Below are 72,089 nucleotides of genomic sequence, written 5' to 3' on the forward strand. Positions count from 1 at the left end.
ATTGATAAATAGATACAATACAAATTAACTGCATAAAACTTGCGAATATACAACATTCTTCGCGGTCCAATTGTCGCTGCATATAAATAGATTGTCAGGTTTACCGACTTTCGAACATGCAACGTACAATTGTCCATGGGAAAAACAATCAGTATTAAGATCTATACCGCATTTTTCTAATGATTGACCTTGAGCTTTGTTGATGGTGATTGCAAATGCTAATCGAATGTGCCCTTGAGCTTTGTTGATGATGATTGCTAATTGAACATTTCCTGTGTCCCGGTGGTCATTTATATATCCCCCCTGTGCTCCCGGTGTCTCCGTTGTAGTTGTGTCCCTGTGTCCCGGTCGTCATTTATATTCCCTGTGTCCCGGTCGTTATTTGTGTCCCGGTGTCCCAGTCTGTAATTTCTCTTTGAGTATCCGGTTCGTCATTTATATTCCCTGTTTCCCGGTAGTCCTTTGTGTCCCGGTCTGTAATTTCGTCAGTCGACAAATATGACGTCAGTCGACAAAAAACTTCATGACGGAATAATGCTCAATCCTCATAATGACGTCAGTCGACAAACATGACATCAGTCGACACACAAACATGACGTCAGTCAACAGACATACAACTTATTTTTATATATATAGATATAGTTTCTGTTTCAGTTTTTCTTTTTTTTAGTTTTGCAGCTTTTTTAGTTTTTTTAGCTTTTTTTCTTTTTAGTTTTTTACCTTTTTATGGCACTTGGTATTAACCAAGTGACATATAGCAATCGCAAATTCTGTCGGTCTGTCGGTCAATGTTCATTCTAACATTGACAGTTGGAAAAATCTTCACGTGCCAAGTATGCTAAAGCTCAACAATTTATAATAAACCTCAAAATTTAAGTATCTGTTTTAAGGTTTTCGAATTACTTTAATCTATTGTCAAAATATTTTGAAATATTTATGCAATTCCCAGTTTTTACATTTTTAGTTTCAGTTTTCTTTTTCTTCGTTATTTTTCAGACGTAAATACATATCGCCGAACCTTTGTTTTTTTTTTTAAATAAAATTTGTTTGTTGGTTTCAAGCAACAAAGCTCTAGGTCAATCATTAGAAAAATGCGGTATAGATCTTAATACTGATTGTTTTTCCCATGGACAATTGTACGTTGCATGTTCGAAAGTCGGTAAACCTGACAATCTATTTATATGCAGCGACAATTGGACCGCGAAGAATGTTGTATATTCGCAAGTTTTATGCAGTTAATTTGTATTGTATCTATTTATCTATCTATGTATATAAAAAAGTTGTGTGTATGCATGTTTGTTTGTTTGTAAAAAGAGCGTTTGCATATGCCGTCGTTATAAGTACATAAGGCTTTGTATATTGACAGACAATGGGAAAGCCAAGAATGTTGTATATTCGCAAGTTTTACGTCGTTCAAAACAAATATATAAATCTAACTATATTCAAAGGTGGTACAGAGGGATCAACCCCTGCAGACGAAATGAATGCTTGCCCGAAAAATTCTAATTTTTGTAGTTAATTAAAATTAACTACAAATATAAGTGTCCAATTGCAAAACGATGACTCTGGTCAAACATTTTCAGATCAATTGCTGGCAATTGGAAACGAAAAGCTCCCACCCAGTAGACTCAATTTCAGGACGTATACAACTACCTGCTGAATTCTGTAATTTAGTGACGTCCAAAAATGAATTGATTGAAAAAGTATTTCCGAATATTCTAAACAATTATAAAAATAATAAATGGCTAAGTGAAAGAGCGATTCTTGCACCCAAAAATATAGACGTCCACGAAATCAACAATATTGTTTTGACCAAGATTCGAGATCAGGCAGTCCTTTACAAGTCAGTCGACACAGTTTTGGAACCAAATGAGGCAGTTAATTATCCATCTGAATTTTTAAATTCCGTGGATCTTTCAGGGTTTCCACCACACGTGCTACAACTAAAAATAGGCGTGCTACAACTAAAAACTAAAATCAACCCACCAAAGCTTTACAATGGCACGCGACTTGCCGTAAAAAAACAATGGAAACGTAATAGAGGCCACAATCTTGACAGGGCCTTTTGAGGGTGAGGCTGTTCTTATTCCTCGCATTCCCATGATTCCAACGGGTCTGCCTTTTCAATTTAAAAGATTGCAATTCCCAATTCGATTAGCATTTGCAATCACCATCAACAAAGCTCAAGGTCAATCATTAGAAAAATGTGGTATAGATCTTAATACTAGTTGTTTTTCCCATGGACAGTTGTACGTTGCATGTTCGAGGGTCGGTAAACCTGACAATCTATTTATATGCAGCGACAATTGGACAGCGAAGAATGTTGTATATTCGCAAGTTTTACGCAGTTAATGTGTATTGTATCTATCTATCTATCTATCTATATAAAAAGGAGTTGTCTGTATGCATGTTTGTTTGTTTGTAAAAAGAGCGTTTGCATACGACGTCATTATAAGTACATAAGGCTTTTGTATATGCACAGACAATGGGAAAGCCAAGAATGTTGTATATTCGTAGTTTTACGTAGTTCAAAACCCATATATAAATCTAACTATATTCATAGGTCGTACACAGGGACACAACTACAATGGCACGTAACTAATATGGCGCGTAACGACTTACGCGCGCGGGGGGGGGGGGGGCTTGGGGGGGCACAAAGCACCCCCACCAACTAGGTGTTGGGGTGGCGTGAAGCGCCACCCCAACAGGTAGTAGTCGATAAAACTGAGAACCAAAGGTGTTTGACAACGAAGAGACTTCTCAATTATTAACCTAAGAGTGAAAACTTGGTCGACACATCCTCTACCTTTTTTAAAACCGCACTGTTCTTCCCTTAAAACTTTGTCTACAGCATCTTTCAGTCTAAAAAGCATCATATTACTAAGTAATTTGCTACTTACAGATATCAGACTAATACCTCGATAATTACGACACTCACCCTTTTCACCTTTCTTATACAGTGGTTTCATTAAGGTTTTCCTAAAATCATTAGGTACATCCCCTTTTTCAAAAATCATGTTCATAATCTTCAGTAGCTTATTCCTAACCCCAGAGCCACCATATTTAAGAAACTTATTTATCAAACGGATTTGTATTCATTTGCACATCAGAGAAGTGGAGATAAAGTATAGCGGGTCTGCATGCAAAATGTATTAGCTACAATTATTGTGCATATTATGAAAAAGAATTGTTTCCTAACGTCACGCTGTCCAAATACTTAGCCCCCACCCCCAATTGTACAAAATATATGTCCCAAATTAGACAAGTCCAATGCATTCTGTCAAACTAAATAAGTCTTGTGGCTATGAAATATGAAACAAGTTTTCACAGATCTACAGATCAAAATTTACGAGTGTGTTCTGAATAATAAACAAGCACCTCTACTGCTACTAACAAATCACTGCAGCACTGAGCAACCGAAGGTCAACACAGCTACGTACGCTGCTCTTTTATCATAATCTATTAAAACCTCACTCATTATCCTCAAAAATTCCACACCTTATTAAGTGTGGAAGAATCGTTTGAAAGAAAAACTTGATCTTTCCCAAATCACGGGCCTTGAAGGAGATAGATCCAGTAAGATGAATTATCGCTGATATTGTTTTATCATTCGTTTTTATATGAATTCCTGATTTTGATTCAATACTATATATGGTCATGTTTTTATCATTTATTCTTCTCTGTAGACTATTAATAGTGTCGGACTTTAAACCGAAGGGTAATTTAGTAGACACAACGATATTCCCAATTTTAAAATGTTCAAAATAACAGTCATTACCTAGCCTTTGAAGTATCCTGGCAATTCTTCGACAAGTTTTGCGCGCCTCTGCTGGATAAATTTTCCCAGAGACCCAAACTGACCCACTAGAATGTATTCTAGCTGTTGCCGAAGGGTTTCTTAAGAACATCAATAACTTAAGCTGACTTCCACGATCAATAAGCTTAAGATTATTACCCCTCTTAGCAGTTTCTTCCAAATCTGGGTGGCAGCCTAGACGAAAGGTGCATACACAATTGTCCAAATTGAAGACAGACTCGCTGAGGATCATTTTTTCATTTCTTGAATTATTTTCGATCGAGCCTTTCAACTTTCTTTCCATAGAAATCCTTCCTGGCGTAGTCAATAAATGGCTTGCATGCCAAAAAATTTCTACTTCATTGTAAACAGGAGCTACTATACCATTTACCGCTATATTGTTTCTCTGGTCATCCCTTCTGGCCATAGTCATCATGATTGTAACTCATTTTCCTTCCCAACTAACATCTAAGCGAAGTGTATATGTTGACAGCGAAGATTTTTTTTTTTTTTGTCATTTTTTCCTGAAGGGATTTTAAGAAATGCATAAATCTAAGCCAGTGTAAATTCAAGGACAACAAAAGCAATTATGCAGTTTATACTAACTTTCAAGCTGTATTAGAAAAAAAAATTTATTAGAAAGGAAGCTAGGCTTAGAATGGTGTCGTCATTAATTAAGAACTGCTATAGGACAGACTCAAATGCTTCAATACTTTCATCGAGGAAGTGAAAGTTACACAACTGAAAACACGAATAAGTCGTATTTAACCACTGCCCGTAGAATACGAGGTGGGGAGGTTAATTTGAACGGAATACGAAATTGATAACGCTTTTTTCAAGTCAGGAAAGAGATTGCACCACGGTGGCTTGTACTTATCTGCCATGTTGTGTCGCAAAATAATACCTTCGGCCGAAGTCCCTTAGTTTCCATTGATTTATCATGGTGAAAACCATTAACAGGAGAATAACAATTTCCTTTTTTGAAAAACAAGTAAAGTTAGATTTTAGCAGGAATAATTTCTGTCCCCCCCCTTTAATGGCATTCCTTTCGAGCCAGGCGTCGTAGAATATCGCAAGAGGGCTCGTTTGAATAAAAGGTAAAATTCGTGTTTACCCTGTCAAATTGATTATTATTAGGATTAGATTTGACAAATCGGACCATTTGAACGTCGGGAGAGGACTCGTCTGAATGAATGCACAAAGTACTGGACCAATTTTTAATAGCTAAGGAAATTGTACCGTAGTAAATTGCTGATTGCTGTCATTTTGTGCCGTAAAACAGAAAAATGCCTAGCAGTGAAATACAACACTTGCCATAGCTAGAAACTCCTAACTGGAGATCTACAGTCGTCCCCGTGATTGTAGCAGTAGCTGTTATCTAATAGTATCACAATGCCAACTGGAACTAAGACTTGATACTTATTTAACTCGTTATTGAGAGTAAACTGTAACCAATAGTAACCAAAAAGTAAAAATGTTTTGCAAAAAAAATCATGTGATAGGAAATCGCCATGTGAAGCTAAGTCAAGAATGGTGGCTGTTATTTTGAGTAATTTTTATGGTAAAATTCATTGCGAAAGCAAACTTACGGGGATTTCAAAAAACTGAGAACCCTCAAAAATGGTGTCGGATGTAAATGAAAACTAAATGAAACGTCATTTACAGACAAATCTGTAAATGAAGACTTATAATAAGTCTTTTTTTTTAGTTTTTTAGCTTTTTTAGTTTTTTTTTCTTTTTAGTTTCTTTTGTAGTTTTTACCTTTTTTAGTTTTTTTCTTCTTTTGTATTAGTGTGAAATAATTCAGACGTCATATGCGGACAAACATGACGTCACCTGATCCACAGATCCACACACAGACAACTTATTTTTATATATATAGATATATATATATATATATATATATATATATATATATATATATATATATATATATATATATATATATATATATATATATATATATATTTAACTACGTAAAACTTGCGAATATACAACATTCTTTGCTGTCCTATTGTCTGTCCATATAAATAGATTGTCAGGTTTACCAACTCTTGAACATGCAACATAATAATTGTCCATTTGAAAACAATCCGTATTCATATCTATACCGCATTTTTCTAACGATTGCCCTTGAGCTTTGTTGATGGTGATTGCTAATCGAATATTCCCTGTGTCCCCGTCGTCATTTATATATCCCCCTGTGCCCCCGGCGTCCCCGTTGTAGTTGTGTCCCTGTTTCCAGGTCGTCATTTATATTCCCTGTGTCCCGGTATCCCAGTCTGTAATTTCTCTTTGAGTGTCCCGGTCGTCATTTATATAGATATGCAAGCTGTTAGGGTGGCGCTTCGCGCCACCCCAACAGCTAGTTGGTGGGGGCACTTTGCGCCCCCCCCAAGCCCCCCCGCGCGCGTAAGTCGTTACGCGCCATATTAGTTACGCGCCATTGTAGTTGTGTCCCTATGTCCCACCTGTGAATATAGATATATATATATATATATATATATATATATATATATATATATATATATATATATATATATATATATATATATGTTTTAAACTACGTAAAACTTGCGAATATACAACATTCTTTGCTGTACCATTGTCTGTGCATATAAATAGATTGTTAGGTTTCCGTATTCAGATCTATACCTCATGATTCTAATGATTGCCCTTGAGCTTTGTTGATGGTGATTGCTAATCGACCATTCCCTGTGTCGCTGTCGTCATTTATATATCCCCCTGTGCCCCCGGCGTCCCCTTTGTAGTTGTGTCCCTGTGTCCCGGTCGTCATTTATATTCCCTGTGTCCCGGTCGTCATTTGTATCCCGGTGTCCCAGTCTGTGATTTTTCTTTGAGTGTCCCGGGCGTCATTTATATTCCTTGTGTCCCGGTGTCCCGGTCGTCATTTATATCCCCCTGTGCCCCCCGGCGTCCCCGTTGTAGTTGTGTCCCAGTGTCCCGGTCGTCATTTATATTCCCTGTGTCTCGGTCGTCATTTGTATCCCGGTGTTCCGGTCTGTATATACATTCGTTTTTTTAGTTTTTCTCCTTTATTTTTTCATTTTTTTCCTTTTTTATTTTTTTTCTTTTTTAGTTTTTTTTATTTTTTAGCTTTTTTAGTTTTTTTATTAGTTTTTACCTTTTTTTAGTTTTTTTAGTTTTTTTTACTTATGTCCTGGTCCTCATTTATACTCCCTGTGTCCCGGTCGTCATTTGTGTCCCGGTGCTTTGTTGATGGTGATTGCTAATCGAACATTCCTTTTGTCCCGGTCGCTTTCTGTTTGAGTGTCGTCATTTATATTCCCTATGTGCCGGTGTCCCGGTCGTCATTTGTGTCCCGATGTCCCAGTCTGTAATTTCGTCAGTTGAAAACATGACGTCAGTCGACACAGAAACATGACGTCACCTGACAGACAGACACACAGACAGACAACTTATTTATATATATATATAGATAGATACAGTTTCATTTCAGTTTTTTTTCTTTTTTAGTTTTTTCTTTTCTTAGTTTTTTTCTGTTTTAGTTTTTCTTTTTTAAATTTCTTCTAATTTTTTACCTTTTTATTTTTTTATTTTTTTTACATTTTTCTTTTTAAGTTTTTTCTTTTTTTAATTTTTTAGTTTTTTTTATTTTTAGTTTCTTTTATTTTAGTTTCATTTTTCTTTTTTCAGTTTTCTTTTTCTTCTCTGTTTTTCAGACGTCATATGCAAACCCTCAATAAAAAAATACATACAACTTATTTTTATATATAGATAAGATATAATCAGGCGTAACAGACATAGTGTAACAGACATAAAAGACAGACAACTTATTTTTATGTATATAGATTTTTATATATAGATACAGTTTCTTCTTTAGTTTTGTTTCTTTTTTAGTTTCTTCTTTTTATTGATTTGTTTTCTTCAATTTGTCAATGTTCATTCTAACATTGACGCTTGGAAAAATCTTTACGTGCCAAGCATGCTAAAGCTCCCACAATTTATATTAAACCTCAAAATTTGGGGTATCTGTTTTAAGGTTTTCGGATTACTTTAATCTATTGTCAAAATATAGCCTATTGAAATATTTGTGCAATTCCCAGTTTTTTTTTTGTTTTTTCTTTTTTTTAGTTTTTTAGCTTTTTTTAGTTTTTTTTTTAGTTTTTTATCTTTTTTATTTTTGTACGTTTTTTCTTTTTAGGTTTTTTCTTTTTTTAATCTTTTTAATTTTTATTTTTTTTTAGTTTTTTCTTTTTAGTTTTTTTTTTTTTAGTTTTTTACCATTTTTCTTTTTCCGAATTACTTTAATCAATTGTCAAAATATTTTGAAATATTTATGCAATTTCCAGTTTTTACATTCTAGTTTGTTTTCTTTTATATATGTAGAAGATATAATCTGGCGTAACGGACAGACAACTTATTTTTATATATATAGATAGATATATATATATATATATATATATATATATATATATATATATATATATATATATATATATATATATATATATATATATATATTTATATATATATATATATATATGTTTTTAACTACGTAAAACTTGCGAATATACAACATTCTTTGCTGTCCCATTGTCTGTGCATATAAATAGATTTTCAGGTTTACCGACTCTTGAACATGCAACATATAATGGTCCATGGGAAAACAATCCGTATTCAGATCTATACCTCATGATTCTAATGATTGCCCTTGAGCTTTGTTGATGGTGATTGCTAAGCGACCATTCCCTGAGTCGCCATCGTCATTTATATATCCCCCTGTGCACCCCGGCGTCCCCTTTGTAGTTATGTCCCTGTGTCCCGGTCGTCATTTATATTCCCTGTGTCCCGGTCGTCATTTGTGTCCCGGTGTTCCAGTCTGTGATTTCTCTTTGAGTGTCCCGGGCGTCATTTATATTCCTTGTGTCCCGGTGTCCCGGTCGTCATTTATATCCCCCTGTGCCCCCCGGCGTCCCCATTGTAGTTGTGTCCCTGTGTCCCGGTCGTCATTTATATTCCCTGTGTCCCGGTCGTCATTTGTATCCCGGTGTCCCGGTCTGTATATACATTCGTTTTTTAGTTTTGTTTTTCTCCTTTATTTTTTTCCTTTTTTTTTTTTTTCTTTTTTAGTTTATTTAGATTTTTAGATTTTTTAGTTTTTTATTAGTTTTTAGTTTTTTTGTAGTTTTTACCATTTTTTTAGTTTTTTTAGTTTTTTTTTTTACTTATGTCCTGGTCGTCATTTATACTCCCTGTGTCCCGGTCGTCATTTGTGTCTCGGTGCTTTGTTGATTGCTAATTTATATTATATTTATATTTATATTTTTTATATTTATTAATATTTTTTTAGTTTTCTTTTTCTCTTATTTTTCAGTTTTTTTCTTTTTTTTAGTTTTTTCTTTTTTAGTTTTTAGTTTTTTTTTGTTTTTTACCTTTTTTTAGTTTTTTTAGTTTTTTAGCTTTTTTAGTTTTTTTATTAGTTTTTAGTTTTTTTTTTAGTTTTTGCCTTTTTTTAGTTTTTTCAGTTTTTTTAGTTTTTAGTTTTTACCTTTTTTTAGTTTTTTTTAGTTTTTTAGCTTTTTTAGTTTTTTTTCTTTTTAGTTTTTTTTGTAGTTTTTACCTTTTTTAGTTTTTTTTTCTTCTTTTGTATTAGTGTGAAATAATTCAGACGTCATATGCGGACAAACACGACGTCACTCGACAGACAGACAGACAGACATAACCCACAAACAACTTATTTTTATATATATTTATTCATATTTTTTTAGTTTTCTTTTTCTCTTTTATTTTTCAGTTTTTTCCTTTTTTTTAGTTTTTTTCTTTTTTAGTTTTTAGTTTTTTTTAGTTTTTTACCTTTTTTTAGTTTTTTTTAGTTTTTTTAGTTTTTTAGCTTTTTTAGTTTTTTTATTAGTTTTTATTTTTTTTGTAGTTTTTGCCTTTTTTTATTTTTTTTCAGTTTTTTTTTTAGTTATTAGATTTTTACCTTTTTTTAGTTTTTTTTAGTTTTTTAGCTTTTTTAGTTTTTTTTTCTTTTTAGTTTTTTTTTGTAGTTTTTACCTTTTTTAGTTTTTTTCTTCTTTTGTATTAGTGTGAAATAATTCAGACGTCATATGCGGACAAACATGACGTCACCTGATCCACAGATCCACACACAGACAACTTATATAGGCAAAAACTACAAAAAAAAATAAAAACTAATAAAAAAATAAAACAGCCGAAAAACTAAAAAAACTAAAGAAACTAAAAAAAGGAAAAAACTTAAAAAACTAAAAACTAAAAAAAACTAAAAAAAAGGAAAAAAACTGATAAATAGAAGAGAAAAAGAAAACTAATAAAATTAAAAATAAACATAAAAAAAAATAAAAAAGATAAAAACTAAAAATAAAGTAAAAAGAAAAAACGAAAAAAAAATAAAAAAGCTAAAAAAAAAAAGGTAAAAACCAATAAAAAACTAAAAAGAAAAAAGGTGAAAAACTAAAAAAAAATTTAATCTAAAAAACTAAAAAAAACTAAAAAGGTAAAAACCAAAAGAACTAAAAAAGAAAAAAAAACTAAAAAAAGGAAAAAAACTGAAAAATAAAGGAGAAAAAGAAAACTAAAAAAATATAAATAAAAGTAAAAAAACTAAAAAGATAAAAACTTCAAAAAAAAACTAAAAAGAAAAAGAAAGAAACTAAAAAACCTAAAAAAAAGGTCAAAACCAATAAAAAAAAACTAAAAGGAAAAAAAGGGAAAAAATTAAAAATTTATTTCATCATATACCAATTCAAAAACGAATGTATACCGGGATGACGACCGGGACACAGGGAATATAAATGACACAACTACAACGGGGACGCCGGGGGCACAGGGGGATATAAATGACGACCGGGATACAAGGAATATAAATGACGCCCGGGACGCTCAAAGAGAAATCACAGACTGGGACACCGGGACACAAATGACGACCGGGACACAGGGAATATAAATGACGACCGGGACACAGGGACATAACTACAAAGGGGACGCCGGGGTGCACAGGGGGATATATAAAATGAAGGTCCCAGGTTCAAATCCTGGTTAGGCTAAAAAAGGTAAAAAACTAAAAACTAAAAAAAAAACTGAAAAAACTAAAAAAAGGCAAAAACTACAAAAAAAAATAAAAAGTAATAAAAAAATAAAACAGCCGAAAAACTAAAAAAAACTAAAGAAACTAAAAAAAGGAAAAAACTTAAAAAACTAAAAACTAAAAAAAAAATAAAAAAAAGGAAAAAACTGAAAAATAGAAGAGAAAAAGAAAACTAATAAAATTAAAAATAAACATAAAAATAAAATAAAAAAGATAAAAACTAAAAATAAAGTAAAAAGAAAAAACGAAAAAAAAATAAAAAAGCTAAAAAAAAGGTAAAAACCAATAAAAAACTAAAAAGAAAAAAGGTGAAAAACTAAAAAAAAATTTAATCTAAAAAACTAAAAAGGTAAAAACTAAAAGAACTAAAAAAGAAAAAAAAACTAAAAAAAGGAAAAAAACTGAAAAATAAAGGAGAAAAAGAAAACTAAAAAAATATAAATAAAGGGGACGCCGGGTTGCACAGGGGGATATATAAATGACGATGGCGACTCAGGGAATGGTCGATTAGCAATCACCATCAACAAAGCTCAAGGGCAATCATTAGAATCATGAGGTATAGATCTGAATACGGATTGTTTTCCCATGGACCATTATATGTTGCATGTTCAAGAGTCGGTAAACCTGACAATCTATTTATATGCACAGACAATGGGACAGCAAAGAATGTTGTATATTCGCAAGTTTTACGTAGTTAAAAACATATATATATATATATATATATATATATATATATATATATATATATATATATATATATATATATATATATATATCTATATTCACAGGTGGGACATAGGGACACAACTACAATGGCACGTAACTAATATGGCGCGTAACGACTTACGCGCGCGGGGGGGCTTGGGGGAGGGCGCGAAGCGCCCCCACCAACTAGGTGTTGGGGTGGCCAGAAGCGCCACCCCAACAGCTAGTATATATATATATATTAATAAGGGATTAAAACTATTCAAAAACCCGAAAAAAAACCCAAAGTTTGAAGCTTAGTAGAAATCGTTGTTAGAAATCGTACTTGATTTAATAATCAAATATCTTTGAAAAGACAACAGTATGAAAAGACGTTACATTGGTTAAAGAGTAAAAAACTGGTAATCGCAGAAATATTCGTATATATTTTAACGAGGGATTGCAACAATTCAAAACCCTGAAAAAAGAAAACAAAAAGTTTGAAGCTTAGAGGAAATTGTTATTAGAAATCGGTCTTTCTTTAATAATCAAATATCTTTGAAAAGACTTTAGTATGAAAAGACACTAAGTTGCTTAAAGAGTAAAAATCCGGTGATTGCAAAACTTTTTGTATATATTTTAGCAAGGGATTACAACAATTTAAAAACCTGAAAAAAGAAAACCAAAAGTATGCAACTTAGTAGAAACTGTTGTTAAGAATTGGACCATCTTGATTAATCAAATAACTGCGGTTAGAAGACAAGCGACAATGAGAATCCACGTATAGAAGCCTGGCGAGTGCTGGTGCCTGGCGCAGAGGCGCAATTTGGACCAAATTTTGAGGTGGGCATAAACTCCATCTTGCCCCCCCCCCCGGCTCACTTCGTGTCGTGTAATCATCTAGGAAATGGGCATTTGACAGAACTCGAGAATTTTATTATGTATCTTACCTACTTTCAAAGTTTACAATAATTAATAGCAAATAGCGTAATTACCTTAAGAGTCGTCAAGCAATTACGCTCTTTGGTTAATAGGCGTCCAGTAATTTCAGATCAATTGGACAGAATGGATTATGTTGGACATACTGGATTATTATGGCCGGCAAAGGGCCCTTTGTGGTGGAAGCTTGGACCCCTTGGAAAATCTGGGGTGGGCATTTGCCCACCCCTGACCCCCCCAAAAGGCGCTTCTGGCCTGGCGATGAAGTTGCCATATATATAAAAAACATTGGTTGTTTTCATCTGTGTGTGTTGATTACAAAGTACTTAAGTGCCTCTTTTGGAACAATACTTTGATGAATAATGTTCAATATTATATTTGCGTATCCATGTCACATATGAAAAAATATGGCTCGTTTCGGCTTGCTTTTATTTAGAGATTTTCTTGTGAATTCTATTGTTTCTGTTTCGGAGGATATTTTTGTTATCTCTGAGGATAAATCATTACTGTAGGATGAACTGAAGTCACATCCCTCATTACTGCACCCCATTATTGAAAACTTCACCTTCAGATTCAGCGTATCAGAAGACCGTGTTGTAGAGGTTTCAAGTGCAAAAATGTGGACCTTTTTAGAAGTGCTCATAAGCTTTAGCGTGAAGAGTGCGGTATTAAAGAAGAGGAGGTAGCCTCACTCATATACGGAATGATTTCTGTTCATTTTAGGTTTTAGTGTTGCTCCTCCCTTTCAGTTGAAACAGCTTGTTTTCTATTTTTTTTTTTAATGTATACAAAAAATGGTTGTTGAATCAATTCTTTCTTTTATATTCGAACTAATAAGACACTGGGGTTTGGTTTCGCACCGTAGAAAATTAGGGCATCAAGTAAGGTATCCTGCTCAAGTTGGTCAACCCTATCTTCTAATTTAAAATAATACCCTACCTTCTAATTTTAATAACTACTGATGGCCATAAGTGGTATTTCTAAAATGAAGCTAGGACAAGATCGAACGGTCTGTATTTTCCCCTTTTACGATCTGCAGTCACGAGGGGGACACTAGGCCTACAGGTAACAAACTTCAACAGCAAAATTTGCCACCCCAAACGTACTCATGTTTGTAATAGATAGATAGATAGATAGATAAGTGTACTTTAAAGCCAAATATACAGCCATGAACACAGTACAATAACATAAACGAAAGTCACAAAGAACATAAACTTTGATCAGCGATCATCATAAAACGCTTACATGAAACACTGCATTAACCTAATATTAGTACTTGAAAAAAAGGTCATTGAAAAGAACGCTTAGCACTCGGAAAAGGACATAAATAAAACATTACATTTACTTAATACTGAGATATTTTTTAATTATTTATTTATTTATTATTATTTTTTTTTATTTAAAAAAAATTTCCAGATACCTTGCTGCTCTACAAATAAACTGAGGCGACGTACTATTTAAGACACTTGGAAGTATCAACTTATTATTTCCAAATATCCCTTCCCTTATCGTAGAGAGCCCCTGGCACCGGCTTAAGCAATGCACTAAACAATCCTCTTTAACTCTGCAAAGCGGACAAGTATATCTGTCTTCATTGGAACATCTATCTTTAGAATTTTTTTTTTTCAATCTTGCATTAATTGGGAGGCAGTTAGTCCTGAGCTGCATCCACAACGTCAAATATCTAGCTGGTAAATTCAGCTTAAAGTAGAACTCCTGCCCATAAACCACCTTAACATCCTTATAAAACTTCAATGTTTCTGATTTGATTTATTTATTTATTTAAGAATTAACGACGCTTCTTGACTACTAAGGTCCCTGCGTCGGCCCTGCAGTGCATTCCTGCAGCGTGATTTGATCTCTGGGTCCCAATTACCAAGCTAAGGTCAAATCCACTGCGCCACCACAGGACACCTTTAGAGCAGTACTACTGATTTTGGGGTTTTTATCTGGGGTTTATTTCTGATTTTTTTTTATCTGCTCACTCCATTTTTGAATCATTTGATTCTCTAGTATTGTCTTCTCATACTCCCAATTTGCATTTATATCCGTTGGCCCTCTACCTTCATTCCAAAAAAAGGAAAACCCTGTTTTGTCTAAAATATCTTATTTTTAGTGGCCATGATCTTTTTTTCCCCTGCAGGAGTAAATCTTCATAAGCTGCCTTAAGCAACGTGTCACTCAGTAACTGGATGACTTTCAACCAAAATTTAATCATTGAGACTTGTAATTGAGTCTGTAATTTATTAGTGGCCATATACCCAGATCGCCATTTAAAAACTGGGAATGAGTTGTTCTATGCAGCCCAAGCAATCTCTTAAAGTACCGTAATTGAATACTCTCTAACTGAGCCGCTCTGTCATGCCCCCAAATCTCTGCTCTGTAATGTAGAATGGGCATTATTCTCGATAAAAAGACCCTTTTATGCAACGACAAATTTTTTATTCCCATTATGTTATTCCGGAAAATTGTAAACATTGCTGCTCTTCCCCGGTTTAACATTTCCTTTATATGAGAATTCATCTTCCATTACTTTGAAAAATATATTCAAGATGCTTAATTTTATCCACAACTTGTATCTCCTCCCCCTTTAAACCAAAATTTACTTTCACATTTATCATTCCTCTTGTTAAATATAATCGCTTTTGACTTCTGAACATTTACCTGCAGGCACTTCATCTTTATATTTGTTCTCCTCTGCATTTTTGTTTTCAGAAACGAGGTTTTTATGCCAAAATTGTTTATATTATGTATCCAAAGTCTAAAAAAGCATTCCTTGTTATTGCAGTTGAAAGCCTAAAAATTTTTAAGATCCTTAAATCTTTCAAAATCCTGAATATTTTTAAAGACCTTAAACCTTAAAAATCCTTAAAAACCTTAAATATCCTTTAAAAAGCCTTAAATAATAAGGTTCTTCCTTTTCCTGTAAAGCTTACAATAGCTTAAAAATCCTTAAAAGCCTTATATTCTTAAAATTTAAAATCCTTAAAAACCTTAAAAATCCTTAAAGAAGCCTTAAATGATAAAGTTATCTCTTTTCCCGTAAAACTTGCAATAGCTTAAAAATCCTTAAATATCCTTAAATGATAAAGCTCTCCCTTTTCCAGTAAAACTTACAATAACTTAAAAGTCCTTAAAAGCCTTAAATCATTAAAAAAAGCCTTAATTGATAAAGTTTTATCTTTTGTTGTAAAGCTTGCAACATTTTTACAATTTTGCAAAAAAAAACAACAAATATTTCCAATGCTATCATTGATTATAGAAAAGCGCTCAAAGCGCGTTTTAGTGGGAAAATGGGTACATTGAGATAGCAAGTTTTGGCAATGCTGCCCTTTTTTGAAAGTTCTTCCCGCTCATCTTTTTTCGGGGGCTCCGGCAGTCTAGTCTTTTACTTTTCCTCCTCCTCTTCAAGAAGTGGACAAAGCAGAAAGCTTTTATTAAGTGCTTTGAAATCAAGCTAATAAGTTCCGCTTATTTATTTTCGCGCTTCAACGTAGAAATCCTGATTAAGCATGGTACTGCCCTAAAAACTACAAAATTTTGAAACAACAAAAAGAAAGATCTTTTTGCAATCGCGGGTTTCATGAGAAAGAACTAATATGAATCCAGGGGTGCCGACACTGTTTTATTTTGATGTGATTATTACTTTAATAGCCTGAAACTTAGCGGTGGTAAGTTCACTTGCATCTAATGAAGTAGTCTACCTTGCGACAGCGCAGTTAATAAAGCGGCACCTGCAAACTCTAGGACTATGGTTCAAACCTTCGAGCGCTGCAAGGCGCTTGATAAATGATGTGTCTTGAGGTAAATGTAACCGAGAAAATAACCCTCCTTAATGCTGCTCTGTTGGTCTCGCGGGGTGTTTCGTGGTTGTAACCCCCTCAGGGAATGTCATGGCTCAGCGATGTAATGGGTTTTTGTTGTTGAATAATTAATACTAAGTTTTGTCCACACTCACACTTTCCACACTCACTGGGACATTAATACTATGTCCCAGTGAGTGTGGAAAGTTTGTGGTGAAAATAATTCCAAGGTAAAATTTGAATTTTGATGCCAAGTGTGGCGGAAAAATGCCTGATCCTGCACAAGAAAAGAAGAAGAATTAGTACCAATCAGGAGCCCCGAATCCTAGAGGATTCGTTCATTGTATCGTCATTTATTATGACATTCAATATCATATGTGGTAATTTCATACGTGGCAAATTTATGTGGTATTGAATCACATATTTTAAATCTTTACCAGAAACACTAGTTTCAAAATTAACTACGAGATGTGTTGTCAGTTTTTGTAAGAAAGCTTTAAGCAGGGTTGGCACCCCTAGTGATTTATCACTATTTCTAGTGAATTTTTATATTGCCCAAACAAAAAATAAATCGTTAAACCAACACATAAATCACTAGATTATTGAAGAAAATCGCTACATCAACCAAAAATCACTAATATCTAGTGATTTTTTTTCTCACCGGGTGGCCACCCTGGCTTTAAGAAATTTGCGAATATTTTATCTTGTATTGACATTAATACAAAGAAATTTCATGAAAGCTTTGTTTTAGTTTTATATAGAACTTTCTCAAATTTGTTTTCATGTTGGGATAGGACTCGGGGTTTAAACCCATCTTAAAGGGTGTGATATAAAGAGCTACTTATCTTTAGTATTTTTTGGCTGCGTTCCTTCACGGTTATCCCAGTTGGTTGACGACAGGCAAAGAACTTACTAGATTTAACCTGGAAAATAAAACACAAGACAGGAAATGTAAAAAAACAAAACAAAAAACTAGTATGTGTATTTCAGTTGTATTGCTAACTTAATGAATTTTGGCCAATTAATTTGGTAATTTGGTGTTTTAGGGTAATTGGTAACTTACTAGTGAAAAAAAAACGTGCATTTGTATTTTGGTTTTATAGGTAACTTTGACTTTATTTTGGTATAAAACCGAAGTTACCTTTGGTGTATTTCGGTTTTGAACTGTTACAGTTTTGGCACCAACTCAACGCAGCATCTTTAATCTTGTTTTAAGTTCGAGTGATTGTACCAAGTTTATTCGTGAATCACACTTTTCATTTTATTAAAGTTTTCTCTCATGAATTTTTCATGACCCCCTCCTCCTATTTTTATTTTTTTCTGATTCTCCTTATTTTATTTTTGATACTATTAACTACTCACTGCAGCACCAAGCCGCCCGAGGTCAAGGCAACTACGCACGCTCCTCCTCCATCCCAATCTATTCAAAGCTTCCCTCTTAACACTCTCCGAGGAAGTTCCCATTTCCTTTATATCTTTCTTTATGACACCCCCCACCCCAAATGAGGACGAGCTGCTTTCCGTTTAGCCCTAGACGGTTGGCCAAAAAGGACAATTTTCGGCAATGTGTCATCCTTCATTCGCAGAATGTGCCCTAGCCATCTCAACCGTTCTTTCATTATAGCCCTAGAAAGTGGAGATTGAACCTCGTTTTTCGTACAGCCTACTATTGTAAATACGGTTAGCCAGCCGGGTTCCTAGAGCAGTCCGTTGGCAATTTCTCTGGAAAACATCTAGCAAATCTTCATCCGCTTTTTGGAGTGTCCGTGCATCTGAGCCATATTTGACCACTGTCATTGCTGTAGCTTCCAAAATTCTAATCTTGGTTTGCAGACTTATCTTCCTATTCTTTCAAACTTTTTTTTAACTGTGAAAAAAAAAACACCATGAACCTTGGCTGTTATATTTAATATTTTGGCTATTCCATTTAATTATTTTATTTTATTTCTATTCAATTTTTGATATCTCCCTCTTAAAACCAATATCTTTAATTTAAATTACTTTGATTTATTCCCATTGGTTCTTTTTCGTCTCAGAAACGGGTCTGAGTATCCTCTGTTTGAATTGACTCATTTATTTTGCTTCTAGATCGTATGGGGAATATCCGCGACGCACTAGATATGATAGTGACAAGACTTAGGGATATTGACCAAGCTATTGAATTTTGCCAAAGACATGACGATAGAGAATTATGGGACCAGCTACTAGGATATGCAACTGACAACCCTGACTTTGTGTTAGCAATATTACACAAGACTGGAACCAAAATAGACCCGAAGAGTCTGATTGAGAGAATTGGACCCAAAACCGAAATCCCTGGTCTGAGGAATGTTCTTGTCGAGATCCTGCGTGATTTTTCAATACAGGTTAGAACCAATATTTGTTTCACTTGCTTAAAAATGCCTTTCCGGGGGGGGGGAGGTTGCAACCTAGGTGTCGAAATTTTTTTCTGGAATTGTCAAATATAAATCAAATATCTTTTGAATTGAGAGTGGAAAATTTGTTATCTGTGGTCTTCCTGCTAATTAAATGAAATTTAAAGGTGTTAAGAACTAGAGAACGAGAGACATACTGTGCAAAAAGGAAAAAAGAAATTTTCCATAGCTTGGGGTTGGAAAAGCAAAATTTCCTTATGTTAGAAAAACCAAGCATTTACATTTTTTTTTGGTAGACAAGTGACTTCATTTCCGTTTTTTATGGCTCTTGGTATTTACCAATTGACATATAGCGATCGCAAATTCTGTCGGTCTGTCGGTCCCGGTTTTGCTAGTTTAGGCACTTCCAGATAATCTAGGAGGATGAAATTTGGCAGGCGTATCAGGGACCAGACCAGATTAAATTAGAAATAGTCGTTTCCCCGATTTGTGGCTGCAAATGCTCTTTTTAGTGTTTTGACCCATGGAAAGGGGGAAGGGGAGCTCAATTTTACGACATTACTAAGCGTTATGTTTTTTGAATTATGATTACTAAGCGTTATGTTAAGCGTTATGTTTCAAATGCATGTATATTTCGGCAGAAATTTGTCAAAATGCTTTCAGGAAAGAGACATCCAGGAATGATTTTTTATAAACAAAATTATAGTAATATTTTATATCAGAATAAGATAATTGTCATATAAAATCAAAAAAGGGTTTTGATTGTGATGTGGGAAAAAAATTCACAGGGTCAAGATGACCCAAGAAAGTATACGGAAGAAGTATGAAGATCCGCTCTCTTTGGGGGAGCTGGAGGGGATTTCCATTGATTTGGCGAGTTCGGTGCATCTGGACGTCCTAGGACAATGAAAATTTGTAGGTGTGTCAGGGACCTGCACAAATCGACTTGATAACAGTCGTTTCCCCGATTCGACCATCTGGGGGGTTGGAGGGAGAGGGAAAATTGCAAAAATTAGGTATTTTTAACTTACGAACAGGTTATCGGATCTTAATGAAATTTGATATTTAAAAGGACCTTGTGTCAGAGAGCTCATATTTTAACTCCCAACCATATCCGGTAATATTGGGGTGAGTTGGAGGGGGAAATGGGAAATCTTGGAAAACGCTTAAAATGGAGAGATGGGGATGAAACTTGGTTGGAAGAATAAAGTCCTAGATACGTGATTGACATAACCGGACTGAATCCGATCTTTTTGGTGGAGTAGGGGGGAGTTATTTCGGAAAAATTAGAAAAATTGATGTATTTTTAACTTACGAACGGGCGACCGGATCTTAAGCAAATTTGATATTTAGAAGGAACTCATGTCTCAGAGCTTTTATTTTAAATTCCGACCTGATCTGATGACATTGGGGGGAGTTGGAGGGGGAAACCGGAAATCTGGGAAAACGTTTAGAGTGGAAAGATCGGGATGAAACTTGGTGGGTAGAATAAGCAGATGTCGTAGATACGTGATTGACGTAACCAGACTGGATCCGCTCTCTTTGGGAGAGTTAGAGGGAGGTCCAGTGCTTTGGCGAATTCGGTGCTTCTGGACGGGCTAGGACGATGAAAATTGGTAGGCGTGTCAGAGACCGGCACAAATTGACTTGATAATAGTTGTTTTCCCCGATTCGACCATCTGGGAGGCAGAAAGGAGAGGAAAAATTAGAAAAAAACGAAGTATTTTCAACCTTCGAGTGGTGATCAGATCTTAAAGATTTTTGATATTTAGAAGGACCTTATGTCTCAGAGCTCTTATTTTAAATCCGGACTGGCATTAAGCCTCTGATTTTCCTTTTAAATCAATATTTTGATTCTTAGTATTTTGCTAGAGCTCATGCCATATGAGATCTTGTCTTTTGGCTCTTCTGACCTCGTCACAAGTGCCTTATGAGCTCTTAGCTCTTGTTTTATATCTTTGACAGTCGTAATGTTTTAGTTTCCTCAAAATTTAGAATTCAAAAAGAATAAAAATAATACGTTCCCGCGCCTTTTTAAAGTCAACGGTGAATTTTTCGTTTTCTTCGGTACAATATTCGTGGGATTTCCCTTATATATGCTCCCCACCATGGAGTAGCCACCCATTTCTGTCACGTGACTTGTAAGACTTATACAGCGGAACAAGCAGAACTTACGGGTTCGACACAGCTGCTGGATAAAGGCTTTTACTAAGCCTTTTTAGTATTGTTAATTTGCCCTTCTATGCTTGATAATTCAATTAAGATTTTTATGCGGAACATAACAGCTAAATGGGTATTAGTGAATGAAAGAAAAATTCAACACGGTAAAAAGTTCTTTGCCCTATCTAGGTTTTGTAGTCCAGCAGGTGTTTGAGTCCATATAATAGAGGTAGATTAATGATAATCTAATGATGTTAGTTAAGCGTATTTTTGGACTTCGGGAATTTTTCTTTGGACAAAGACAATAAATCCTTCAAGGTAGTTGACTTGCTCACTGTCTGGAGAATTGTGAACAGTCTCAATTGTTGCATACTTATCGGAAAGGCCAGTTTATTTGGCTTAACCTCTTTTAGTTCTGTATATAGGCACTTCTCAGGGATGTGGTTCTCTAAGTAGGTTTAACCCCCTCCCCCTATCTAAGAAGCACCTTGAATTTAATCTCAATCTTGGTTTGGTTTATGTTTCAATGGGAATCTCGTTTCCTCTGACGATATACTTCTCCTTGTTTATATTTTGTATTTTCACTTTGATAATTACAAAATAACTGCAGAAATATATGGACATATATTTCCGTTGATTCATTTACGGAAGTTCAAGGTCATTTTAAGAAAAGCAGTGAAAAAAAAGATAACAACTCTTGAAACTTTCCTGCGTGCGAAGAAGGTCGAATATGCTGTATATGGTTGCGTGAAAAGGACTTATGTGATGTATATCGTATTATAGGATTGTATGGGGCTGCGTACTTCACTGAATGTGGGATGAACATGCCAGGCTTAAGACAAGTCTGTTCAAGTAGCTAGCTCAAATAGAAATTAATTTGTATGTATTGTATCTCGAAGCAAGTCAAATATTCAGGTAAGTCAACTTACCTTGACTCAGGTACGTCACCTGATTCAAGGTGATAATATAAAGGTCACCTTTATTAAAATATATAATATAAATATATAAAGGTCAACTGATTCAGGTCAGGTCAGGTAATAATATAAAGGTCACCTTTATTAAAATATATAATATAAATATATAAAGGTCACCTGATTCAGGTCAGGTCAGGTGATAATGTAAAGGTCACCTTTATTAAAATATATAATATAAATATATAAAGGTCACCTGATTCAGGCCAGATTCAGGTCAGGTGATAATATAAAGGTCACCTGATTCAAGATCACCTGATTCAAGGTGATCAATATACTTGAGTCAGGTGTATTTTTTATTATTCAGCATAGTATTTCAGATACGCCCTTCTATTTTCAGTTAATTAATGCTCAGTTATGTATTATTCTTTTTCTAGATTTAATTGGAAGAAAGCTTTCTAGTTGCTGACTGTTCTAAGATCCAGGAAATATTTGTGAACTTTTAGAAGTCGAGATGCTGCAAAATATGAGAGGCCTTTCCTGTGCGTGTTGCGGGGGGAAGAGGGCTTCTAAAATAGATCATGGAAACTAATAAGTATATCAGTTATGCCCTTTTTGTTTTCAATTCATGGTTGAAATTAGAATATATTTCCAATTCAGTTCATTTTTTTTGGCCAGAGAATATTAATTGCGGACTATTTTGAGATGTAGGGAAAGCTTATGAACTTTAGAAGCCGGTGCCTCGGTAGCCTCTGCAAAACATCAGAGGCTTTTCCTGGGAGGGGGGGGTGGACTCAAACGAACCAAAGGTGATTTTTAGACATTGCTTTGTAGTTTTTTTAATTAAAGAGATCCTTCTTAAAAACCTCGCATACGGAGGCTAAAACATTGCCAGATTATACAAATAGCTGTTCTCGTGAAAATATTAAGACCTTATTCCTTCTTTACTATCAAACATTGGATATGTTAACCACGCCTTTCTCTTTTCTGTTAATCTTTTTTCTTTACTTCTTTTTCTAGATTGAGTTAGAAGAAAACTGTCAGAAAGTGTTAGTTGGTGACTGTTTCAATCTTCAGGAAAAGCTGATGAATCTTCAGAAGTCTAGTCTCTGCATTGAAGGTAAAACAACAGAGTATGGGAAACTAATATAAACAGAAGTTAGCTCAATTGCTGAACAGAAAATTCACCAACGCCATCTTGCGTTTGATAAATTTCTTTGACCCATAACTGCAGCATACTTGTCTTTTCACGTGCTTTAAAACATAGGGGAGGGTAAAGAAATGATCCCCAGTAGGCCTGCCAGATTAAAGTCGACCAGCCTACTTAGCCTGCCAAGATTTTCCCAAGTTAGCGTAGCCCTACATTTTGTAGACTGAATTTTGACTAAAAAACACTTCTAAAAAAGGTTAATTACTGATGTCTTGACAGGGAAATTTCAGTTTTGTTCCTATTGAATATTAGGCTATTTATATAAACTTATTAACTTTATATTAAACCTTTTATGTATAAATATGAACATATTAACCGTAGGATAATATATTTACCTTAATAAATCGTATTAGCTTTAAGTTAATTTTGTATTAGATATATGATTATAATTGAATTTATCTACTTTTTAATGAAGTTGCCGGACGTTAGAAGCTCCTACAGTTGCTACATTGCCAGAAGTTGCTACACTTTAAGTGACTGTCACATGTTTTCCTCCGATTCTCCTTTAAGAAGATTTGAGAATTTCTATCACCGCTTATGTAGATTTTTTCTAAAAAGCAAAATTTCAATATTTTAGGGTTAACATATTAATATTATAAGCATTACAAAGTATATATTCTAAAATGCTCCTTTTATGAACACTCAACAAATATTGAAAGATCCCTGTTTCCGATTTGCATAGGTAGGTTTTTTACTACAAAACTTCGAATATAAAGGTAAATCATATTTGTGTGCTTCAAAAAAATATGTAGGACCTCCACCCTCCTTGTAAGGGTAGACAGGATTTTTTCAAAGGCAAGACTTGAATTTTGATTCGAGATGTATGCATTTAAAAATATTTTTCTCAAAATCTTCCTGTAAGTGTCCTTCAATAAATAATGGAGGATTCGTCCTCCCCTACGTTGGAGTATGCAGTGAATCTTTAAATGAAGAACTTCAATTTTTGTTAATTCTTATTTTTTAAGTAACTCCTTTTTACTTTCCATTTATGTACCCGTCGCTTGCGGCTGCTATCTGAAAAGAAAGAAAATTCAAGGATAATTTTCTTTGCAAAAATTGTCCCCCAGAAAAAATGGTTTTTAATCTCTACCTTCTTATGCTGAATTGTTAAAGTTCTATATCTTGTTAAGTTTTCATTCTCTTTAGGTAAAACCACAAACTACCTGGATCCTTAAAATTTTCATACAGTTCGGAATTTAGATTTAAGACCAATCGAGCGGTGCTGTTATGTGACTATATTTCATCTTTTTCATCTTTATTATTTTTCATCTTTTCTGATAACAAACTGTAATGATTATAACATTTATAATAAGAATGAAAATTTTCTGTGGACTTGGGATCATCCGAAAATTAAAACGTTTATTTCCTTTCCCTATCCTCCTTCTTTTATACTTCCCTCTGATTTACCCGTATATATGTTACTGTTCGTCTGTGTGGATGTCCACATTTCCCTCAATCCTTGCTTCTATTCACCATCTTCATGAAAAAGCGGCAAGAATTCTCCAGTCTGCTACACACACTACTCTTGACCTCCTCAAGATTAAAGATATTTATGTTTTATCTCTATCTTCGTTGGCATGTCAATACTTCCAGGGAGATCTCTCATATTATTTTTCGGGACTGCTCAAACTAGTAGGGCAGGTAAATTTTTATACGGTTCGTAACTGGGAGGATGTGATGATTCCAGCTAGTCCCTCGGTTCGTTCAGACTTCGGCCTGGCTGTGACTGTGGGGCATGCTTGGAACTTGGTTCCAGCTGAGATCCGGCAGTCACGAACATTTGACTCCTTTAAGAGACAGATGAAAAGTTTCCTATCAAAGGCTTCTTATTAAATGTTTCTTATGTTTTTTTTTCTTTTTTGGGTTGTTGTTTTGTTGGTGTTGTATCCTCGATGACGCAGATAATTTTAATTCGTATTTTATTGTCGGGTGATGTGAGGGTCGCTGTTTCGTGGGGACTGCCTGTGAGTTGATATCTTTTCCTTATATATTTATATTTAGATGTTGGTTAGTATGTTTATGGCAAGTTTTATAATTTTTTATTTATTGTATGCCGTTTCCCAAATAACGGGCCATTGAGCACTTTGGGATATTGTTTTTGTTATTGTTGTTTTATGAAAATAAATAGAACTTGAACTTGAAACATTTTTCTCTCAGATCCAAGGGCAAAGGGCAATCAGCTAATTAATAATTATCCCAATCCGAGGACAATTATTAAATCAGCTTTCATATTATTCACTAATATAAAATGTCAATCTCAAAATCTTCGACAATTGGGTTTTTTCATCCCAAGAGTTTATCTGAACGATCACCTATCCTTGGAGATCGTTTTTTAGAAATTTTTGGAAATTTGTGGCTGCAAATGCTCTTTTTAGTGTTTTGACCCATGGAAAGGGGGAAGGGGAGCTCAATTTTACGACATTACTAAGCGTTATGTTTTTTGAATTATGATTACTAAGCGTTATGTGAAGCGTTATGTTTCAAATGCATGTATATTTCGGCAGAAATTTGTCAAAAAGCTTTCAGGAAAGAGACATCCAGGAATGATTTTTTATAAACAAAATTATAGTAATATTTTATATCAGAATAAGATAATTGTCAAATAAAATCAAAAAAGGGTTTTGATTGTGATGTGGGAAAAAAATTCACTGGGTCAAGATGACCCAAGAAAGTATACGGAAGAAGTATGAAGATATGCATCTTTTTTTTATGTGAAAGATACAATGTAAGGGGGGGGGTCGAGTAGGGTCTGATTTTTTGGTGCCAAAGAAACCGCATCAGAAGTTACAATGCTACTAAAAGAGGGAAAACAAAGTGTTAAAACAGTTATGTTAACAAGATTGGATAGATGAGGCTCTGCTGTTAGTTTGCATATTACTGTATATCCTTTGATGACAAGGATTTTCATTTTTGTTTCCATTCTGCGACTTTGTTTTTCCTTTTTTCCTTTCCATTGTCGTTTTTTTATTCTTTTCGTTTTTGTTAGCCCATTATAGCACTTATTGTATCTCATTATATGAATAAATGAGGAAATCGGACGAATTTGAGTGAGCACGATTTGATTGATCAAATCTGAATGCTGTAGTGAAATCATTATCATCATCATCACCAATTAAAGCATTTCTGCAATTCATAAATTTAGATCTCAGATCGTCTGTTGCCCCGGACACGGTAGAACAAGTTCTTATTGTGTTTTTTGTCATTTTATTGTTACATAAAAAAGAAATAGTTTCGTGGCTTTTTGTTGGGATAGCGGCCAGCAATTCCACTCTACCCTTACCGGAGGTCATTTTCTAGGGCTTTGGATAATCTCCCTACACAGTTGTTCCTCTAAGAAGAGATTTTCCCGTACGGTGCTCTGCGGCACCGAGCAATTTAACCCATTGCTGAGGGAAGGTGTGTAACTGCTGGGATGTGTCCACACGCAGGTGCTCTCTCTCTCAGATGTACATCCAAGAAGCCTTCCTTATTTGTAACCCTGGGCTAGGTTGCCCCAGTTTCAATTTTGGACCCACAGAGATTAGGTACCCCTTCGATCAGCGCCTCCTATGGAGGTAGCCTAAATATCTGTAGAGTTTTCCCCTATCCACTTCCCTAGGGACGCTTTGAGTGGCCGGGGAAAGCCTCCTACTGAAATGGTGACTATCTTAAAGTGTAGGGCTATCTCAAATATGTTTTTAATGGTATGGCTGATGTCTGCGCAAAGATGCTTTCAAAATAGCTAATCAAACAGTAGTTCAGCTATGAGTATTGTTGCCATTTCTTTATTGCCTCTACTTTGTCATTCTCATCTTTGATCATTTGCTCTTGAATTTGCTCTTTGTTATTTGTTATTTCTCTTTGTATAACAAACGGAGAATCGAGTAGTAAAAAAAAGCGGACAAAAAAACTAAATAAATATTGTGAAAAAGAGAAACCCCCCCCCCTTTTGGGAACTTATGCTACCTCTTCTCATTTTTTAGGTATATCAACCTGTCACTCGTGTTCTCAGAGGCTGATAATGCAGGATGAAAAAAAATTAATGGATATTGTGATGTTCAAATGTAATCACAGCTTTCATAAGCCTTGCTTAGGTGATCAGGTAATAATATCTTTCAGGTCTAATCTGGTAATTTCGTTTTAATTATAATTTAATTTAGTGTTTAATAACATAAGACATAATTGATTTTATTGTGTTGCAAAAAGAACAGCAATAATTTGATCAAATTTAAGTATGTGAAGAAGTAAAATAACAAGGCTGAAACTCAGGCTCAGAACATAAAAGAATCTGGTGCAACTATTCATGAAAAGCAATTTTTGTGGAATAAATTTATAGGCTAATACACTTGTATATTAACATATTTATACAGAGTTGTACATTCTATGCCAAAACGTGAAAGGGCAAGATTGTAGGGTCGACTTTTCTAACTAGATAGTTTTTTTTCTTTCAATAGGTATTTTTAAAATTTCGTATATATGGGGCTCGATTTGCACTTTACTAGGCTACTGCAGCAACTATGATTTACTTGAAGTTTCTTAAAATAAATCTTATTGAAATCTAGTTCTGGGTCTGGATTTCAGTTCTAAATTTCCTATAATGACTTTATTTGTTGCCTTTATTTGACTTTATTTGATGACGTTATTTGTTGCTTTAGAATGCGTTCAAGTTACGTCAAATCGAGACGCGATCAAGGGGATAAGTAACATCGAGAAGAGTAGCTTATATGCTGTATTGTGGAATATATTTGGTAAATAAGAACTAATTAAAATTGAGACGGTATCAAAGGGCCAACGGTGCTGAGAATAATACTGTGCTGTTGAATTTATCTGGCAAGAAATATAAAAAATTGTCTTCAAAAGTCTAGAAATTTTTGTGAACGTTCGGGGGGGGGGGGGTGGTCTGTCCTATGTATATGTTACAAGTTTTTTAAGTTTTTTTTGTAAAGAAAAAGATCAAAAAGTCTGAAAATAGATTAGTTCTTATAGCTAGCTTAATTTTTGAACGAATCTTGTATTTATATACCTTTTCCTGAAAAGTATATTTATGCTTTTCAGCATATGATGGCTGAAAAATTGAGTTTCTAAAGTATTATGTTTTCCGTGCTCCATTGTCTTTTTTTTTTTAAGTAAAAACAGTCAAAATGGGAAACTTTAAGAAGATCCGGACATGTACACAGAGGAATAGTAAACATGGATTAAGTCTTATAACTGCCCTAATCTTCGTGTGTGCTTTTCATCGTTGTATTTTCTTTTTCTGAACATTAGAAAGGATAATGTAAGCGTAATTAAAGAATCTTCTTCGTAGATATAATCTTTGTTAGACTAGTTTAATCGTTGCTATTTTTAACTTTTTATTCTTTATCTTTTGACTTGTTATTGACTGTTATTGACTTTATGTTATTTTTGACTTATTATCGTTGCTATTTTTGACTTTTTATTTTTGACTTTTATTCACTCTTTTTCAGGTCAAGTGTTTGATTTGTACGTTTGACCCTACCGATTTGCAAATCCTTTGATACACGCGAGGAGAGTAGCTTACAATGTTTGTCTTGAAATGTATTCGGTGGTTTAGAGAAAACGATATACCGAACACTAAAACATGTGATCAACGATAACATTTTGTTCGTGAACAACGCCTGAAATTTTCTTGTTTTAACAATACTTGAATGCAGCGTCGAACTGGACAAGTCGTCCAGGATAATAACTATCAAGATATAGGTGAGCTGGACGGGTAGCTGAACCCAGGATTTCTCTGGAAGCAATTTTACAATCAGAATCAGTTTTAGGCCGAACATCTTGCTTTCGTGCCACTGCTGAGGGGAGTGAAGTGATACTAGAAGGATTTTTTTGGGGGGCGGGAGGGGTTAAAGGGACATGTGAATGTGTGTTTGGGGACTGAGGCAAATATCTTTTCTCTTGTCCTCTCAAAAGAGTATACCATAGGTTTATTTTGTCTATATCGTCTCCAAGGACTCCAAATGGGGAGGTAGAGGAAATCGGGCCTTGTAAATACTGAGAAAAAAGCTTTTGTTTGTATTTTATTGAAAAATTGAAAACAACAATTTATCCTCCCTCCTAGATTTTTGAAAATGAAATTTTTTTAAAGGGGTGGGGCAAATGTTTCTTCTCTTGTCCTCTCAAAAGAGTATAAGCTGTTCTTTTTAATTTATCTTGTCCACAGGGACTGGCCCTCCAAGATTTTGGGAAGAACAAAAAATGTTTTAACAAAAAAAAAAAAAAACAAAAAAACGACAAATTATCTTATCCCCTAGATTTTTAAAAATTACTTTCATATATCTTCATCTAACAAAAATTGAAAACAAAATTCTTGGCTCCCTCTCCACAATTTTGTGAATGGGTGCCCCTGGTCGTCCAACGACTCTTTGTAATTAGATATGATGAGACAATTGTAATCTTGTGGATTTAATTTGTAGTTATCTCATGCTTTCATCGTTTTATTTTTGGGTGAGTTTTTAGGAAAGTATTTTGTTCTAAGATTTAAATTCACAGCGTGCAACTAAATAACATGGCTTTAACTTTGCGCGTGCTATGCACTACGCGCTACGCACTTTACGCACTACGCGTAAAATTACGTTGTGTTGCATTTGAACTGCAACACCAGAACGTTTTCAATAATAAAAAAAAGACTAAGATGTTATTGCTATTAAAAAAAAAAAAAATGATAAGAAAATAGACAGTAACTTTCAAGAAGAAACAGACAAACAGAAACAGACAAAGAAGAAACTTTCAAGAAGAAACAGACAACAATAATTTTTCTTCGATAAAAATGACAAACAATAATTTCTAAAATTTATATTCATTTAAAAGCCATAAAAACTAGAGAATTAATGGAACAACAACTCTGAGATCCATATGAATAGATAACTGTATTGATGTAAGGCAATGGTAGATTCACTTTTGTTTCGCTGGAATATTTGCCAAAACGCTTTTTGCCAAAATCGTGACCGATTTTTCTTATTTTCCTGTCTAAAGATTACTTGAAACAAATCTAATTTTTCAAAGATTTATTATAATTTGCCTTTTATGTATGTGTGTTTTTCGGAAGTTTAAATTTGTGTTGTCGTGCAAAGTGTTTTGTGGGCGTGTTTGTGTTCTTTTTACTTTCTGTATTTTCCTAATGTCCCTTTAATTAGTTCCTTTTTTAGTTTTCGTTTAATTCCTCTTGCTGTTCATCTTTTTTTTTAAATTTCGATTTTACGAGTATGTTTAACGGAGCTTCCTTGATTGATACAAAGGAATATAAAAACTAGTTTCTGTTTTATTGGAATAATACATTTTGTGCCTGACTCCATTACCTTATTTTCCAGTAGATAATTTTATAGTAAAGTTGCCTGACATTTTATATCTGACTCCATTACCTCCTTTTCCAGTAGATAATTTTTTCCAAACAAGAAGCTGCGAGATAGTTGGATGCAACTTAGCAAAGGACAGTGCTCAGGGCACCAATTTACGGATAGCACAGAACAGAATTGATTCTTTGCAGAATTAAAATGGCAGATACTAAGAGAACATAGTATTGAGAAATAGTAAATAATAAAGAAAACAGAGAAATAGTAAAGAAAACAGAAAAACTAATATATCTTTCTAGAATTAAAATATTTAATGCTAAGAGAAAATAGTTGTAAGAAATAGAAAATAATAAAGAAAAAATAGTATATCTTCCCAGAACTAAAATAATGAATACTAAGAGGAAATAGTAGTAAAAAACAGTAAATAATAAAGAAAAACAGAGAAAAAACAGTGTATCTTTCCAGTAATAAAATAATAAATACTAAGAGAAAATAATTTTAAGAAATGGTTAATAATAAAGAAAAACAGAGAAAAAATAGTATATCTTTCCCGAATTAAAATATTAAATACTAAGAGAATATAGTAAGCAAGAAATATTAAATAATAAAGAAAAACAGAGAAAAAATTGTATATCTTTCCAGAATTAAGATTATAAATACTAAGAGAAAATAGTAGTAAGAAATAGTTAATAATAAAGAAATCGACGAAAAAGTAGTAAAGGGATCCAGTCTAGCTTGTATCTTCTTCTAAAGTAAAAACCACAGAATATGAGTAACTTACAAGAGTAGGAACTGGCGGTAGTTTCGAAGAAAAAAACTCAGCCCGTCTGGTGTTTAGCGACGCTTGGCTATACATAGCTGTAATATAATTCGTGGAAAAACATTTGGGTTTTTCTGAGGTTGCTCATTACAAATGAGGTTGCTCATGGTCAAAACTCTAATACAGACATTCAAAAATTGACTAATAACTTTAATTTGGTTAGTTGGTAAAATTATTGTAGTAATAAGAGCGAAAATATTTAAGTGTAGTAATAATCTCACTTCCTGACAGAAAAACGACTACAAAGCTTGAAAAATAGCAAATGCCGCCTAACGCTAGATGATGTTGATGTTTTTTAGCCGACACTAGTGCCAGTTTCCACTCTTAAAAGTTACCCATACTCTTTGCTAAAAATTATAGTATCAAGATTCATAAATGCAACCCATTTACTTTATAAAACCAGCAATAAAATAGAACAGTTCAAAATATATACATTTTTTATCCTATCGTGTAATATTTTTGCAAGAAGAGGTTGTTGTGAAGTTTTGGCAGACTTTTATTATTTATTTATTATTATTTTTTATTTTTATTATTATTTATGTATTATTACTTATTATATTATTATTTATTTATTATTTGGCAGACTTTTATTATTTATTTATTATTATTTTTTATTTTTGTTATTATTCATTTATTTATCATTATTTTCTATTTTTATTTATTATATTATTATTTATTTATTATTATTTTTTATTTTTGTTATTATTTATTTGTTTATTATTATTTTTTGTTTTTATTATTATTTATTTATTATTGGTAGACTTTTATAATTTATTTATTATTATTTCTTATTTTTGTTATTATTTATTTATTTATCATAATTTATTATACTATTATTTACTCATTATTTGGCAGACTTTTGTTATTTATTTATTATTATTTTTTATTTTTGTTATTATTTATTTGTTTATCATTTGGCAGACTTTTATTAGTGCAAAAACAACTCTTGACCCTCTTCTTGACTAAAATAGAAATTCGTTATTGAAAACCATGCTGATTGGGATTTTAATCTATTATCACCAGCATGCTAAATGCTACATGCACCTATAATAACAAGATTCTTGCTTCATTCAATTCAGAAAATTTGAATTTATTGGATTGTTAAAGGTATTTCACTTAAATTGCATCTGAGTCATACCTCTCTTGGCCCTTATAAACCCACTACGGCCAAACCACAGAAGGTTTAAGGTTCACGTACAATTTGGTTTAAATATGAATGAATTACGTTTCTTTAGAGAGAGTGCTGTGAATATATTTTTATAGATGACACCAAAGAATATGGACATTTAATAAGAGTGAAAACTGGTGCTATTTCCAGCATCAAAACCAACAAAACATGAACGCCATCTATCATTTGGTGGCACTTGCCATTTTGTCAAGTATTGCAATTGTTTTTCTTTCAGAACTGAGATCAGGCACTTATTACTATATAAATTTTACCAATTACATCAATTTAATTATTTATTCTTATTACTACAGTAAAAAAAAAAAAAAAAAAAAAAAAAATGCAAGCTTCGCCAAACGCAAGATGGCGGTAAGGTTTTCTGCCGACGCTAGTGCTAGTTCCCACTCGTTTAAGTTACCTATACGCTTTGACTGACACTTTGAGACCGTATAATATGTGTCTTACAGTTTGAACTGGCCCAAGCTGGGGAAGTTGAATTAAATTTGAACTTGCTATACTAATACACAAAATGTATAAATGTACACAAATGTATACACATAAATGTGTTCAAGAAAAGTTTAGCATCATCAAACTCTAGCCTTGTTACACATTTAGACACTAGTTCAAATCTGCTATCGTTAACTTTTTACGAACTATAATATGACGGCATAGACTATATACGCCAATCTGAATATGTTATCATTAACCTTTGATGAAACATTGCGTGACGAAATAGTCCTTATACGCTAATCTTAATATGCTATCGTTGATATTTGACGAAATATTAAAAAATTAAAACTCAAATTTATCGGAGCTTATGTACTCTGAACAGAATGGGATACTACTATTTTATATTTTCTATAAACATTTGCTAATTTTGCAGTCACTAAAATACATAGATTTGAGGTTTTTTCAACGTTTAGTCTGGTTTTTTTGATAAATAACAATTTAAAAAGACTTATAATACACTGCTCTGTTAAAGATTGAATAAAAAAAAACTAGTTTTTTTTTAACTGAAAGTAAGGAGAGACATTAAAGCTTAAAACGAACAGAAATTACTCCGTATATGGAATGGGTTGTGCCCTCCTCAACGCCTCGCTCTTTACGCTAAAGCTTTTAATCGTTTTAAAAAGTAGAATTGTGGCAAAGAGTCAAACTTTAGCGTAAAGAGCGAGGGATTGCGGAGGGGACAACCCATTTCATATACGGAGTAATTTCTGTTCGTTTTAAGTTTTAATGTCGCTCCTTACATTCAGTTAAAAAAAACTTGTTTTTTTAATTTAATTTCTGAACGTTTTTGAATCAATGCATGTTTGATTTTGGCTCTCCGCACATAAATTATTAAAATGAAATTTGTATATTAATTCTTTTTTTTTGGCTAAATGGCTTTCTCTTAGTTTTGATCAGACGATTTTAAGAAATAAGGGGTGTGGAAGGAGGCCTAGTTGTCCTCCAATTTTTCGGATACTTAAAAAGGCAACTAGAACTTTTAATTTTTAACGAACGTTTTTATTAGTAAAAAATATGCGTAACTTAAGAATTAATTTACGTAACAATCTTTTATATTCTTATGTTTTATTATGTATACGAGGGGGTTTGTACCCTCGTTAATACCTCGTTCTTTACACTAAATGGCAAGTTTTGTCCCAATTCTTTAAGAATGGCCCCTGAATCAAAAAGGCCGTAGAATAAATAGTTGAAATTACTAAAAACACTTTAGCATAAAGAGCAAGGTATTTATCTCCTCCTAAATACCTCGCTCTTTATGCTAGAGTATTTTTAGAACCCCTCATAATCTCTGTTCGTTTTAAGTTTACGCTACTCCTTACTTTCAATTGAAAAACGTTTTCATGTTTATTTTTTCATTGTTTTTTTTTATAGTAATGCTAGAAAATCCTGCGCCCTTTTCATTTAATTTTTATTCCCCCATGACATATTGCTCCAAGGAAATATTCTCCCACATGCCCCCTCCCCTCAACCCTACCCCCAAACCAAAAAAATCCCCCTGAAAACGTCTGTACACTTCCCAATAACCATTACTATATGTGAACACTGGTCAAAGTTTGTAACTTGCAGCCCCTCCCCCAGGGATTGTGGGGGAGTAAGTCATTCCCAAAGACATAGTTATTACGGTTTTCGACTATGAGGAACAAAATGGCTATCTCAAAATTTGATCCGTTAACTTTGGGAAAAAATGAGCATGGGAGGGGGCCTAGGTACCCTCCAATTTTTTGGTCACTTAAAAATAGCACTAGAATTTTTCATTTCCGTTAGAATGAGCCCTCTTGCGACACTCTTGGACCACTTGGTCGATACGATGACCCCTGGGGAAAAGAAAATAAAAATAAATAAACACGCACCCGCGATTTGTCTTCAGGCAAAAAATACGAAATTTCCCATTTTTTTTTAGATAGGAGCTTTAAATTTTTGCTATTGGGTTCTCTGATCAGCCGAATGCGATGGCGTGATTTTCGTTAAGATTCTATGACTTTTAGGGGATGTTTCCCCCTATTTTCCAAAATAAGGCAAATTTTCTCAGGCTCGTAACTTTTGATGACAAAGACTAAATTTAATGAAACTTATATATTTAGAATCAGCATGAAAATTCGATTCTTTTGATGTATCTTTTAGCATCAAAATTCCGTTTTTTAGAGTTTCGTTTACTATTGAGCCGGGTCGCTCGTTACTACAGTTCGTTACCACGAACTGTTTGATAAGTTACATTATATCGAAACTAAAAAACATTAAAGATTCTTCACTAACATGCAGTAGGTTTCTCCCGGGACGTACGACCTCCTAGCCTGCTCAAACTAAAGAAAAAACTAAACGAATTTAAATAGACTTAAAAGTGGAATTTAAATAGAATTAAATAGAATTTAAATAGACGAATTAAATTTAAATAAACTTAAAATACAAATACAAATACTTAAAATAAAATACAAATACTTAAAATACTTGCTCTGTTAAAGGTAAGTTACACTACGTTGAAACTCAAAAACATTAAAGATTCTTCACTAACATGCAGTAGGTTTCTCCCGGGACGTACAACCTCCTAGCCTTCTTGAACTAAAGAAAAAACTAAAAGAATATTCAAAGAAAAAAACAAAATCAAGACTTTAATTTAACATGTCTTCAGCTTTTTTAAGGACCTATGTTTGACCGATAATATATAAAGTTTATTTTGTAGTTATTGAAATTTAAAATATCCTCTATACCCGGTTTTAATTAGTTCGTTGATGGTTTGCCAGAACGTTTCTCTAATAAAGTATAATTTTCAGGGGGGAATGTGAGTTTACTTTTTTTTTGAAATTGCAGCAGGACGTGATGAGTAACCTAGTCCTTGATAAATTCTTCAATTTTCTTTGCTGACCGTTTATGTATTAAACAAAATTTTTTCCAAGACCTTGGTAGATCCGTCATCTGTAAAAAGAGGTCCTCTTCCTATCTTTTTTAAACTGATAATCATATAATTGGAAATATTTCACTGATCATTCGATATGTCTAGAAAAATAAAATACATCAATACAGTTCCAAGACTCAGTTGTCCTTAATTTCACATGCCGCAATTTGTGCGAAAGAATATTTCGAAAAAAATGCATTAATTTTGCAGAAAATCCAAAAAATACTTAAAAATTGCAGCTACGATTTGAAAAAATGACGAAACACCTCAACATTATCTTACAAAAAATGACTTTCAATAGTCTTAGACTTGTATTAGACTACTAGTTTTTTTTTTTTTTAGTTTCTATTTTTTAGAACTACTATTTTTTGTTTTTAGGATTTCTAAAGAAGCCCAACAGGGACTACCACCAAAATATGAAATAATACTGAGTTACAAATTATAGAAAATAAGTAATTTCGCGATCAGCTATTGACTTGATCGCCACACATGTTTTCATGCAAGCGCTGGAACACTTAAACACATGAGATTTTTTGTGTTTTTTTTTCAAAAATGGCTAAAATATCATCTGCCATCTTCAAAATCGTTGCGATTTCGGCCAAAATGCAGCATGCGGGTATTTGAGGCAACTGGTACTTTTCAGAAGAAATCGGATCTGGGCACAAACCTTAAATTACCTTAAATCGCAGTTGGTATAAGGCATTTCCATCCTTGTGATGCTCCAGTGATGAAAAAGAATTCGTTTGGTGTAGGTTGTGGTTGTTGATCTAGACTCTTGTGGAGGACTCTGCAGCTTCCCAATTGTAAAGGAACTCCTGGCAGAGCCATTCCTTATCAAGGTGGGACTTGAACGTGTCAATTGAAGTTGCAGAAACTGTTTCCTCAGACAGTTGATTCTACAGATTGATGACTCTTAGGCCAAAGAAATGACTTCTATGTTTACTCGTGGAATATTGCATGGGAAGCCTCGTTGAATGTCCTCTAGTACCAGAATGCAAGGGCTGTGTTTTTTCAACACACAACACTCAAGGATGGGTGTTTTTAGGAAGGATTTTTAGGTTACAATCATATCACTCCTTTTTCTTCGTATGTCAATGTCGGCAGCTTCAATCGACATAGTCTTTCTTCATATGGAAATTTATTCATGCTGCTAACCATCTTAGTGGCACGATGCTGGACATCCTCAAGCAACTTCTTATCTTTTTTGAAAAAAGGGCTGCCAATGACATTCCGACCTCCAGACGTGGTCGTACAAGCGCCTTATATAACTTCATAAAAACTCTTGGGTGTCGGCTCGACGTGGTTCTTTTTATGACACCAAGGGATTTATTTGCAGAAGATGAAACAGACTTAGCACGGCTGCTAAAATTTAATTGGTGATCAACAATAACCCCAAGATATCTTTCATCGGAAACAGCAGAAAGGAAGTTGTCTTGAAATACTTATGATGCTTGTTGTATTTGCCAAAATGGATGACATGGCTTTATCAACATTAAAAGCAAAGAGCCACATGTTAGCCCATATTCCTAGACTGTCAAGATCTGTTTGAATTGATTGCTGGTCAGACGGAGTAGCCGCTTATCCAACTAGTTTTGAGTCATCAGCATAAAGGGTAATACAATTTGAAAGAAGGGTGGGTAGATCGTTGACATAGAAGTTGAAAAGTGTTGGTCCCAGAATAGAGTACTGGGCACACCACTTAATACAGTTGTGGGAGAAGAGAAATGAGGAGTACCTTGTAAATCAAAAACTCTGACAATCTATGGTGTTTCAGAGAGGAAGCCCATAATCCACTGTACAACAGCTTCATTGACACCTGCAGCCTTCAGTTTGATTATGAGGAGTTCATGACAAACCTTATCCAATGCTTTGGACAGATCAAGGAGAATTATGTCAACAGGAAGACCCTTATCAAGCAGTGTATTCACTAATTCTTATGTTTGGTGAGGTTAGTATCAACAGATCTACCAGACCTGAACCCATGTTGTGATGCGGAGAGGATGTTATTAACCTCAAGATGTTCAATTAGAACTTTGTTAACACATCTCTCAAGCACCTTAACAACTGCAGAAGTGATGCTTATAGGACAGTAATTTTCTGCAGAGTCTCTTCGTCCCATTTTTATGGATACGGGTTATATAAGATGTTTTCCATTCATGCGGTAGTTCCCCATTTTGAAATGATAACCGGAGCAACATGCACAGGGTGCAACTGAGAGCTTTTCGACACTGCTTAAGAAGACGTTAATGAACATCGTCTGGTCCATTTGACTTATTTACATCAAGCTTCCCAAGGCTTTTGAAAACCAATACTTCACTTACAGAAAGATCAGGCATGGGAAAAAGCACTTAATACGATGGAGGATCTGGTGAAGAGGTATCTGAGTTTTGGGTGAAGGCAGAAGTGAATTGTGAATTTAGAAGGTCAGCCTTATCTATTGGAGATGAGTGTAGTAGACCGCGGTCAACAAGGTCAGGAATAGTATGATGATTTGGGTTTCTAGCAGAGATATGTCTCCAGAAAGACTTTGGGTTTAACTTGCTGTCAGAAGCAAATTTTTCCTCGTAAGCAGATTTCAGTTTTTTTTACAGAATCTGTTGCAAGATTCCGTGCTGTCCTGTAAATTGATAGGCTGCTAGTTCCTCTTCTTGATATACCGTTTTCACTCTTTAGATTTCTGGTTAATCAGCTTCTTAACTTCCTTAGTGAGGAAGGGAAGTGTTTTAGGCTGTTTTCTAAAAATAACCCTGGAGTGTTTCTTTTCAAGAGCAAGGAGAGTTTTTTTTTTAAATTTAATCAAGACTCATTGATGTCACCGGTGATATTGACATTGACCACCGTGTGACATTGACCAGTTTGCAGATGAAAGTTTTGCTGTATTGCTTCATAGTCGATGAAAGTCTGAGGACGAAATTTAGGTTGAGGACGACTATTTAGGGACAGCACAGACTGAATAACTAGGTGGTCGCTACTACCAATTGGCGGTAAATAGTCATTTCGAACGGAGTAGTCAGGATCATGCAATATGACGAGGTCTAACAGTAAGGGATTCTGATCAGCTCTATGGCGTGTAGGCTTATCAATAGTCTGATGAAGAAAATTATTTGATAGGCAAGATATAAAAGGTGAGTCTACTATTAGATAAAGAATGTCCAGTTCCTTCAACCCACTCAATTGCAGGAAAATTAAAATATCCAATGATTATTAACTCAGATGAGCTAGAAAGGGATATTGAAGATGCCATTTAATCAATAATAGTTTTGAGGGCCAATTCACTATCTTCAAGGAAAGGAGCACTTGGACTTCGATAGACACACCCAAGACGCAATTTTTTATTGGCAATGGAGGTATCAAGCCATACACTTTCAATCAAAGATATATCGAGCATAGAAGGATTTACAACACTAACCTGGATACTGGCTCTACATAAACACCAACTCCTCTTTGACAATTTGGGTGCTCCAAGTTGCTAAATAGCTAATATCTCAAGATCTGTAGTGACATTTCAATAACTGCAAATAGACTATGTTTTCGGTAACAGTTCAACAAAACCCGCAACTTCTGCTGCTTCTTCCTTGAGAAGCACTTCGGATTCAAGAAGCTTATTTGTCAGACAGTCGACATTGCTTGAAAGAACACGGAAAGTATTTCCAGATGGGGGTTTCTGACTCGGGATATTTGGCTGTTGAGACTCAGAGGTAACTTCAGATATGGCACTTGCAAAACTTGAATCTGCTGAACTCTGACATGACACGAACAAATTGTTAGATAGAACACTTGAATTATCATCTGGAGAAAAAACACTTAGATGGACATTGAGAAACGTTTGGAGAAGGATCAGATGAAGCTTCACAAGAAATATCACCTGACGGTTTATCAAAACAAGATAAAGAGAACTAAAAAAAAATTTAAACAAGAAAAAAAATAACAAAAAACAACCAAAGTTTATTTTGGCGTTTCCGTATTCCTGTAGAAGAATGAATTACAACAAAAATGATTTTAGTAGTTGGTCTACCCAGAAGGAAACATGTTAATAAGGCAATTTTAACTTCATAATACACAGAAAAAATATAGTCAACTATTATTTGTCAGTAATTGTAGTAAAATTGTCAATTATTAATATTGTCAATTTGTCAGTCAATTGCCAAACTGTATTTGATAACATCCCAGGTGATTCCACTTTCATTCACTCTCTCTCCTTTTTTATAAGTTATTTTGATTTTTACAACGAAACTTCCACTCGCCCTCTTTTCCTCTTTTTCAAAAGTACCCGTCTCTTGCCATTAAATTCGCTGGGAAAATTCTAGATTGGGGTGTTTCTTAATCATGAAAAGTAGCTAAGCTAGGAAAATGAAACTTTCAGGGATAGATAAAGAAAAACCTGAAAGAGATGGTAGTGACTCAATGAATTTTAAAAATAATTGTTGAACTAAATAGATAGAGTCCCATGTAGAATGAGGTATTTTTATTTAGGAGACTTCAATGGACAGATGGGTTTAATTAGGAACAATGTTGAATCTAGAGCGAATCTTGGGGGGCTCAATGTGACAAGGACGCCAATAATTGACTAAATTGATAATTTTTTCTTAGAAAAGAGTGAAAAATAGAACAATAAATATGGAATCTAATTGCAACCGTTACGGATTGGGGTTTTTCTTAATCATGAAAAGTAGCTAAGCTAGGAAAATGAAACTTTCAGGGATAGATAAAGAAAAAACTGAAAGAGATAGTAGTGATTCAATGAATTTTAAATACAATTGCTAAACTAAATAGAAAGAGTTCCAGGTAGAATGAGGCATTTTTTAGGGGACTTTAATACACAAATGGGTTCAATTAGGAACAAGGGTGAATCTAGAGCGAAATCTTGGGGGGCGCAATGTGACAAGGACGCCAATAATTGACTAAATTGATAATTTTATCTTAGAAAAGAGTGAAAAATAGAACAATAAATATGGAATCTAATTGCAAACGTAACGGCATTTGGTGATAAAATGCCTCATAAGTTAATATGGTACGTACATGTCCCCCTCTTTATAGTACAAACTGTCTCCCTCTTTATAGTGTTTGGAAAAATAGGTGTTACCCGGAAATGTGGTATATTTGCCCAATTTGCGGTGATCTTGATGGGCTGAACCAATTTCTTTTCAGGTGTCAGGGGCTAAATGAGCTAGAGGGAGATTTCTTGGTGTGGGTGGTCGTGAGCCCCTTCTTGGAACTTTGAAGTCAACGTCGAAAATAAATGTAATAGCAGTGGGAAATTTTGCCCGGAAGGGTCTTATTATTCGGAAGTCGAGTGTTACATGATTTAGTTTGTTTGTTGTTGTATATGTATGTATACGGTCTGAAAAATGGCTTTAAATACAGTTATTCATTCATTCATGATGACAAGATGACCGACCTTATCAATTATATTACTGTGAATCAGACTGGAATGAAATTTTGGGGAGGGAGGGGACAATTTTCTGGGGAGGAGTTGCAATTCATCTAGTTGTAACTATTACGTCATTTTGCGATAAAATGGCCCATAAATTAACATGGTACCATAAGATGGTAAGACGACCAATCTTTTCAATTATATTACTGTGAATAAGACTAGAGAGAAATTTTGGGGAGGAGGAGTTACAATTAATCTAGTTGTATTTGTTACGTCACTTGGCAATAAAATGGCCCATAATTAACATGGTACCTATAAGATGGTAAGACGACCGATCTTATCAATTATATTACTGCGAATCAGACTGGAATGAAATTTTGGGAGGGGGCAATATTCTGTGAAGGAGGAGTTGGAATTAATCTAGGTGTAACTGTTACGTCACTTGGCAATACAATGGCTCATAAGTTATGGTACCGACAAGATGGTAAGATGACCGATCTTATCATCTATATTACCACAACCTTCCGGCCTGAGTAAATAAATTCTATATCACCTAATTTCATGCTTCCCGCATTTATAAGCTAAACTATAGAATTAGGAGTTAAACTGCGTTGCATCCAACTCGACTTGTATGAAATATCCTGAATAAATTTATTTGAAGATCACCCAAATCTGCCAAAGAGCTGATGCAGCGCCTGCCAGAGAGCAGCGCCTTCTCTTTGTCGAATTACTTCGACTCTGAAAGTCGAATTACTGGCAGCGCCTACCAGTAATTAGATAGAAAGACAAAATTCTTCAAGAATCGGATTTTTTAGACTTAGTTTATTCACATGATTTGAGAGTCCTAGGTAAAAAAAGTTAGCAAAATGAATTAGTTTTTGAAGGTTTGTAGAGTTTAGGGGCCAAGAATAGTTTTAAAAATTATTACAAAAACTTAGGTTGCTTGATGTCTTCAAAAAGCAATTTAATTCTAGCAGACGAATATTTTTTCTTTCTGGCTGAAGGCATATTGACACATCTAATGATGTTTCCCGACTTTTTTTCAAGCATCGAGTTACAGCCATTCATTCTACAGTAAAATGGGATGCGTAGATACCGTCGGTCTAACAGCTACCGATTTGTACCTTTGCTGAAAACTAGAATTATGTTAAAAGTGGGACTTGTGGTGTAAAAGCAACGTTTTCCGAAACCTTTATCACTTTACTTTGTGCATTATGTATCATTTTGCTTCCAAAACACGTAAATGAGTTCCAAGATTTTCTTGGGGAATAGTAAAAGCTGTAGTGTTCGCTACACATACACTAAAAGCTGTCTTTTTCCTTTTGCTGTTCTTATTTTTGTCACTTACTGCTTCAATATCGGAATGTGGGCTTCTTCGGGTTGTTTCTCTTGGCAGCTTTATAGATAGCTGTGTAATCCCTCAGGCTAGCGTTCCTCTAACCTTTGTCAGTGGAATTTTTGTTCCTTCCAGCCTAATTGCTTTTTGTCTGTAAATTCCAGCCTAGTTGCCAGTGTCTGTACATTCAAAAGATAATTTTGCAAACCTTATTGGCTTTTCATAACAAAAATAAATTAAAAAAATTAAGACCGAAAATGGGGCTAATGAAGTTAGCAAGTTCGCGTTTTCGTCAGAAAATGTTAAAGTAATTCCTTCTAAATTTCTCTTATAGCGCTGAAGACGAGAGGTGGCTGTCCTTCCGAAATATTCGTCTAGTGTTTTGGTTAGCCTTAAAAAAATTCTCGATCTTCATTTCTTCCATTTTTAAGTAAATTCAAATTCCCTTTCTACCCCTCGCCCTTGTATTTTCCCATAAGGGCCTAAGAGGTACTTCTTGAAGCATCTGGGACCCAGCCCTTTTGCGCATTTTCTTAGACCCCCCCCCCCCTCCCTCAAGGTTTAGAGTATGTGTATGTAAATCAATAAAATGTCAACAGTATAAAGGCTATTTAATCCTTGAATATATCAACGGGGTCCTGGATGACACGGATCGTTATTTGTGCTTTACTGAAAACAAAATTGTTTTAAACGATTTCTCATTTATAGCGTAAGTAAATCCGAATTGCTGAGACTTCCCGGAATGAATACCAATGTACATTAAACGTCAATCCATTCCATATTCATTTGTTCTGTTCAGTAATCTTGGTTAATATGATGATTTTTTTATGTTATGAGAAATGAAAACCAATAGCTGGAAATAAATTGATTTCAGTAAAGTACGACTGACTGTCTATTCTGTAGAGATTGTCCAGAAATTATTTCCAGCTTGCATGAAATTCTACTAAAATATCTAAATTGTAAAACTCAATTTATTAAATTGAAAGAGATTTTCAAATATTTAACTCGAAAACTCCAAAATATATACAAATGAAGATTAAATGGTGTCTTCAGTTTCAATTTGTAAAATTCTTAAGCTCTTAATCCTTAATAATCTCTAAATCCTTAATCTTCGTCTTCGCTCTGACCTTCAACACTGTGTTCAATCGCAATTGCTTCCATCTAAAAAAATAAAATAATAATAATAATAATAAAAAAATCGGCCTACCAATCTACTATTTGGAAGAAATGTTCTCTAGGGTTTTGTGAGTATATGACTAATTTGTAAGATCACCCTACGAAAAGTGATTAGTTGCGTCTGGTATATGATGGAGACTTCCAAGAGAACTCGTCAAGCAGCGAGTTGCGACACATAGCTCTTGTAAGAGATCTTATCTTAAGGGTCTTAGAGATCTTAAGGTTTTATAGAGATCTTAGAAGGGTATAAGAGATCTTATCTTAAGGGACTTTTTTTGATAAAAAGTTAGTAACAGTACAATACAAATCAATTATTGAAGAGGCATTCAATAATTCAATTATTCAAGAAATTAATTCTAAGGCCAATATTTCATTTCACATTTAACACTATACAGCAGTTTAATACAAGGCCGTATCTAGGTGGGGTATTTGAACCCCCTGGAAATGTTTTTCTTACTCGTGAAAACGTAACAAAAATGAATTTAAACAAATATTTGTTGAGTTTTTATATTTTTTTGTAAATCACCCCCCCCCCCCCGAACAAATCCTGAATACAATCTTGGTTTTAAATATGTACTTTATCTTTTTTTTACTTTTTTAGTTCTTTTAGTTTTTACGTTTTTTATTTTTTTTTAGTTTTTTAGATGAATTTTTTTTTTAGTTTTTTACCTTTTTTTCTTTTTAGTTTTTATTGGTTTTTACCTTTTTTTAGTTTTTTATCTTTTTTATTTTTTTTTATTTTTATTTTTAATTTTATTAGTATTCTTTTTCTCTTCTATTTTTCATTTTTCCTTTTTTTTAGTTTTTTTTAGTTTTTAGTTTTTTAAGTTTTTTCCTTTTTTTTAGTTTCTTTAGTTTTTTTAGTTTTTCGACTTTTTTATTTTTTTATTAGTTTTTAGTTTTTTTTGCAGTTTTTACCTTTTTTTAGTTTTTTCAGTTTTTTTTTTTAGTTTTTAGTTTTTTACCTTTTTAAGCCTAACCAGGATTTGAACCTGGGACCTTCATTCTCCGTTCTGACACCCTCTCTCACCGAGTGACTACTCCAGCATGTTCATTTTGGTGTTTTAAATGGTATATTATTAACCAAATTAATGTGTTTTACAATATACTAAGCATCGTCATAACAAAAATGACGGCAACTAATTTCATGACGTCAGCCGAAACATGACGTCACCTGATCCACAGACCCACAGACAGACAGACAACTTATATATATATATATATATATATATATATATATATATATATATATATATATATATATATATATATATTTATTTTACATGGGGTCTAATACTTAACTTCAAGAATTTCTTGAAAATCTTGCTCAGAATTTCTTGCTCAGAGATTGGACTATGTCCTTGGATCAAGTTCAAAAATTTGTCCAGTGGAGTCAGTGTGGTTTTGAAAATGGGCAATAGATTTGAAACCGAAATAAAAATATGGTTGAAAAATCGTAATGATCCAAAAATTTTGTCACAAAATTAACCTGAAATCTAAAGGGAAGCAGAAAAGGGTTCAACTAAAGCGCAGCGAAGTAGGAAAATTTGAATGGAAGAATTTTAAAATGCTTTATATGAATTTTTGCTTTTTCGTTTCACTTAAGAATAGAGAGACAATATTAGGTGGACTTCGTCGGTCTTGACTCTAGGCCGTACCCAGAATTTTTTTTTTTTTTTGGGGGGGGGGGGGGGAGTACTTTTTTTTAGTTGTGGAGCAATACAAAAACTTCACAAAACACATCAAACATTTGTTTATATGCATTACGATTCGGATTAAAAACCTTGGGGTAGTTCAAACACCGAAAACCCCTCGCCCTGGATACGGCTTTGCTCGCCCCTAATAATTAAACTTTTATCAGCCACAAAAGGGCATTATTTGGCCACACCCTGTGCATATTGAGTATAGACACTACTGTCCATCTGTATTCTATCTAATTAAGAATATAATAAGAATATATTAAAAAAACAAATACACTAACCTTTTCGGCTATCACGGGAGCAGCAAGTTTCAAAAAGGCTCTTTCCTCCTTGTCCAGGTCCTAAACAAATAAAAAAAAATTAAGGGAATTATTTTTATTTTTTTTTATTAATAAAGACGTCTTCAGGGTAAACTAATCTACAAAATGTTAATTAGAAACAATCATTTATTAGGAAGAGGGTACATTTCTCTCTGGTATAGTTGTTTCATCAGTCAGACAGAATGACATTAGAAGAAAAAAAAATACAAAACAAAACACGAAAAAATTGTTCTTAGTATCATCTTGTTCGCATAAGACAAGAAGAAGAAGAAAAAAAACTAACAAAATTTTGTTTTAAAGTATTTGTTTTACATACTGTACCTTGTGAAACTGTGTCAACGTTGATAACTACAGGAGGGTGCTGAAACGAGCCGTAAACGAGAAACTCGATTTTCAAGGAGGCGACTTGAGATTGATCTTATTGAGATCACATTGATCCATAATTAATTAAACATATAATGAAAATGCAGATCTAATTCCCACAAAGGCTCCTAGCCCTTTGGGCCCAGCAAAATATATCAACTGCATTTCTGAGAACATGGAAATCATCCGAGGTGGTTAGAATTAATACAGGGATCAATCAGATATGAAGACATTTTTAAAGACGTTTCGGATGGAATTGTTGGGAAAAGGTGGGCTAAGCATAGGGCTTTGTTTCACACGTTTCTGAACAGCGATGGCTTTGCTAACCTGGCTACCAAAGAATAGCCACACGGCACACTGCCATACAAATTCCATAGGAGACAGCAAAGAAAAAGGTCTATCCAAGTTCTCGATGGAGAAAAGATAGAGAAAGAGAAAAAAAAGATAAAGAATATGGCATTGGACTTTACAGTCCCTACTGGCGGTGCTGATCTCCGTTTGGTTGACCCTTCAACCGGGAATTGCAATGAGGAGATGGGGGCCAACCATCCTGTACTTTCGCACACCCTTCCTGTTTACCTTCCCCAGATAACTCCGGGTACTCATTTAGAGCTGGGTCGACTCTGGCTGAGCTTACAGAGTCATGCCACTGACCACCCGTCCCAAACCAAATGATTGGGTACACTAGGATTCAAACCCTCGCCCTCTCGGACAAAGGATCCTAAATACTCCGCACCAATCCACTCGGCTAGGACAACTAGCCAAATTAACTCGGCTAGCACAATTTGAAAATTTTCACAATATATTTATAATTTTATATAAGGCATGTTGTTTCAACGATCAAGTGACAAGAAATGCAAGGTACTTGTGTTTACTAATTGCTGAAAACCTTTCCTACCTACATTACATCTATGCTATTGTGCATACTAGCCAAATTAAATTAATTAATTTATTTTCTCAGAAAGGAAGCTGATAGTTAATTTATCCCGGTCGTCACGAATATCCCAGCCAACAATATGATTATTCTTTCTCAATGGAGTTATTCTTTCTCAATGGAGAAAGAATAACATGCGAATGTTATATAAAGTCAAACGCTTTTAAAGTGTCTATTGGAGAGACACAAATTCTTTTTCAGCACCCGACGGTGGCCAAAATTACCAAAATTTATTATTGCATTGTGCAACCCCAAGCCTTCACGAAATGCGACTGTTTTCCCATAGCTTTCCCTGGAGGGTATTATATGGTAGCATTATCTGAAACGACAACATAATCTTATAAACCACGGTGGTCTCCCATAGCAAAAACAAATTTGAGAAAATAAAGATTGAGAATGGGGTTTTCTAAGGCCAATTGAGTCTTCATAAAAGGGCAACAGCCTCCCTTCTTCAGTGCTATCAGAGAAATTAGATGAAAACACAAAAAAAAGACTCCGGCTAATACCAACCAAACAACGGGGAAAGCCAACAGAAAAACAGGAACAATTAATTTTTTTTAATTTCTTAAATTAATTTAAATTAAACTAAATTAATTAATTTATTTTCTCAGAAAGGAAGCTGATAGTTAATTTATCCCGGTCGTCACGAATATCCCAGCCAACAATATAATTTTGTATACCACAGGGGCCTCCTACAACAAAAACAAATTTGAGGACATAAAGATTGAGAATAAGGTTTTCTAAGCCCAATGAAAATACTGGACGAAGAAAACGAATAACCTGGGAGGGCAACCGCCTCACTTGTTCATTGCTATCAGAGAAATTAGATGAAAAAAAAATCGACTTAAACCAAACAACGAAAAAAGCCAACAGAAAAAGAGCTAAGAGCTCATATGTCACTCGTGACGAGGTCGGAAGAATCAAGAGCCAAGAGCTCATACGGCATGAGCTCTAGCAAAATTCTAAGAATCAATATATTAATTTAAAAGGAAAATCAAAGGCTTAATGCCGGTCAGGATTTAAAATAAGAGCTCTGAGACACGAGATACTTTTAAATATCAAAATTCACTAAGATCCGATCACCCACTCGTAAGTTCAAAATACCTCTTTTTTCTAATTTTTCCTCTCCTTTCAGCCTCCAGATGGTCGAATCGGGGAAAACAACCTTATCAAGTCAATTTGTGCAGGTCCCTGACACGCCTATCAATTTTCATCATCCTAGCACGTCCAGAAGCACCGAACTCGCCAAAGCACTGGCCCCCCTAACTCCCCCAAAGATAGTGGATACAGTCCGGCTACGTCAATCAAGTTTCTACGACATTGGCTTATTCTACCCACTAGGTTTCATCCCGATCTCTCCACTCTAAGCGTTTTCCAAGATTTCCGGTTTCCCACTCCAACTCCCCTCAATGTCACCAGATCTGGTAGGGATTTAAAATAAGAGCTTTGAGACATGAGTTCCTTCTAAATATCAAATTTCATTAAGATCCGGTTATCCGTTCCTAAGTTAAAAAATACCTCAATTTTTCTAATTTTTCTGAATTAACACCCCCTTCAACTCCCCAAAAGAGAGCGGATTCAGTTCAATTATGTCAATCACGTATCTAGGACTTGTGCTTATTTCTCCCACCAAGATTCATCCTGATCTCTCCACTCTAAGCGTTTTCCAAGATTTTAGATCCCCCCAACTCCCCCCAGTGACACTGGATCCGGTCGTGATTTAAAATAAGAGATCTGAGTTACGAGGTCCTTCTAAATATGATACTTCATTAAGATCTGGTCGCTCCTTCGTAGGTTGAAAATGCCACATTTTTTCTAATTTTTCAGAATTACCCCTCCCCCAAACTTCCCCAAAGAGAGCGTATCCGTTCCGGTTTTGTCAATCACATATCTAGGACTTGTGCTTATTTTTACCACCAAGTTTAATCCCGATCCCTCCATTCTAAGCGCTTTCCAAGATTTTAGGTTTCCCCCTCCAACTCCCCCCAATGTCACCGGATCCAATCGGGATTTAAAATAAGAGCTCCGAGACACGATATCCTTCTAAATTTCAAATTTTGTTAAGATCCGATCACCCATTCGTAAGTTAAAAATACCTCATTTTTTTATAATTTTTCCGAATTAACCGAATTAAGTGCCATAAAAACAGGAATAAGTGATTTATATTTTGGTTTTCTGAAACAAAAAACTGATAGTTGATTTATCCCAGATATAAATCTTGTATCATTTTCTCACTCAAAAATGACACGTGCTCCCAAAACCCACAGACTCTGAAAGAGTTTTAGCACAAGAAGCACTGATTAAAATTAGACGGCATATGGCGTAGTTTTATCCGGGCAACTATTTATTAACTTTGCGAACAACAAATTCAGTCATTCATGCGCATAAAATGGGAGTTTTCTAATTCTGAAATTAACTTCAAAATTTTCCAATTTTGCAAATTTTGGTTTGATTTGTCATTTTAGTTCTTTTCCTGTTTTTTTTTTTCGTTGTTGTTGTTTTTAGATTTACAATTTTTCCAACTGTGGCTCTTATTTTTTTCTGTTGGCTTTCCGCGCTGTTTGGTTTTAATTAAGGTAGCCTATTCTTTTTTTTTGGGGGGGGGGGGCAATTTTAGTCCATATGTTCTTTTTTTTACATTTTCACCTAATTTTTTCTGGTAGCCCTGAAGAAGGGTGGTGACCTCCCTCCCAAAAAAATCCTTTTGTTCGTCCAGTGGTTTCGTTAGCCTTAAAAACCCCATTTCCGATCTTTATTTCTTCAAATATTTTTTTTTGTTGTGTCTGGATGATCAGCCAGGACAAAATCGGGGTTTATGGTCGAGTAAGAGTTACAAACATAAAAGAAAGACGTTGATTTAGATAGCACATATATAGTAGACGAAAGTGATGAGGGAAAATACATTGTATAATTTGCAGCGAGGAAAAGTTCAGATTCTTGTTGAAGTCACGACAAATGACAAACCAACTTTTGGCTACCTGAGTTTTAGGTAGAGTCGTCGAAATTATCTTGGAATGATGTGAATTTTTTGTCAGAAGCGTGGTTACAATAATTAGTATGTGTAGAGAAACAATTATTTGTGAGGAGGGAGGGGGGGGTACAAAAACTTCCAAAAACGCATACAATTTTGTTTATATTCATTTTGTTCTGTTTTTAAAAGCCAGACAAAAATCTCAGGGGAAGACGGGGGAGGGTTCCACCCCCCCCCCTCTGGATACGACCATATATTGGGGTACGATAATTTTTAAATCTATACAAATATTTAGGAGATCCGTCACTGAAAAAGTTATAGAAAATTCGATTGTTGTATTAAACTATCTTTACAATATATTAAAATTGGATATTAATCATGGATGACTTCTTAAGCAATTAGCACCACAAAAAAAAAAAAAAAAAAAAAAAAAAAAAAAAAAAAAAAAAAAAAAAAAAAAAAAAAAAAAAAATCATGAGTAAACCAACTATAAATTATGAATGAAGTGAAATAAAAATCAAATAAAAAAAATAAAGGAAAAGTTAATAAACGGACCAAAAAAAATAAAATAACAATATTATTATGATATTATTTAACTGTAAATTAGGAAAGACATGAAACAAAATAAATTAAATGGACAAAAAAAAAATATTATTATAATAGTATTTCTAAATATACATTATGAAGACGAAGAAACCCTAAAAACAAAGAAATATTATTATAAATTAAACTGCTTATTCTCATTAGATATGCATAAAAAAATAAGACTATAATTAAACACAAATGTATTTTTTTCAAATGAGTATTAGTAAACAATTCCTGAAACAAACTGGAAACGAATACTATAAATGAGTCATTACAACTAAAAAGACAAAATACAGAAAAAACTCACGCCAAAAAACTGTTTTATCCTTTTTTCGTAATCATGCTGTTCTTGACGATACATAGAGATAATTTCTTCCTGTTCCTTGGGTTCCAATCTCTTGAATTTTTTCCTAGCATTTTGCAGATCCCTTGTAATAGGATAAATTTCCATAAAAACGTCTAATGCTCCCCTGCAAATAGTGACATATTAGTACTATCATGTATATCATGTATGTATTCCTGAGGAAAGAAGATATATGGGCCAACCTAGGCATCAAACCTGTTCTTGCTTTTTAACAAGCAGTAGGGGCACTTGGGAAAATCTTTTGAATTTTATAGGTGACTGTGAAGAATTGGTGGAATTATGGAAATTATTTTTTAAAGAATTATAGAATTTTATATGAATAATGAAAAAGAAGGATTTTTGCAGAACTTTTAAAGCTGGAGAAATTCCTGAAACTAGGACAGCTCCTTTCCTGCATGTTGATATAAAGAAAAAAGGGACAAAAGGCCAAAGAAAATAAGACCAAACGAAAATACTGACAAAACAGTAATGTCGAAAAAAAAATGAAAATCTGAAAAAAAACGAATATTTCGAGGTGGGAGGGTGTCTTAAAGAATGATCTAACAAAAGTGAGAACTTCCTGGGAGAGTATAAACGGGGAGGCTTTGAAGATTGGAATTGAAAGGGAGCGTGTGTAGCTATGTTAACCTCAGGTGGCTTGGTGCACGGGGGAGTTGTTAGTAGTGGTAGTAAGACCAAATTTAATGAAAAATCTTTCTATGGAATACTACAATCGTTCCAGAGAAAGCGATAAAGGAGAGGAAGGAGAGAGAGAGAGAGAGAGAGAGAGAGAGAGAGAGAGAGAGAGAGAGAGAGAGAGAGAGAGAGAGAGAGAGAGAGAGAGAGAGAGAGAGAGAGAGAGAGAGAGAGAGAGAGAGAGAGAGAGAGAGAGAGAGAGAGGGAAAGTGATAAAGGAGAGGAAGGAGAGAGAGAGAGAGAGAGAGAGAGAGAGGGGGGAGGCGAGAAGTGGGGAGGAGATACAGGTGACAGAGAGGTGGCAGATTAAACTTACAAGGAGCTCCGTACAGGAAAGCCAGGAACAGCCTTTTTCAGAGCATCAATCAATTCATTGTACTCGAGCCTTTTCATTTCGCTAACGCTTAGGTAAGTCTTCTGACCTTTTTGCACTTTCTTCTTCAGATTATCGCGCGCATTCTTTGTAGACTTTACTGGCAGTGGCGATGGCGTTGTATTATCGCTATCAGCACTTTCATCTTTCTTTTTTGCCGGTTCTTTATTCAACTGTTCACTTCCATCCTCTTCACTTTCAGAAGAGGAGTCTTTATTACGCTGGAGTTTGACAGACTGAATATTTCGTTCCCCATTTCCTGGCTTACCTGTTGAAGATTTGACATCATCTGTTTCTTCATCCGTTTCATCACTAGAGTCAAGTTCAGGAGGAATTTTGCGAGCAAGGGAAACTGTTGACTTTGGGGTCGAAGTTGTCACTTTGAGATTTGGTTCTGCATCATTTTCATAAGCCTTAGCAGAAACCATCAGCTTTTTTGTTTGGCTTTTTTTCGTCCTCACTTCGTGTGAGTCTTCTGAGTCTATGCCCTTTAAATCTATCTGCTTCTTTTCTAGCATTTGTCGTTTTGTATGATTTACCGGTTTCATCGCGGGTTTGCTAGCAGGTTCTTCGTTTTCAGAGTCACTGTCCTCACTTTCAGTTTCCTTTCTTTTATGTGCTTTGCCGTTTATCTTTTCTTCCTCTGATTTTTTTTTCTTTGTAGCACTTTTTTCTTCTTCACTATCATTAGATTTGAGTTTTTCCTTTTTTAAGTCAGTCTCATTTACATCCTGAATCTTTTTGGCTTGTGTCACGGTTGATTTTGATTTTTTGGTTTTCGGCTCAATAAAGTCTGAATCTTCAGAATCAGAAGCTACAATTTCCTTCTTGGCTGCCTTTTCTTTCTAAAAACAAGCAAAAGATAAAAAAAAAAACAACACAATTACGATAAAAGGTAAATCTATAGAGAGGATACAAGAGATCCTGCTATAATTTTGAAAAAATAAAATTTTTTAGCTAGCCTTCCACTTGACCTACATGAGAGGGTAATTTCTTTTTAGACTAAATAAAAGAAATCACAGTTGTTATATTTATGGTAAGCTCAGACATGCTGAAAAAGAAGTTCAAACTCTCTAATGACAATTATGTGACCTAGGGAAATATTTCGTTACCTTCTTTACGATATAAAAGAAAAACTATTATATATGCTACTCTAAAAAAAAGAAAAAATTAGGACGAAAATGGGAGCATGGGGCATCCATGAAAGATCTTGTAACTGCTAAAAGAGTGATACTCATCTCGTGACCACCTAAAGCTTTCAGTTTTAATCTTAAACAAGTTCAATTTATCCAGGCAGTTGAAACGACTTTTTGTTTATTTTTATTTGTTATTCTTTTGGTAAATCTCATATCGAAGTTTGCCCTTCATACCAACGATTATAGTTCACATGAGTGATTCTCGTTTGCAATATGTCATGCCAAGATCAGGGTGAAAAATAAGATGAGAATTGGGGAAAAAAACTTTCTAGCAGAAAAGACATTTTTTAAATATCAATTTTAATTCATTAGACTGTAAGTAGGTTAGGTGTAAGCTAAGGTTCCAAGTCTAGTAAGAAACCTTAATAGATCCATGCTCAGGAATACACTAGATCCGTTCTCTACTAGAATCCAATGAGGGATGTTGCAACTCATCCAAGACAGTCTGGGATTCATTTTATCACCAGTTTACACGTTCCTCTAGAGCCCATCATGTAATATTTTTAAATATCCCTTCATAAGGAAAAATAAAGAAAGACTGGACTGGTGGGTTATCACCCTATGGTAGCACTAAAGAACGCAATAAAATGAATTAAAATTAAAAGCTAGTTTAAAAAGTGAAAAAATAGCGAAATATATATAATTTTTCCGTGAAGATTTTTAGTCAAACAATGGTTTACAGATCTTTCGTACTTTTCTTGATGTGTTTGGAACTACGAAAATAAACCCAGAAAAGAATGGTGGCAAAAAATAATTGACAACAACGTTTTTGACATTTTTTTGACAATAATGACGATTTTCAAAAAAATATTTATAAAATTTACAATTTTTCTTCTGCCCTCTCTTGTATCATGGAGCTGCATTCACAGTCGCCTTGCATTCGCTCGTTCCATTTAGACCTGACAAAGCAACTTCGAAAATTATTTTCTTTGAAGTCAATGTCAATTTAATGAATAAATAAAATTGTCAATTACATTGTCGAATTGTTAAAATTGTTAGAATGTCAATTTAATGAAAATAGCAGACACCATTTTGATCATACGGCTGTGCCTAAATACATAGAAAAGAAAAAAAAAGAAGAAAAATGTGCATATTATGGAATAAAATAGATATTAATATTATAAGTTATTGAAACTGCACTGTTTAAAGACTTACGAATTTGGTCCACAGTTCTCAGACGACAAATTTTGTTTTCTTCTTTCTTAAAATTCTTGTTTTTTCTATTTTTTTGGATTGGATGGGAGTGTTTTTGTGAGGAAATTTTATCGCTTTTTTACTTGCACGTATAGTTTTAATGTTGGAGACCGGGTAATTCAAGCTTCTTTTATGCTTTTTTTACGCGATATCGAGTGTTTATCAGGCCTTAACACGATATTAATCAAAAAATTTCAACTGAAGGACAAATCCTTATTGCGGTTAAATTGTTATAGTTAACAACGTGTTAAGACCCTTACAGGCAACACCCATGATTCTTTTGATCTAGATAGGTCAGAACTTTGAGAAAATTCGTTAAGAGCCTTAATTTTAGAAGAAGAAATGTGAGTGATTATGTGAGTGACGTCATTTTTATATAAATCAGTCTTACATTGACATCGTCACAATTGTCACGCTTATTTGAAAAAAAAATAAAGACTTTCCTGTATGGAAAATTTTACATTAAAATGCTTAAAGAGCAAAACACTGGTAACTGCACAAATATTTGTATATATGTTGACAAGGTATTACAACAATTCAAAAATTCTAAAAAAGAAAATCAACATTTTGAAGCTTAGTTGACGCGGAGTGCCACGTCATACAATAAACGTCATACAATAAAAAAAAATCGAAGTTAATATAATACGCGTAGACGTATTTATGTCTACATTTGTCAGCATACGTCAGCTCAGAATCGCTAAATTTATCATGTAAACTGCAAAATATTCATAGCGCCTGAGCAATAATTTTAATGTTTTAATTTTTAAATTAGCTTGATTTTGTGTTAGATAAAAGTGACTATCTACATGGAACATAAGAAGTAAACACAACCAGCGTTCACCAGAAGCGAAAATTTGCAATTATTACAAATGATGATTCTTTGGAACCACCACGGCCCGAATATATTAAATTTACAATTGGTGAAATGGCATATCCTGGACGACCAATACGGGCCGCTAAAGCAAATTGTCTGAAGTAACCAAAATCCAAAATGAAGAAGAAAGATAAATGCGGTTAGGAGATATGTAACAGTGAGTATCAAAACGTATCAAAAATGAAAATGAAGAGCAAAGACACGGGCGGTTACAAGATACGCAAAAATGAGAATAAGAGAATAATTGAACCTCGGAAATTGCCAAGATTCAAAATAACCCCACCTTCTTGGATTTATTTACTGATAGAACTTCTTTGTATGTCATACTGAGTTGTTTTGAAACAATATCGTATGTCTCTCTTTTGAGGAAATGGATATAAGAAGCCTTTTTGGTTCAAATGTTGAAATAATTTCTAAGTTAGGTACAGGTCTTGTTGGTAGTCAATTGTATGGATCCCTGAGGAGTTTAGTGCTTCTGAAGAATGGAACAACACATTCTCTAACCATCGTTGCTTATGATGATACACTTCTTGATCCAGCTCCCTTTTTAGAACGAGTCTTTCCTGTTGCTACACGCCTTGTTTGTGAAATTAGAGCAAACGAAGAAGATAAACTTGAATTAGCTGTTGTGCAAAATGATTTCCAGTATACAAATATGTGCCGCAGTCTGGTGATGGAACAAACCAATTTGCTGGAAAATTATTTCAAGCTATTGAAGAAAATGCCAACTTATCTCTGACTGCTGAGGATTTCAATTGGGCAGTCACTCTTAAACCTAAAATAGCGATGGACGTATCAGTTTTTGTTACTTCCACGACATTGAAAAATGTATGTGTTGAGGAAACTATTGACGCACTCGAAGAGGCAGTTGACGCGCTATCAATCCAAGGAGATGTGATGGAAACCACTTCTTATCCCACGGTAGCTTCTGAGCCGAGAGAGACATTAGTCACTCAACAAATGTCTCTGAGAAAGAAAGATTTTACAAACACAATACGGCTCAAACTATTTGTTGGAACATATAATGTTAACGGGAAATCACCCACAACCTCACTATCTGATTGGCTTTCTTGCGACGATGAGCCTCCAGATATGTATGCCATTGGCTTTCAGGAGCTGTATTTGAGCAAAGAGGCCTATGTATTCATGGATACTCCAAAAGAGGAAGAGTGGTTGAGGACAGTCTTAAGAGGAATTCATCCCAAGGCCAAATATAGGAAAGTTAAATTAATTCGTCTCGTTGGGATCATGCTTATAGTTCTAGTCCAAGAACGGTTTGCTGCTTACATTCGAGGAGTTTCAGTAGAGACAGTTGGAACAGGTTTTCTGGGGAAAATGGGTAACAAAGGTGGTGTAGGAGTGCGTTTTGAGCTACATAGCACATCGGTGTGCATAGTTAACTGCCATTTAGCTGCCCAAATCAAGAAATGTGAACGTAGAAATCAAGATTATCATGATATTTGTACGCGAATGTCGTTTCCGCCAGCTAAGACCATCAAAGATCATGATCTAGTTTTTTGGTTTGGAGACTTAAACTACCGGCTAACGGGCATCGAAGGGCTGGCAGCAAAGAATTTACTAGACACTGCCAACTATAAAGACCTGATCATGTTCGACCAACTGCGGGAACAACAACGCATAAAACGAGCGTTCTATGGTTATCAAGAGGGCATTCTCAATTTCCAGCCAACCTACAAGTATGATACTGGAACCGATAACTGGGATTCAAGTGAGAAAAATCGGGCACCTGCCTGGACCGACCGAATTCTGTGGAAAGCAGATGATGTTGACCAAATAGTCTACAGGAGTCATCCTTCTCTCAGAATAAGTGATCATAAGCCAGTTAGCAGCCTCTTTGAAATTCCGATTGCAGCTATAGACATTGTAAAATATAAGAAAATTTATGAAGAAGTTATGAAACATTTGGACCGACTTGAAAATGATTATTTGCCTCAGATAGCAGTTTCTAGAACAGAAATCGATTTTGGAACAGTGCGTTTCCTCGAAAATAAATCGAACTTTTTAACGATCTCAAACACCGGACAGGTTCCTCTACAGTACAAATTTATCAACAAGCTGAGAGAGGAAAACTATAGCAAGCCTTGGCTAATTATTGAGCCGCATACGGGATTTCTCATGCCAGGAGATTATACAGAAATTCAACTTGAGATTTATGTGGATAAAAGGACGGCTGGTAAATTATCAACAGGCCAAGATACACTCCAGGATATCCTGGTTCTACATCTTGAAGGTGGCAAAGATCTATTCATCAGTGTAATCGGATCTTACGAGCCTAGCTGTTTCGGCTCCTCCATTGGTGCCCTAGTTCGACTTCCACAACCAATCCGGGATTACTCCGCTGAAGAGGTTCTAATTCTGGAAAAACGCCACTACCATGGTGAAGTCGATGATTGGCACGAAAACAACCGTAAAAGTATTTTGGCCGTACCAAAAGAAATGTGGTTCCTTTTAGACGAACTTACAAAACAGGGAACGGAAAAAGAGAACTTGTTTGAACTTCCTGGCCTTGGTGCAGAGATTAGTGTGATTCGGGATATACTGGATACTTCAATGCCTGACAATTTACCGGGATCGATTCATTCAGTTGGTGAAGCTTTATTAGTCTTCTTGGACGCCTTGCCAGAACCAGTCATTCCAGTTAGAATGTACGCCGAAGCAATGGAGGCTAGTTCTACATACTTAGACGTCAAAAAAGTTGTAGCTAGACTACCAGGCTTGCATCGAAGGGTGTTTCATCACCTTGTAGCCTTTTTAAGGGAGTTGCTTGTTCATTCCTTGAAGAATAAGTTGGAAGCTCGATCTCTTGCCGCAATATTTGGTAGTGTTTTACTTCGAGATGGGCTACATCATCATAAAATAACGACGGCAGCTTACTATCAATCAGAAGAGAAGAAGAAAGCGGATTTCCTGCTCCACTTTCTTACTGCCCCACATTGGGACTGGATTGAGTAAGTTATTAAAAGTAGCTTCACTATTTAAATTTAAGAGTGGTTCTTACCACAGACAAAACGTATGTAATACAGACGTCCAACTTATAAATTTTCTGATACCAATCAATTAGGTGCTTGTGCTCGCCTATCCACAGTTTTCTCAAGCTTCTAGCATGCATGAACGTCATCATGCATAGGCTAAAGGAGCCCAGATACCCGACTCCTTCTTTTAACATTGTAAAATGGGGCACATATACATTTGTATCATATACTTTTTGCCCGTGGCTCTTTTACCCATGGTTTGCGCAGTTCCATGTTTTCGTTCTTTTTTTTGTTGTGTTTTGGCGGAAAATGGCTCTTGCCTAAAGTAGCCAAAATGCAGCTGTTTGGATTTGGCCTGCCAGTTGCATGCGTTAAAAGACAATAGGCAAAAACAAAACATTGAATTAGGTATTAAGTTAAATAAAGTCTAATAAATACCCTATTAGATAGGTCATATTTTCATGGGTGCAAACGTTGAGATACTCGGGTGACAGAATTAGCTTCAAAACACTGTTGAAGGAGGTTCAAAAATGAATAGGATGGGTACAAACGTTGAGAGACTTAGGGTACAGAATTACACTGTTGAAGGAGGTTCAAAAATGAACAGGGAAATAAAGGGATTTTCAATGAGATTGCTTGCTTTATTGGGGGTGTTTCCCATTTTTTCAAAAATCAGGCAAGTTTTCTCAGATTTTTGGTTTTGGGTGGGTAACAATAAACTGAAAGAATTGTATATATTTAGAATCAGTATAAAAAGGCCAATAATGTCGGTGTAGCAATTGTCATGAGAATTCCATTTTCAGTTTTGATGAATATTGGACCAAGTCACCTTTTACTTCCTTTTTTTTTTAACCTGTTCATATATCCCTCCTAAAGATCTTTGAATAGTTTAATCGAATCTGTAAAAAAAATTCCTTTTAAGTGTACTCTGACTTCGTTAAACTGAATATGACAAGCCCCGGCACTCTTCTTAAAAACAAAACTTTGCTCCTATTTATTTATGAATTTCAGCGTTAGATAAAGATCATAAACCAAATCGATTCGTCTAAACTTCAGCATTTGATCATCTTTTCGGATGTGTTTTTCAGGAATTCAGTTAAAAATACTTCAACCCAGCCGGTGAATCCTCATGACACATGAACGAGTGAAATCACATAAGGATTCGTTTTATGCCAAAAATCTGGTGTACAAATTAGCTCTGTGGCAGTAAGAACCTTAGTTATTGTTACCTGTAGGTTCAACTCTTTGGAGGAGGGGAGACACGGGAAATTGCTTTTTAGGACTCAATCCTTTGGCTTTTTTCCAGGGAATGGCCTTTGGATCAATCACGTGGGAGGAGTTCCCCTGTGTTTAGGTACCCTTAGCTCTCCCTAAGGTTGCCGTTAGGTCTCATCTTGTAGTTGTTGCTCGAAGTAGGTCAGCTTTTAGAACGATTATGAGCTATTACCGTTACCTGGTATAAATTTTTACGACGATTCTAATATTAGGGACCAGATTCAGTTTGATTTTACGTATTGGTACACAAGAATCATATGGCAATACAAGTTAGTAATTGAAAGTGTTTGATAATGCGTATCCATTGCATGTCGATACACAGTAATTCAAGTTGAGTACTGCCTGAATTTAGAATTTGTCATCTATGCTTGGTACGATACTACTATATGCAGAGCGTGTCAAAAATGAAAATGAAGAGCAAAGACACGGGCTGTTAGAAGATATGTGAAAACGGGAATCTAGGCTAAACAAAATTGAAAATGAGGAGCAGAACCTACGCGACTAGAAGACAAGCGACACCAAGAATCTGAGCGAGTCAAAAATAAAAATAAAGAGCAAAGACGCAGGCGGTTAAAAGAGATGTGAAAACGAGAATTAGGGCATTTCAGGTCACAAGAACGATTTAAATAGGTCAGGACTTTAAGCAGAAAATTTGCATTTTTCCCAAGGTGGTTTTAAATAATCTGTGGTGACGTCATGAGATCAAGAAGAGGTGTCGTAATGTCATCAAGAAACGGCTCAAATTGTCTGGAGTTAGACGACAAGCGATAATGAGAATCCATCTATAGGCTGTACTCGGCACGCCTGCCGCCCTGAGTTAAGTCTTTCAAAGGATCGATCCATAATCCATACTAGCAACTTTATCTAGTTAAGTAAAGCTATCCACGCAGTCAATTATGACGTTATATAATAACACCTCTTCATACCCCATTTAATCTTAGCTGAAACGACTAATGTCTTTTTATGATTAATTTCGAAACTCTTTTAACATCGAAACTCAATTAATCAGCAAGTCTAGAAGAAGAGACTTTGAATTTTAGTCCCATATTTCATATCAATAATGTACGTCTAGCATAATGTTTCTACACTTTCTTAAATTTAAAATATCAACCACGAAAATACCAATTTTACTTAAAAAAAAAGATCCATTAGGTTTTTTTAACTTCTTGATTTCTTTAAGGGAATGATGGTTGAAACTGGGGTATGTAAAATTAAAACGTGCTTCTACATTTTCAATACAACCAAAAAGATGCCACTTGATTCAACTTATATTAATTGATTTATGAAAAAAAGTTACCTGTTTCGTCTTCTTTTTCTCAGGCATTTTCTTTGCGTCCGTTTCAGCTGCAGCTTCGGGATGCCTTGCTCTAGAAGACGGATAACATGTTTAATCGACTATTCTATTGAAGAACAACAACAAATTGACTAAGACCAGAAACGTAAAGAAAATATAGAGTCGGGGGGGGGGGGGGGGTAAAAATCTTGTTTGTTTTTTTTGCAAAATTTTCCTTTTAAATGAGGAGTCAAAAATTTATACTGGCAGTACAGCGGGTGCAATTTTTGGCCACAGTTTCTGCAGCAATATTGGACACAAAATTTTGTTCTTTGTAAAAAAGGACTAAAACCGTTTTCTTGATAAAATTTGGTTTATACCCTAAAGAAAGCAGTTGAGTTAGGTGAATTGAACTTCCAGGGATCAGCTAAAATCCTAAACATATCTGAAAATTCCTGTACATATGTGTACAGACCTGAACATATACAGTACTCGACTACTCAACAAAAGCAGTTGTTGCCTTAGAAGGACATAGCACACATGCCCATTGGATTCAAATATCTCTAATTACTTTGTGAGTCTTAAGATGAGTCCTGTGTTCCAGTAACATATTGATCTTGAAATACCTTCAACCACAAATGCCTCCATTATATCCTAGGCATCCGCCTCTCAGATAGAATCTCGAACGACGAATTCAGGAGAAGATGTGGAGATCACCCACTTGTCTCTGATATTATTGCAGACACTGAGATAGTTTGGGCACATAATGCACAGACCAGATGACAAAACAAGCAAAAGATGCCTAAAATGTCTACCACCGCCAATATGGAAGAAGAGAACAGGAAGCCAAAAGATGACGTAGCTCGCAGCAGTGAAGCTTGATCAGCAGCCAATCGGAGGGTTCAGAAAATACGGCCATCGTTGGGATCGTCAGTGGCAGGAAATAATAGAGGCTGCCACCTTAGAGCGAAACCTCTGAAAGAAGACATGTCGTCATATGCTGGGAGCCACGATGAGCCTGGATACAATGAAAAGAGGAAAGGAAAACAGGTATTTGCTCTTATTTACACAACGACCTAACATGAAACAGCCTTTGTTTTGTGTTGGTTTGCTTATTTTTTACTCTTCCTTTTTTTAAGGTTTATATATCTTTTTTGTTTTATTAATTTTTACTTGTTTAATATTTTAAACATGTTATGATCAATTTCAGTTTAAATAATGACTAATGAATGGATTTTCATTTTAATCTCAATTTTATTCAATTAATTATTTTTATTCAATTTATTTCAAAAGAAATTATTCATTTTAATTTTATTCAATTTCAATTTCGGCAATATTTTGCCAGTCTTTTCATTGCTCTTTATACTTTTTTGTTTCGTCTGTTTTTATTTACTGACCCCGAAATTCAAAACTTAGTCTTATGGGGACTTGTGACAGCCATTATTGAAATAAATATTTTATTGATCTTAAAACAAAAATCAATAAAAGCATTTAATAGGGGAACAGCTGATAATTTGAGAGATCAATCTCAGATAAGATATTTATTTCAAAATTTCTATCACCAGCCCCGTAGGGCCGAATTCAAATTTCAGAAAAAAAAAAAAAAAAAAAAAAAGATGAATAGGTAAGTACACATGAATAGGTTAGTACACAGTTCATAGGTAAGTAAATACAAATGGATATACAGGTAAGTACAAAAACTAAGTACCCATAAAAAAATTGATGAATATGTCAGTACACATGAGAATTGTGCTCAAATGATAGGATAGGATAAGGATTTATCCTTTTTAAGGGTTTGAATCTTACTACTATGTCTCTTGTGTTGTTGATTACGAAATTATTTGTGCCACATTCTAATGTTAGCCCGTCGGTAAGACACACCTCGCATTATTTGAACTTAAAAAGCTTCCCTAAAGAATATTTTATATATCTAAGTCTTTTTTGCGAAGAAGGGGGGAGGGGGGAGAGCAGGTTTCGTTTACTTATATTGTGTTTGTGACAGGGGGGGGGGAGTCGGAACTGTCCAATAATTTGAAGAAAATAACTATTATATAGCCCATGCCCCTTGACTATCCAGATATGGACCCCTCTTGGTTAAAAAGGATCCTTAAGGGATAGAGATCCTCCAGAGCCATTGCTGGCGCATAGGGCGTCAAATCGAGGTTTTAGTTGCTGTGTGTTTTTACAGGAACAAGTAGCAAGCTTGTCCCTTGCCCAACCTTGCTGCGGCGGGGATTGCCGACCCTGCCCTGGGCCCCGCATTGCCAAGCAGAGCATCAATCTACTGTATTACAACAGATTAGTACTCAAATGAAGCTTACCTAAAATCTGCCAGCTCTTGTTCATACTTCTTCATGCTTTCGGCATAGATTTCTTCATAGTGTTTCTTTTCTTCTGGAGACAAAGAATTTTGATATTTCTTTCCAACTCTTTGTTGAGCCTCTTTCTGTCAAAACGAATAACATATAATAACATACATAAAACAAAATATGCATGGATACATGCTACTATATGTATACATTCAAGGATCCCATGATATTAATCACAACGAAGCCACACCTCCCTCAGAGAAATCCCTACTTAAAATGCCCTTGTTTGGCATTTTGAAACCCCATCCAGAAAGCAAAAATATCTAATTCCATCCCTTTCAAAAGAAAAATTAGGGAATCCTAAGGTAACACTCACTTGAGCATCTAAAGGCGATTTATTTTTATGTTAAGATAACAACACTAGAAGATTTCAATATTCCTTCAAGCAATACAATTGGGTAAAAGGAACAAATAAGGGAAGAAAAAGCGGAAAAGATTAATTAAATTATACAGAAAACTAGTCAATTAAATGCATTAATGTTTACATTCTCATTTTTGACTTAAAAAAATATCGAGACCTATCATGCCGCTTCCCAAAGTTTTGTAGTTTCTCTATAATATTTTTTTGAATTGATGGACACTAATGCAGCCAAAAAAAAAAAAGATCACACTAAAAATTCAAAACTAAAATACCAAAATTCTGAACGTCGTTACCTGTAAGTTCTCCAGGAGCGTAATTTGCTATGAGGCAGGAAGCATCTGCCCCCTCAAGGCCCCAGTTTTCCCCACCCATTGTCAAACCACAATCTTGTCGAAACTAGGATAAGCCTGCATAATTCAAGCATTGTGAGAAACAGGTCAGTTTTCTCTAATATATCTTTGCCTTTATGGTAGTATATGACTCATTTTTCATTTTTTTTTTATCGTCATTTTCACTTGATTTGGGAAAACTGGCTCCAAATCCCCCTCCTCAGGATTTTGACGGAATTATGCTACCAAAGTCCTCCAAGTAGAAAAAAACTTTCCATGAAAAGGTCTTAAATTGTCCAAAACTTTCAGAACATTCAACATACTCTGGAGGATGGTTTCATCAGTTACAAACCCAAGAAAGAAAACTTTTCTAGCCGATTCTTCTCTTCACTTTTGGCAAACATACAGCGAGTGAATCATATGTAGTCTAAACTATACTACAGGTCTAAACTACAGGGTCATCATCGATTGAGCAGTTGATAAATGAAAATCGATGGTTGCAGACTAGCTTAAACACCTTCTTCTGATTAATATATCTTCTTATTCTGTTTCAGTAAACGAGGGCTTTTCTGTCAAGAATATTCGAATTGGTTGCTTCTTATTTATCTTAAATCTGAACATATTTCTTTCAGTAAATCTTTTGAATCTAGTCGTTGAAATATAAGAGAATAAACATTGAGTTCTGAGCTCTGTGTACAGGTATAGTCAGATAGACTCTTAGCTGATAGTGAGATTTTGTAGTATTTGCAGCACTTGAATAGTTCATATTGCAGGATATACTGTGCAGACGTCAACATATTACATTCAAATAGGCAATGGTCAATTATTTTAGTTTTAAAATTACAATACCTGCAAAGAGGGAACTGAGCCACTTGAATTAGGGAACTGATATGAAAATACCTATAAATTTAGCCCATTTGAGCCAGATCAAATTCTATGATAAATTTTAGAAAGGTGCTTATTAGGGAAAGGGGATAAAATTAGATTATTTTTATTTATCAACACCTCTGATAATCTCCAACGGTATATGTCTCTAATGGGGATTGATCTCTCATTTGGCTGGTCAATATTTAAAGCATTTTTTTGCAATTTCATCTGCCTGATGGTTACCAGTTATATCTGAGTGGCTTGGAACATACTGAAGGTAAGTTCTTATGCCTCTTGAAGCAAGAATATCAATAATGCTAAGACAACGAAATGTGTCTATATCAGTGTTGGGAAATACTTAAGTAAAAGTACTTAAGTAATTACTTACGTAAAAATTCTGAGTGCTTGTACTCTACTTAAGTAGAAAATTCCTAAAGTACTTAATACTTATACTTAAGTAAAAAATTGAAGTACTTAGGGTATTTAAGTACTGAAGTACTTTCTTCTTGGTACAGAAAAATTATACCAGCATAATGCAGGGCTGATGCGACGAATTGAACTGCCTATATGTTGGTGGATGAGTGGATTTTAGTCTTTGAGAACAGCGGCTCCCACCCAGGTGCAAAATTTCAAAAAAGGACGCTATCATGGTGGAACTACCATATATATTGAACGGAAAGTTTTTTGTGATAAAGGGAAAATTCAGAAGGGTGGTGCAGTATCTATAGTGATCCCCTCATATAAGGTTTGTACGCTTATTCCCCTTGCAATTTCAGTCAACTTACTGTTCAACTAACATTAAATTAACTTTTTTATTAGTACAAAAGCATAAGTTTATAAATCGAATCAATTGCCTTGCCTGACACTCAATGCAGAATGGCCTCATTCTGATTTTAGATGATTGTTTGCCTCTCATTCTCCTCACTGTTGTTGGTTTTTGAATTAAAACAGAATAGTTGTGGGCATTAAGTCATGGCTAATTGTAGAAAAGGCCAAGACACATAGTCGAACTATGTTGTCACTAGAATGAGAAGCAAACCTGGCATTAATCCCCCTCTCCCTCATTAGGATTGTATAAAAATGTTGTTAGTTCATTTGTTAATAGATGTGCCTATCTATTATCCGTCCATGAGTCATTGCTAGGGCAGTAGAACCAGGGTAGATAGTCAAAAATCTAAGATAGTGATAGAACCTATATTTTTCCAAGTGTTTGGTTAACCAAAGACTTGGAAAACTTAGTCTCTGGAGATGAATACTTTGATCTTAATGATAAAGAAACAACTCATGATAATTCTGGCAACCGTGGACGTAAAACCAATTCTGTGAAGGTGGAGGTTTTATCATATTTGAATGAGAGGCGAAAGGAACTATATGTGCTCAAAGTGTACCGAAGGGTGATGAAAGTTTTCAGGAAGTACAACTGTGTCATTCCTTTGTCTGCATCTGTAGAACGAATTGTTTCGGTAGGTGGTGGAATTTTTACTCCAAAAAGAAACATGCTCGGAGATGGTATGTTTGAAAAGCTTCTGCTGTTGAAAGGAGTAACTAAGAAATTAAGTTAAGTTATGATGAAGCTGTAATGAATGAACCTTGTAAATTCTTTTCTTTTTATATCTTAACTGAAGTAAAATTCGATTTTTCACGAAACCAATTAATTTTTTTCATGAAAACTATCGTTTTTTTCTGAAAAGCGGTCGATTTCTCGGCAGAATCTTGCTTATCTTGTCTACTTGGAAAGGAAATGGATATTAAAGAAGTGTTCTGTGTGTTATTTACTGTAAGTAAAACATTAGTACTTGAGTAAAATACTGAATATTGAAGTAAATTCGAAATACTTGAGTACTTAAGTACTGAAGTACTTTTTCAAAAGTACTTATTACTTAAGTAGATTTTTAGAGAAGTACTTAATACTTGTACTTAAGTAAAAATTTCGCTGAGTACTTGGTACTTGTACTTAAGTAAAAAAAAGAAGTACTTGGCACAACACTGGTCTATATCCATCTTATACTGAGAAGCTGAAGACAACAGCTCTAGGCTTGACAAAGAGTCAGAATAAACTATAATATTTTGTAAATTAGCAATCAAAGGTTGGTTATTCATTAGGTGATCTAATGTAATGATTATGGCATATAAATCAGCAGACATTATAGACACATTATCATACATTCTTTCATTCATTGCAATATTAAGGAGTGGGAGAAAAACTTCATTTGCCATCTTCTCATTCATTTTGGATCCATCAACAAAAATTTGGAAATGGTTTTTACATGTAGTTATTTTAAGTTCAGCCAATTTTTTCTGGATGAAAGCAATGGGGGGGGGGGGGTAAGTTCTTTAATCCACTTTGAGAAATAAGTGTTTATTATGGGGATTGACCAACCCCATGGGGGGGGGGGTATAGGTGCAATAGGCTTTACTGGTACTGGGAAATTCTCCTGAGTGTTGGCATATTCATTTGGAATGCCTATTGGCTTCAATTTTTGTCAGATAATTTATCAAAAGAAATCTTCTTCTTTCATTTATTGTTGATAATCCACTCTCAGTAAGCAGAAACTTAGTATTTGTTGGTTTCCTAAGACCAAATACAAGACGGATTACAACATTTTGTGTTGTTTCAATTTTTTGCATCAGGGTCTTTGCACAAGCATCATAAACAATGAGCCCATAATCAATATGGGGTCTTACATGTCATTTATAAAATTGGAGTAAATTTTTCTCATAACAACCCCAAGGTGGGTATAGTAGCATTTTTATTATTCTTATTTTTCGATAGCATTTTCTTTTTATTGTGTTTACGATGTGAAGGTTGAAATTAAGTTTTTGGTCAAGTATGAGACATAGATAATTAATTTGATTGTCCTCTGGAATAATTATTCCATTTAGAGTTAGTCTTGAATTTACATTATTTTGCTTATGGCGGATTTGGATGATTTTTGACTTGGTGGGTGCAATGGCTAAATCAGAATTTCGAAAAAATTTCAAATTGGAAAAGTGACTGTTACAACTTTGAATGAGCAATCTCAAAGGTGTTGCCAGTTGCCCATAATGCCAGATCATCAGCATATTGTAAATTGGTGCGCGGGTGGTTCATGTCCCAGAGAAATAGGGAGAAGAGAAGGCAGCTCAGGACTGCACCCAGTGGAAGACCGTTAGTTATTGTAGTTTTTGGGTGAGGAGGCTGAACCTACACTAATTCTATTTAATCCTATTTAAGGAAATATTATTATTAATCTTAAATCTGTTTTTAATTGCTTCTCGAACTACCTGCTATATGCATAGGAGCGAGACACAAATAGCGATGAAGACGCTATTTGGATTTGGGGGAAAGTTCACTAATGTTCTATAGACAAATTTAATTAAAAACAATCTTACAAAATATTAAAAAAACCAGTAGATATTAACACAGAACCAGTCACAAATAGACCTTTGAAATTAACTGCCAAAAAAGCGAGATTAGAACAAAAAAAACGTTTTTAATTATTCTTCTTTCATTTCAATGAATTACCTTGTTTCATCTCACTTTATTTATCAGTCCTGGTTGAGCTTCGCTGAAGTAAGGATGCTGGGACTGTTTTGAAAAATTTTCAGTTTTATTGGTCGTATGTTGGCGTAAGTTTTTCTTCTTCTTTATATTTATGTTTTACTGAGGACGACCCTTGGACATAGGGCCATAATATTCACTCAAATTAGATTTCCACTGTCTTACAAAGACAATTCCCTATTGCTCCTCTTGTTTTTGATGTTTGTGATGGAAAGGCAGTGTGGTTTTCGTCGCTATTTGCTTTAGGAGTGTGTTTGCGGATTATTTTCCTAGGTGATGTCTTGGGGATGGCATGATTAGCTGTATTTGTTAGTTTGAATGCCAAAAATTCAGCATGTGTGTCAGCTGCTACAAGTGAAATATATGATTCCTGGGCGAGACTTATAATTTCATCAGTAAGCTTATTTTTGAACATAGTCCAATTTGCTTTTGTGTTAATATATTTGGGGGTATGTGGGAGAATTTTAGCTGGTTTATTTAATGAAGAAACTATGGCTAAGTGGTCCGTGCAAAGTTTATCAATTTTCTTTATATAAATTATTTTCAAAATATTTATTGACACAATTTGTAGGTCAATTGTGGACAATTTGCCACTTTTGGGGTTAAAATATGTATTTAGATTTGGAGGGGTAGCAACTCCTAATTCAATATTATTTGATATCAAAGTTTCAATAAACTTACCAGCTTTATTTGCTGGCTTATCCCCCCCACAAAAGGTTGTGGGCATTAAAATCTCCACAAATAATTATGTTTTTAGTATATTAGAATTACTTATATAGCTGAAGAAATTCTGGCATCTGTACTTTGTTATGGCCGTTATGGTTATAAAAGCTTATTATGTAAGTTTTGATATTATTCAGCCAAACATTGATTCCAATTGTATCAACATCATTTAAAAATCCTAGAAAGTTAATGCCGCAAAATTTGAAATTATTATTTATTATTAAAGCTACACCGCCTCATTTTCTCTCTGATGACCTATCATTTCTAGTGATAGTATATTATGGAAACTTAATTTGTTGGTTTTTGGTCAAATGGGTTTCCTGAAGCCAAGCAATATCAATAGAATTATTATTGATTAAAGGAATTAGTTCGTTTAACTTATTTTCTGAAAGTGATCTTGCATTCCATTGAAGTATCAGATGTGCTGATTTGTTGCTTTAGTTTTCATATGACTGCTAAAAAAGTGTTAAAGTTTAGCTTTGCTAATAGTAAAGCAAGATCCTTTTTTGCTTGAATAAGCAAGTGATTGGGTAGGTAGATGTTTGCCAATTCTTGCTTTCTGTGGCTGGGGTAGCTTCATAGACTGCGTTGCATTAGAGTTTAGTATAAAGAGGCATGTATTAGGTGTTAGCTTATTTGGATTTTCAACCGGCTTGTCATTAATTAGGGGATTAATTCCTGGTAATACTTCTGATTCATTTCTGCTTGAAAGAGGTGGCCAGACCTTTCATCATTGGATGTAGAGGCTAGTTGGCTCAGCCTTGAGAATTCTCTCCGATAGGAATGCGAGCTGGGATGTTTTGAGGAAGGAGTCTTGAGGGGGGTGCTTGTTGCTTTGGGTAGGTTAGGTGTTCTGTGAGTGAAAGTATTGGGTGGTTTCATAAAGGGTGTAGTTTGGTGTGGTTGGATGGCGTTTGCTTCCAGAGCTGCAAATGGGTAAGGTATAGCTTTCTCAGTTGCTATTTGGAGTGTCAGTGCTCGTTTTTTATATGCAGGGCATAGTGTTTTATTGGAAGAATCGTGGAGGCCTTTGCGGTTTATACATGTAGGCTGATCATTTTTACAACTTGTCATTCCTTTGGGATGGGAACTTTTACATTTACTGCAAGTTTATCGGTTTCACTGCATTTTTTTGTTGTGTGTCCTAGTTTTAGCCATTTATGGCACTGGATTGGTTTTGGCTTGTAGGGGTTGTGAGGTTGCATTTGTCCAAAGAGGAATATCTGGCCTGAGATATTGATTTTCTCTCTGAGTGTGAATAATTAAGACTTGCTTGACTTTTCGTCATTAGCATCTGGTTTGCCCAGTTGGGTGACATCTGCAACTGGGATCGGGTTACGAGTTCTGTCAGAGAACCCTTCCTTTAGCACCTGAATAGGAATTTCTGGAGGGATGTTATGCACAACTATTTCAGCTGGGTAGTGGTTTGGGGTCCATAGACTAGACTTTATTAGGATGTTAAGAAGGGTTTTTAAATTAAGTAGTATATCTGCTGATTTAGAATCTTGGAGAGCTATTAGCAAAGATCCATCACAGTTAATGTTTAAAGAAAACATGGATTTTAACAATTTGAAGATTGCAACCCTTATTAGAGTTATCTTATTCATCTCAAAGAGGATATAATGAGAAATTGTTAAGTATATTCCGACGTTTTGTGAAGGAGGAGTTGGAGCTGATTTAGATGATGATTAGGATGGAATTATCCCTAATAAATAAAGCAAAACTACCTTTTTTATGCGCTGATAAAAAGACAACGTTAACAGTCTTTGGGAGCATTGGGGAAAGTCTTTTAAATTTTTTTAAAGTACCAAGGGCATCAAAATGATAACATTCCCCTCCCACTCAGTCCATACTAGATCTATTCATAGATGAAAACCGAGATTTTCTATGATTTTCTTTGGTTGTTATACAACTATTAAAATATTTTCATTGTGATCCGTTTCTCCTTGCTGCCACGCTGAATCGTACAAAGAAACAAGCGGAAACTTCTCCTGTTTACACAAAATCGGAACCGAACGACTGTACCGCCCAATTTAATACTGAACCGTAAGTCTGTTTTATTATACTGTTTTTCTTTGTTATATTACCTTTGTTGTGCTTGCTATTGTTGGGTTACGTGTAATTTTTGTTTTGCTTGTTTATTAATTTTTTCTCTGTACTCCACTGTTCATACTTTTGTATGTTTTTGGGTAATAAATATGATAATAATAATAATAATAATATCTGCATCATATAGTCAAGTATTTCAACAAATTATTTATAATTAAAATATGGACTAGCGGGAATATGTCAAAGTTAAGTGAGAAAGATGATATCTTTCGAATCAAAAGAAAAGAAAAAACCCATTGATATGTCAATTGTAAACTAAGCGGATAACAAAAACAAATAGGATGGCCTAATTGGGGTTCCTAAGAATATGTCCCTGTATCCTAGCTAATTTTTAAGTGTTTCTGCAGTTTAAAGTGTTCAATTTTGTCTTTTTAACAATAGACATAATATTGGATAGCTTAGATTTTGAACTGTTCAATAATATTTACATCTCTATTCAATTCTTATTTGGTAAGAAGGTGTTAGAGTTATATTCTTGCCTAATTTTTTCCATTCAATCACTGCTTTTTTAACAAATTTTAGTGTGAATTAGTGGTAGTGTTGTCTTTTGCTAAATCATTCCGGAAAGCAACACTTTCTAAAACTCCATGACGATAAATTTTTTCGCCCATTTTTTGCTGATTTGTAACACACGTTTTTCATTTTTAAACGTGGCACGCGCTATGTATTAAAACTGCATACCTATATCGAATATCTTCTGCATTAAAAATTGAGTTCCTGGGTTCACCCACATTTTTAAGACATCCCCCTTCCCAGTGTTAGTTTCCACTTAGCCAATTTAAAGAATTAGATTTCGTTGTTAGTGTTCTTGGTACGAAAATATATAATTTTGAAAGAATTAAGAAAAAAAATCCATAAAAGTAATAGGATGAAACTTAGGGAAATTTTCTAAAGCTGGGGAAATTCATCAGACTATGACAGAGATATTTGACGATTAGATTTGTTTTTATGTGTTTAGTATTTGAATGTTGCTGTCATCTTTTAGTATCTCTTTGTCAATTTATCATGCCTCTTGTTGGGTTTCGTACTAATATAAAATTATTGCAATTTTTAATTTATCAATTTTATTTTGTTATTTTATTTATTAAATTAAATTAATTATTCAACCAATAATTAACCAATCATGATTTTAAAAGTAATTAAATGAATATACATCATATAAACAGTCA

General features: G+C 34.5%; 4 protein-coding genes across 4 annotated transcripts in view; 2 read left to right on the forward strand and 2 right to left on the reverse strand.

Annotated features, from left to right (window-relative positions):
* Nucleotides 1-18,394: 18,394 nt before the first annotated feature.
* Nucleotides 18,395-30,262, forward strand: LOC136025753 (vacuolar protein sorting-associated protein 41 homolog). The gene is made up of 4 exons (XM_065701741.1): nt 18,395-18,681; nt 22,782-22,881; nt 26,934-27,052; nt 28,416-30,262. Exons 1-4 carry the CDS (start codon nt 18,409-18,411, stop codon nt 28,464-28,466), a joined length of 543 nt encoding a protein of 180 aa, XP_065557813.1. The 5' UTR covers nt 18,395-18,408; the 3' UTR covers nt 28,467-30,262.
* A 13,046-nt stretch (nt 30,263-43,308) lies between these two features.
* Nucleotides 43,309-63,086, reverse strand: LOC136025738 (uncharacterized). Its single transcript, XM_065701726.1, has 6 exons — nt 62,943-63,086; nt 60,646-60,715; nt 51,760-52,661; nt 50,712-50,874; nt 45,513-45,572; nt 43,309-43,516 (listed from the first exon to the last, which is right to left on the reverse strand). Exons 1-6 carry the CDS (start codon nt 62,975-62,977, stop codon nt 43,460-43,462), a joined length of 1,287 nt encoding a protein of 428 aa, XP_065557798.1. The 5' UTR covers nt 62,978-63,086; the 3' UTR covers nt 43,309-43,459.
* Nucleotides 55,451-58,824, forward strand: LOC136041793 (type II inositol 1,4,5-trisphosphate 5-phosphatase-like). Its single transcript, XM_065726590.1, has 2 exons — nt 55,451-55,705; nt 55,747-58,824. Exons 1-2 carry the CDS (start codon nt 55,451-55,453, stop codon nt 58,051-58,053), a joined length of 2,562 nt encoding a protein of 853 aa, XP_065582662.1. The 3' UTR covers nt 58,054-58,824.
* Nucleotides 63,087-70,155: 7,069 nt separating the features above from the next.
* Nucleotides 70,156-72,089, reverse strand: part of LOC136025746 (uncharacterized) — a 46,667-nt gene continuing 44,733 nt past the window's right edge. The window contains exon 7 of the mRNA XM_065701733.1: nt 70,156-70,225. Coding sequence (XP_065557805.1) covers nt 70,217-70,225 — 9 coding nt within the window. The 3' untranslated portion in view covers nt 70,156-70,216. The remainder of the gene's footprint in view (nt 70,226-72,089) is intronic.

Source organism: Artemia franciscana, chromosome 1 (assembly GCF_032884065.1).
Source record: "Artemia franciscana chromosome 1, ASM3288406v1, whole genome shotgun sequence".
NCBI lineage: Eukaryota > Metazoa > Arthropoda > Branchiopoda > Anostraca > Artemiidae > Artemia > Artemia franciscana.

Bases quoted from the DNA above. Each gene is read 5' to 3' on its own strand.
- LOC136041793 (XM_065726590.1), top strand. From the start codon at position 55,451: ATGGATATAAGAAGCCTTTTTGGTTCAAATGTTGAAATAATTTCTAAG. The intron at 55,706-55,746 runs GTTGTGCAAAAT...TATGTGCCGCAG, and splicing joins AAGATAAACTTGAATTAGCT to TCTGGTGATGGAACAAACCA.
- LOC136025753 (XM_065701741.1), top strand. From the start codon at position 18,409: ATGGGGAATATCCGCGACGCACTAGATATGATAGTGACAAGACTTAGG. The intron at 18,682-22,781 runs GTTAGAACCAAT...TTCTTTTTCTAG, and splicing joins TGCGTGATTTTTCAATACAG to ATTGAGTTAGAAGAAAACTG. The intron at 27,053-28,415 runs GTAATAATATCT...ACTCTTTTTCAG, and splicing joins AGCCTTGCTTAGGTGATCAG to GTCAAGTGTTTGATTTGTAC.
- LOC136025738 (XM_065701726.1), bottom strand. From the start codon at position 62,977: ATGAAGAAGTATGAACAAGAGCTGGCAGATTTTAG. The intron at 45,573-50,711 runs GTGAGTTTTTTC...TTATTTGTTTAG, and splicing joins GGATAAAACAGTTTTTTGGC to GACCTGGACAAGGAGGAAAG. The intron at 43,517-45,512 runs GTTAGTGTATTT...TTATTTTTTTAG, and splicing joins CTCCCGTGATAGCCGAAAAG to ATGGAAGCAATTGCGATTGA.